The 72,089-nt window shown below is 40.0% G+C and overlaps 1 protein-coding gene across 1 annotated transcript; it reads right to left on the reverse strand.

Moving 5' to 3' along the window:
* Positions 1 to 2,340: 2,340 nt before the first annotated feature.
* Positions 2,341 to 56,103, reverse strand: ZNRF2 (zinc and ring finger 2). Its single transcript, XM_058833295.1, has 5 exons — positions 55,201 to 56,103; positions 24,951 to 25,046; positions 5,373 to 5,478; positions 4,577 to 4,654; positions 2,341 to 3,453 (listed from the first exon to the last, which is right to left on the reverse strand). The coding sequence occupies exons 1-4, from the start codon at positions 55,682 to 55,684 to the stop codon at positions 4,597 to 4,599; spliced, it is 744 nt and encodes a 247-aa protein (XP_058689278.1). The 5' UTR covers positions 55,685 to 56,103; the 3' UTR covers positions 2,341 to 3,453; positions 4,577 to 4,596.
* Between the last annotated feature and the right edge of the window lie 15,986 nt (positions 56,104 to 72,089).

Below are 72,089 nucleotides of genomic sequence, written 5' to 3' on the forward strand. Positions count from 1 at the left end.
TCCAAAAATAAAATACCAATCATTTGTGGTGTGCTTTGTATTTTTGCTTTTACATCCCACTCAACTCACTGCTGAATGTATACATTGAAAGAAAATGAGCTACCTCCTTCCAAAGGGAAGCATTATTATAGATACACTGACTTACAAGAGCCAGGACAAAGGGTGCCCTGTGCTGCCAGCAGTCTTGACTCCCCTGTTATCGTATGGGGTATGGTTATATACAATCCAACTCACAGCCACCTCCACTATGAACTTCAAAACACAAGTTGCTACTGAAGAGACATGGGTATGCTACAAGTTCAGAAAAATCACACATTTCAAGACAGTGTCAAATCTACTCTTCCCCTGCTGGCAAGCAGCATGTTTATGGCAGACCTGAGTATGGGAATTATTTCACACCCTTACACACTTAGGGAAGATATAGGCCAGATGACAGAAAATACTCTGAAACAGCACAGAATTGGCAATCTCAAGATATTTACAGGCAAAGAAGCATATCGCACCGAAACTGAAGTTATTGCTTCTTGTGGACAAGTGTGGTGTTCCTTGTTTGAGACACAGGACTTGTTTGGTGCTTATTTTTCCCTTCTGAAGCACAATGAGTCGACACCCCTGTGAGGACATTTTCAAAATGAAGGTGTTGTCTGTGACTAGAGCTGTGCCTACAGCACAGTTATCACCAGCTGATGGTGACAGAAAGCTTACCTAGGTGAGTTTCCACAGGTGTTTTCAAACCCAAGCATCGCCCTCATGCTTCCAGGGTCATTCCAGGCTTGGTCTATGTTACAGGTTTCAATACAAGAAAACCTCCCATAGTCTTTCAGAGGAGATTTATGGATACCAAGAACATCAAACTAAGGCTGACCTTGTATCAGTTCCTCAAACAATCCAAGGAATTGCTGCTCTACTGTGCTGATGGAAGCAGCGATGAACTCTTGCCTGCAAAAGCATCACCAGTGCAATGGCTAGTGACCTGCTTTTCCAACACTGTTCCTAAACGTGGGACAATAGTCCTAACTGCTGGGTCTTTAAATCTACTCCCATCTGAATACAGAAAATGAAGGTTTTCAAGGAAACAGTAAGTGAACTAGAAGTACAGACTACTAAAACTGAGCTCAAGTTGTAAACAGATTTATGTTTGTTGTATTTACCTACTTAACCCTCAAGCCAAAGACTATCTATGACCTCAGAGCACAGGACATCAAAACACTGACCTACCCCCTTTACATGACTACAGGTGAGTTTTTGTAGGCATGAAGCCAACAGCAAATATTAAATCAATGCAAGTGGAAAAGTTTTACTTTCAGTAGGTATCAGGAGTTTAAAAAATTGGGAAAATGGGCCTGCAGGCAACACCACTATTTGAGTATTACAGGTGCTGTGACTGTGACTGCTGAGAAACAAGACTCAAATAAGTCTCCCCTCCCTCCCTCCCCCAAGATAATACAAGGCAACACAAATATTCTCATTGAAAAAGGACTCTGTACAGGGAATGACTGTACATTTGATGTGACTACAGAATCAAAGGTGTGACAAAATGATTCTGCTCCCACTGAAAAAGAGAACGCAACAGGGCCCCCCATAGCTTACAGGTTCAGCTGAAACCAGTGATACAAGCCCAAAAGTGTAAAAACTGCACTGGCAATTATGACAATTATCTAGTTTGGACTCCTTTAGATTTGCAGCGCAACAAAGGCATTTTACAGAGCAACATTCAGGAGAAAATGTAATCCAGGGAAGAACTGCTCTTCAAGCAAGATGGGAGAGTTTAGGAACATGCACTGCACTTGTTCTCCATATAGCAGCAGTTGCTCCTGTTCTTTGCCCTTTTTGATATAAATAACAGCAGCAACAGAGAGAAGTGTGTAAAAAAAAAAAAAAACCCAAAAAACAAAAAAAAATCAGAATTATTTATGTACAAGAAAAATGACTGAAGTATTGTGCAACTTATTTTAACTACTGAAACCTCACTAAGAATACTGTTGCTAATAAATATTCATAAACTCTTCCCTGTGTTGTGAAATTCAAAACTACAACAATTAATTCTCAATATAAAAAGTATGCTTCTAAACCCTGATATCTGTTCCAGTTTATTGTATTTTTTTAAAAAAAAAATTATTTTAACTGTGATACTTTGTGGGAACTAATACATATCCACAGTTTTACTCGGTGTACCCACCCAGAGACATCCTGTGTTTTGTGGAGCTCTGGTATACCAATATAATACAGTAAAATAACAATAAATTAAACAAATGCAGATGCATTTAAAAAAAAAGTAAAAAAAAGAAAGAGAGAGAAAGAGAAAGAAAGAACCCAAACTAAATGAAAACCTACACTGTCAAATGCTGGTCTTCACATGAAGACACCAAGGGTTTAGATGCAAAGTACTACAGATCCTGCCACCAAAAAAACATTCAAACAAGGAAACATGAACTTGTGCACGTTTGAAAAATAAACACAAATCCCACCTCGCTGGTATCTCACCCATGCCTATAAAAACCTCTCACTGTGCCCACATTTGCAGTTATTCATTTACACCTCAGGAGGCAGCTGGGAGATGAGAGTAGTACAATAAAATAATTACCTGAAACGTTTTTAAAAAAATACCCGTTAAACAAATTACCTTAACTGGCAGCACTTAAAATTGGTAATTCTTTTCTTTTTCCTATTTTAAAAAAAGTTGCATAGCTGTAAGATTTTGCTTTGCTGCATTTCTTTCTGTCATTTTGACTCACAAGCAGTAAAAGAGATGTTTTAGTTACTTAAATAGCAATACAGTGTGCAGATCTCAACAATCTCCATAGCTTGATCAATATAAATTAGTTACCTGTCTTGGTTTTACTCTTTGGACTGCATTGTGACAAAGGTTTAGTTACAAAACTCTGAAATACACTATTCCTATGCAGAGCGGTTTATGCTTTCTGTTCTTGAAAAACGTGAAGAACGTAAAACAGGATGTGAATTCAGTAAATTAAGGTCACACTGTTAGATTTTATTTAGTTTGCCATTTACTGTTCTTCAGCCAAGGAGAAGGTGAAAACGTTCCCACTCAAATCTGGGGCCTTTCCCCTGCAAGGGTCTCAGATAGCATGTATCGAACGTCTCCGCTTCCACTGGAGGCAGTAGGAAACATGTCCAATAACTCGCTTCTTCACAGAACCAGAAGTTAGGCTGAAATGAGGAACTTTGGCCTTCGATAGAAAATAGTGTCAATAATGTCTCTGGGGAGTCGATTGTTACAGGATGTGCAGCATTTTCAAAATCCCTGTGTGTCCTTTGCATGTGTTTGGTATACCGAGCACTACTGGCAAGTAACGGTGTCTGCAATGCTTTCTCTGTGTCACTTGTCTGTCTTTGCCTTTTTCAGCCACAAAGAAATAAGTCTCAAGCCAGGCACGCTGTGTTCAGCGAGGGAACCTCACATCTCCTATGTTTTCTGATCAGTGGAAGCAGCTGTTGGAAAAGCAGAAGACAAAATACCATTATTTCAGTACAGAAACCGCTCAAACAGCACGAGCACAACCACTGAGTTTTCCTTCCCCTTTTTTTCCTAAGTCCCCAGTTATCACCATCCCTGCTGTGGAAAAAGCAATCAGAATTTAACGTGAGGCTGGACAGCCATGAGCATGTACAGAGACAGAGGTGTTCACCAACAGCATGAAGCCTTCTGCCACAACCAGAGAGAGATAAGGGGCAATACAGGAAACATGTTTATTTATTTATTTTGGCTAACATTGCCCTGAGGTTAAAACAATTATCTCCCTAGCAGGACATCTTCCTTGAGGTTTTATTTGCTACCCCTACAACACAGACACATGAAGCAACATGAAACAAATGTGCAAATAAATGCTAGTCATTAATACTTCAGATTTTTTTTTTACATTTCCCTCAGAACAATGAAATCAAACTCTCAGCTACCAGACAGAATTTCAGATATCTGTACTTCTCTAAGAATTATGATTATTATTGGTGTGCTTTGCAATGCTTAGAGGCAATTGTTTAATGTAAGATAAAGTTTCTGAGTTAGTCAACTGACGAATAAAAATATCCTTTAAACTTTTAACACCAATTGCAGATCTGCAATCATTAACACAAAACATAAGCTGGAAAAATGTGAACTTCTGTGAGATGGGATGGAGAGAAACACATCAACATTTCTTTATTTATTTATATGCTTTAAACATTCTGGAATGTAGTAACATTAGAGCAGTTTTGAAAATACCTAGCTTCAACCTTTTCATATGATTCCAAAAGCCTTCTGTCAGAAACATATGCCAGTACTCACGGAACAATCCAAAATTACACAATTGTTTTGTTTTAATTTTGTTCCATTTCTATGGTTAGAAAGTTATTGCTAAAGGTTTCTTGACACTGACTTGCCATTTTCCAGTACTAGAAATGGAAAGACCATGCCATGTAAGGATGTAGAAACCTTTTGCCTATATTGCAATATACATCAATCCTCACTGATTAATATTGTAGTTCTGAGACACAGTTGTAAATTCACAATTAAAAAGAAATAGTAGTTATTTCAGATAATCAAGTTATTTATTGTTGGAATATAAATAAACATTACCTAAAAGTATGAATCTTGTCTTAATCTGATGGATGCTCAGGGCAAGACCTATTTACTTCAAACCATTCATCTATGCAGCTGTTGGATGCAAGACAAAAAATGAGATCAATTGACATGAATACCAGTAACATTTAGCAGTAATATATGAATATAAATTGGTTTCTCAATTTCAATGACTAGTAGAATTTTGTATTATACAAAGAAGTACATGCATATACACACATCACTGGAAAAATTCATAATCCCAAACCACAGTAATATTTGGGTATTAAACACTGTTGAAAACCTGAATTTCTTAAGTGTTAAAATTTTCTAAGGAAGCATTTTTCAAATTTTTACAGATTTTATACACAGGTTAATTCACTACTAGCATTATCATCTTGCTTATATAATTCATTGACATTTTACTTTCTGTGAAGTGTAGACACTTATGAAAAAAAAAAAACAAAAACAAAAGATTCCCCCCGCTCCCTGCCCAACTCTATTTGCATTTGACAAAACCTAAGCCCACATGACCTAAGCTCCTCAGCCATGATACACATTCCCTCCCCATCCAGGTGATTTTTCAAGAATAAGAGGCTTGTAACAGGAAAAATTAACTTCAAATACATTTGGTAGAGATGCAGAAAGATGTCATTTAAAAAACATTTTTAAGGTTGCTACTGCTGTTTATTTGTTGTTTTTAAGTGCAAAAAAGCATCTACATTTATGCACTTCTTTAAGCACCCCTTAAGAAGAATTACCCCCCATAAATGCAACCTTCTGAAATTTTATATCCATCCTAAGGAATACTTGCCCTTTATGGTATATGCAGAGGCAAGGCAGCCGTGCTATAGTATCTCCTTGCTGCAGCTCTTCCAGGCATATTGCACACTCCCCAGCATCTTTGCTCAGCACATCCTCTGAGGAAAAAGCACAAAGTGAAATGGTTAAGAATCAGACTACCACATGCAAAACATTCTTTATTCAGAACATCAAGAACAGCTACTGAAGAACGCATTTTTTGTCCTGCAGAAAGGTAAAGATTGGTGACACACCAACTGACTGAAGATACATGATGAGAACCCATGCTCAGTCTTCAACATGGAGGTTAAGTTCAAGCCTGAATGTAACATTTCTCTGACAAGGCACTGTAGGTTAAGTATCTAGGTAAAGTTCCCATCCACCTTTTTCTCAGTTTAAAGTAAGAAACTGTTAACTGTAGGAATGTGAGATTTCCATGAAGAAAAGATCATTGCTATATGGCTCCAATGAGTCCTGAAGACACTGAATTTTTTGCAGCATTACCAATCCCTGAACAAAGGAGGAAAAAGTAAATTACTAGGAATGCAAAAGAGTTGGCTTTCACTAAGCAGTTTCTGGGAAAACATATTATTTTTAATAAAAACCTTTTCTCTTGGACACTTCTCTTAGCCAGAATGTGGGATACAGAATTCAGTCTTAGCACGAAGCAAAACAGAAGATCACACAAGGCCCCGTTTGCCAGACGCAGATTAGATGTCCCAGTTAGACACAACCTCACACAGTCCACAGGGCACTCCCAACAAGAGACCATGTAGCAACCAAACCAGCAGATCAGAGAGGGGCACGCTTGGCAAAGCAAAGTCCACATGTTCAGGTTTCCATGGTTTCATAGGAAAAGCTTCCTGTTTGCCAAAAGGCACCTCAAGTAACTGCTTATGGAGAGTACCTTTTGCAGCTATGACTGAGAAACCAGCAGCTCTATGCTGTTCTCTCCTGTGGCTCCGTCACCACTGGCAATCCAAACACAGAGAATTTGACATACAATTAGACAGACAACCAGAAAGCTACCGTGGCAGCAAGAACGTAAAAGGAAATTAGTTCTACATTGTTTCTATTAAATGACAGCTAGCTGTCTTGCAGGTGCTTGGGCTTCTACAGCAGTGCTTATTTCGGTCTCCAGTTTATTCACTAATTATGCTAAAAATACTATATAATGCCACCTGTGTAGCACCTTCACGGAGATGTGAAAAATATCTAGCACAAAGTGTACTATTATAAAGAAAAATATTCAAAACAAACACTATACATCCAACCACAACAAAGAAAATTTTAGGATGTATTTTATGTGCAGTAAATTGCAATCAGAGTTTATCAACTCAGCAAACTTCAGTCAGAAGCTGTAAGCTTCTCAGAACATTAGAGATACTAAGGAGACAAGGTAATTTAAAACAATACAAAAGATTTTAGGAACTCTTACCTGTCGACTTGCCCAGAAGAGGGTGCTAAGGATAAACACTTCCTTGAGGTTGGATTTGGGTATTTGGTTCTTCGGGGGGGGGGGTGGGGTTTAATACAAAGGTATTCTAAAATCTGTCATCAGGAGGCAAATACTCTCCAGACATTGTCTGGCTACAGAGATATCAATCTTCTTCTGATGCTGTCAGACTCCATCCTCCTAGACCACCTCTTTGCACAACTTTACATGAACTTCTATGAGCAGTTGTCATCTCACAGTTCAATTGTAGGAAGCAGCACCATTAATGATTCAAGCATGTATCATACATACAGAGAATATATAATAAAAGTAACTTTTTCCACAGAGTCCCTTTATCAGGCCAGCAGCTGCTACCCAAACCAAAACAGGACTAAGATATCTCTAGTGAATTAAATCCCAGTCTCACTCCCTCAGGCGCTCTCAAGAGAGAAGTATTTAGTCAAGCTTTGATAACAGAAATTAAAAAGCTGTCTGATAAAAACACAGTTTATAAAAAAAAGCATTCCTGTGAACAGCTTACCCATCATACTCTGTTGCACATGTCTGGCTTATTCTGCACTCCCCCAGACAGCACAATGCTTGGGTCTGAACTCCCACTGCGCAATTTAACAAGATTCTGCACCTTTTGGCTGACATTAGGGCGTGATGCCAATTTAAACATTTGTATCTCCCACCAGCCGTGGCATAAGTGTCTGACACTCCTTTTATTTTCCCTCCAGTATCCCTGTACTCTCCCTCTTGCCAGTACTGGCCCTACTGCACAAACAGCTTGCCGCCCTCCCTGGCTTCACCCCAGGCTTTCCAAGTGGGATGAGCCACCCGGCGCACACTGGGCTTTGCCCAGTCATGCCAGGGAGCTGCTGTGGATGACAGCTGGCACAGCCTGGACCTCTGGAAACACGGTGCAGTTCTGCCACCCCTGCAGAAGAGGTTATGTTAACAGGTCTCAATGCTCCTTCTCCTCTGGAATAATGAGGAATCGGCATTCCCTACTTGCGTAAACCTCACGAATCCTACCTAAGGCTCTTGTGAATAAATACTGAAGGTATGAGTAAAAAAAAAAAACAGCTGCTGTAAATGCCTGTGTGTAACTTGCACGTTAACATACTCCAAACCCATATAATTAAGCCCATAATGAATTACACACATAGAGTGAGGACAGAAAAAACAATCCTTCATGGACTTACGACACCTTGGATCTGACTACCTTTGACCATTTTAGGTGATTCGGATCATCGATCTCAGACAAAGGAGTGAACAATCCTGTTAGACCTGGATCTGGTCAAAATTTGTTCTGTACTTATTTTATACAGCACTCTCCTACATCAACACTGGCTTCTAGCAGATGGAAGTCAGTTTAAGGGCCATTTAACAATAACTTTTAAACATAGCTGTTATAGAAAAATCTGTATACAATTTTTCAGAGAAACACTGCAGTCTGAAGAGTTTTTTTGTTTTCATCTTTTCCTGCAGCAGAGTGATTCAGCAGATACATTTTATTTTATAATTTTTTCCTTAAAAAAACCAAACAATCAATAAAACACACAAACCAAAAGAAAGAGTAAAGTGGCATAGAACTTCATCAATTTTATGATTAAAACATTTATATCATGGAAGTGGGAAGTGGAAATAAGCCACATTTTTCCATTTCACCCACATTTGGGTACATACACAAATACCACACCCCCACATCCATGTGCACTGTACCTAATAGGAGGTAAACACTCCTCCATCTTCCCAGCTACCTGATCAAGTACTCACTAGCCAAAGACTGGTGTCAAAGATGAAATCTTGCAAAAGAGTATAGCATTTCCCTCCTGAGTCTGCTCGAGTACTTATTCCTCTTCTCCTCTATCCCTGGTTACTATTGTTAAAACTTTGGGTTGTCAGTAATTTTTCCTCCTAAACTTCTGCTTTTATCTTTACTGGAAAATAAATTCTACTCCATTTCTGCATTTATAGCAACATAGGTGGTAGTACACTAAAAACAGGCATTCTGGCAATTTTGCACGTGCTTTACCAATTAAAAACTATTCCTAGAACTTTTGAAAATACATCCAATAATTATGCAAGCTACTAACTCAGCCATGATTAGGATTATAGGCAATACCTGCAATTAAAGTGTCTTTAAACTGGGGACAGCAAAAGCATATGCACTGCATACCTTCTGGATAAGGTAATTAAAATCTGTCAGATGCTTTTAGTCTTTCCTTTCAAAACACAGGCAGATATAGCCCTAGGCTCAAGAAACCTGGAGTTACAAATCATGGAGCTGTCAATATATTTTGGGAACTATCACTTTATAGCTGTGGTATTTTACTTCTCTCTGGGCATTGACTGGAAACAGAACACCAGACTACAAACACCTTGACCCAATTCAGTATGACAACTTTTCAAAATGTCTGTATATTTTCTAAAATTTAAAACCTTAAATGTCCATGGAAGCTGCCATCACAACTAGCTTACTAGTGAAGGACACAACAAAGGTCAACCCTTTTGGGAACACAACTGAAACTTAATTGAAACATACCTTTTGAACAGTACTGGCACTAAAATGGGTAAAACAACAGCCAGTAAAAGAAACAGATGAAACTTGATTAAAGAGTATGTATTACCGTGTATCTGTTACACGTTCATTCAACTTTGAAGCTGATGACTAAAAACTGTCTTAGTAAAGTACTAGAGACTGTCTCTGGTTATTTTTAAATGGAGTATGTAGAGCTCTAGACTTCTAGAAACCAATATATTTGTTCACATGTAGAGCATGAATTCATCCATATTGCAGAATTTATTCTACATTTTTACTGCTACCACCTTTGCTGATACGACAAGGAATCAAGGAGAACCTACACATTTCCACAGGTACCTTACTATTCAGCAGCCAGGAAGCATGTGTGTATGTGATTACACACTCATTAAATGCTACTGACTAGATTTACTAAATCTTTATGGCTTCTGTCACATCTTTTTTTCTCCCTCTCTGCTTCTTTATGGTCGTTTCTTACTATGTTTTCCTCCTCCTCACTCATTTTCTGTAAAATGTGTTCTCCCTAGACTTGTATTTTCTACCATTCCTCCTGCCTTCCATCATCTAATTTTCTGTTGCAAAGCAGGCACTGGAGAAAGGAAGAAGAGAGAAATATTTTTTAACTATCTGATACAAATAACACGGACAGCCTTCTTATATGGGGTTAAAAGGGAGAAGTAGACTAGAATGGAAGGAAAAGGAATGGAAGGAAAACCATTATGCACAAGATGTGCTTCTCTCATGCAGCTCAGTGATTGTCTTTGCAAACTGGTATTGACTGCAGACAAAACCTGTTTTTCCCAGTCCATCCTAAGCACTAGGAGACCCAGCAGTTTCTTTGACATTACAGCCGGTTTTCAGTATTCTGGCTGCCACAAGAGGAACACTCTTGATTCTCTAGGGATCATTCTTGGATGACCAGGTCAGCCATCCACTGCTGCTCAAAAGTTGAGTCAGGAAGACATTCTGAAGGAGAGATAATTCTTAAGTGCTCAGCGCTCCCAACAGAAGGAAGAACATCATTCAGTTGTCACTGCAGAAGCTTATTTTGCCACAGCTTTCACAGCTATAAGGTCAGTCAGCAGACTGAGCAAGGCAGAGCTGAAGCCATTAGCTTAGTTCACCTATGAAGACTGTGCCTTCACAGCCAGAAGTGGAACTTCACTACCCTCAGAATGAAACATGCCTTCTGAGGAAGCAGTGGATTCCTAATTACAAACATTTCATTTTGCTCTAAGATAAACCACCTCCTCTGGATTGGATGTAAAAGGAAAGATATTTAACATCCAATGTTTTAACCTGTACCACAGCTCAGCAGCTTTTAGAATTCACAACACCACAAAGCTGAGCAGATGCGAATTCAGTATCCAGCTCCCCTGAATAACTTAAATCCAAATTTCCTTTTATGCTGCTGAAAAAACTCAAGACACCCTTGTGCTAATCAAACAAGCAACTTTTTGTGCATACAATAACCCCAAACACCACTGCACGACTCATGCGGTAATACCTAGAACTTAAGCAATCTACAAATACCTTCCCAGCCACAATATACAAAAATTAAACCTCTCCAAAGCAAGCTAACAAGCTACAACAAATGTGACACTTCATCAAACATGGACAAAATGCTTGATGAATTGCTGGGTTGGGGGGTGTGGTGATGTTGTTCAGCATCTCACATCATACTGCTCATCGTTGGTCCAGCATAGATAAAATGTACAATATGTACAATATATAATATGTACAAACAGATAGCCATCATGAAAGACTTCCTGCACACACACTGTCTACAGTCTTTGGTGCTCCCTCTTCTTGAAACACCAAAGTAAAGGGGAGGGAGCGCACAAAACAAAGGGAAAGTCACGCAAGAAAAATATTTGCAGAATTAGGCCTAAGTGGCAATACTTGTGTAGCAACTCCAGGCTGAGATGGAAGGAGATGACTGCAGAAGCCTCATTGTTTCTTAGCTAACCCACATTTGAAGAACTGGATTTAAATTTTTGTGGGACATTCTGAGCTTAGTAAATTCTGAGAAATAGCTAGATGCTTCCTGTTCAGACAGATAACAATCAGGTCTCTGGTAGAGAAAAAAACCTTCTGGTAGAGAAAGATAAAAACTGAAATAGTAGTGATAGAAATACATTTTAGGGAGCAGACGTAAAAAAGGCTGTGTTGTGTAGTTGTAGTTTACCAAAATAGAATTGTATCCAGGTAGGTAATTAATGTAGAAGGCAGAAGCATCCACACACTGAGGAAAACTGAGTTCTTTCGTAGAGAGATTTAGCTTCAGCAATTACATGGGAAAACATCATATAGCTGGAGCTATATTATACAGGGTGCCAATACAAGTTATGGCTCTGAAAAAAAATAAAAATTAAACCCAAAGTATAAATAACACAGGTTTGATATAATCGCTCTTGCTCAAAGAAAAAGTCAAGTTTGCACCTCAGGGGTCCCAGTGAAAAGCTAGGCTTTGCAAAAAAGCCCAAGTAGTCAGAGAAATAAAGCTTCTCACTTTGAAGCATCAACATCCACAGCCATTCCTGTGCTGCTGTTATCAGTGTACCAGCTTTCTCAGGCCATATTTACACTTCTGGCAGAAAGTGTTAGGGTGAAATAGTTATTCATACTAGATAAATTTTATTAGCCCAACTGACCATGAAATGTCTTGTACTCCCATCTTGAGATTTATTTGCCAGTGACTATGCCTTTCCACAGTATTTCAAGATTTGCTCTCAATACAATTATCTGATTGACCCTAAAACTTCTGTTTAAGTCTTCCAAACATCTGTTTAATCAGTCTGCTTGCAGTTTAAGATGCCTTTGGACACTAAATAATCTCAAGATAGCTGAATAACTTTCTTCTCTTGCACTGACTTCTAAAGAGAAGTTCCATTCACCACATTTGTAAGTACCCTGTCTTTAAATTGTCAAATTCTAGCCTAGGTATGGGCCAAAGAGCTGCATCTGCTCATAAATGAACCACAGATAAACAGTCTTGTCCTCCAGAACATGATGGAAAAAACTTTTTTCCAGATTTACCCATCTTGTACTAAGTCCCCACTTCAAGTGAACTGACATACACTTCTTTTTCGAATGACCCAAGGGGTACCTTGTTCTTCAAGAGTCTTCCTTGGATGTTGTATTTTGTCACAAGGCTTCCCCCACTCCTGTCAGAAACGTTGCTTCTGGGAGACAATACTTTTAAATGTTGTCTTCTCAGGAGGAGATTGGGTGAAAAAGTCTTGAATGCAGCCATAGCAAACTTGTGTCCCACGTGAAATCCCACCATGAGTGGGGTACCCTAGCATATGTTACCTGAAACAAAGCTGCTCATGGCAGCACATGGAATAAGGAAGCTGCCTTCAGGCCGTTTTCTTGGTTTTTCTTCAGTATTACACGACCTCTCAGGTTATCTCGTATTAATCTTGAATGTCAGGAGTTAAAAGCAGCATGTAAAGGGGCAAACCCACAAGAAACAAAACAGCAGCAAAACAAGATACCTTAGGAAACAGCATAAAGAAAGGATCACTTGGGGAATACATCCTCCTTGGCTCCATCAGGTAAGAACGATTTACATTTCTCAAGGCTGAGTTTACCATCAAAAAGGATCTTACACCACAAGTATGCTACAAAAGGAGGAGTGGTTGATTAAATGGCCAGAGGCAACCAGAATGTATTGCTGACAGTCTGCTGCATCTAGAGAGTATCCTTTCTTACAGGGAGCTGAAGATACAGCCGGGATGAAGGAAACTTACAGAAGCACAAAAGAAAGAACAGAAGTGTGGGATCCACACATGCAGATCTTTTATCATTTTTGTTTGTTCAGCACTAAAACAAAGCAAAATAATTAAGTGCTGTTTATGTGCACCCACTAATCCATACCAGTACTTAAGAAACTGCTACGATAGATGAAGAATCAGCTTAGGTCTATAGAAAACTTGGATTGCAATCCAAAAATCTTGTTCAAAGGCCGGTTAACCATACCGTTTCCACTTCAGCAACAGGCAGGATTACCAAACAGGGTACACTCAAGAAAAATGAGAGCCAAATTCCAGCTTGTCTTGCAAGATAGCAAGATCATTTTTTTACCAAAGATAAAAAACAAAACCAAATATAAGCCCAAACCCACCAAAAAAATAACCACTCAACCAACTAACCAAACCACCAAAAATCCCCAGCCCCACCACAGCCAGCCAGGCATATAGCCCCGAGAATATTTATCTATAAAAGCTTCTTCTGGTAGTAAATCACTTGGGAATCTGAGTTAATGATTTCATGGAGGAAAGCTACCACTGTGGTCAGGAGAAGGGTGAAGAATTCCTTCCAAATACAGTGCAGAGACAGATTGCTTCCCTTAACTTTACAGTCAGAATGAAGACTTTGCTCAAATGCTGTAAGTCTGTTAAAATGAGCAACTTTTCCAAATCAAGACTGGATGCTATCACCAACAATGTTCTTAAAAATTTGGCAGGTAAGGCAGAGCACTGATGTGGCAGAGGAAACAACAGAAGATGACTGTCTGATCAAGCTGAAGGAAAGATCTAAGTTAGATTAAGATCTCACAAGTGCAGGATGTTGATGTGGCTGTTCAAAAAGATCCCCACTGAGTTTAGGAAATCCCTTTTGCTTTGTCAGCGCTTTTAAATAACTATATTTATTTTATCCCCAACACAAAAGAAGACCTAAAGATTGCAGAGAACAGATTTCTCCAAATGGCAAGTCTTCAGCCAGTCACCATCACTGAAACTGCAGCCAGGAGCCAGAGAAATTGCTTTGCAAAGGTTTTCAAATAAGATGTTTCATTCTTCATGCTCTGCAATGAACTGGGAGTGTGATGAGGACACACTGGCCTAATGAAATGTGTGAGCTCTCTCAACTGACAGAAGGCATATGAAAGAAGCACGTTAGAGAACTCCACAGAAGGAAGGGGTAGGGCAGTAAGTGTCCCTGAACAACAGAGGCTGAGAGACAGAATGAAGAGAAGCAGCTCAGATGAAGTTATCTATCCTATTAGTCTGGGCAATATGGGTTACTTTAATGGTGATTTGTTTTGAAGTTGGATGAAGGATTTGATTCCACGTTTTGTTCATTTTGTCCTTTTTCAGGTTCCTATTCCAGGCTTCCTACAGGTGCCCTGAGCACAATGAGTTTTGCCAAGTCTTTTTTTCAGTCTTTTAACATCAGCCAAGTAACTGACTCATTGCAAGAAGAGGAGTTTGGTTTGATCTGATGCAAAATGAGCGCACAGGGAGATGGCATGAAAGATGAAACTATGAGCCTAAGGTAAAACAGGGGGGCTGGGCAGGGGGGGAAGCAGGTGTGTGACTAAGACACTATTCTTAGGGAAGATAGGATGCATTACTAACCAACACACAATGAAAACACTGGTGCCAAAACTAAGTGTGCATAAAGTCTGGCTTATTGACCCCCCTGCCAGGTGCTAGGCCTAGAAGGTACTTTTCCCAGCAGGCTCCAGATCAGCCTTCTCCAGATTAACACAGTGTCTGGTGCTAACGTGCATACATGGGACAAGGCTATAAATCACTGCATAATTTTCACTTGTCTGTCTTTTCTGTTTGTAGCAGACAGACTGCTTTTTACAAGCTATTCCTATTTTAAGTGTAATTATCCTTGTGATAGAGATGGAATGCAAAACATGTCTGAATGCAAAAGGCTCTGATAACATCAGATATTGAGTCAGAGTTTTCAAAGTTATCTCAATTTTTCTACTCTACACTAACCCATTATTCAGTATTATAATTTACTGCAGCAAGCATAGAGATATAGTATTTCTAGTGCTAACAGGTACCTACAGGTTATTACTCTCCCAGTGAGATACTGAGTAGGTAGGTATTGAATTGCAAGAGAATGAAAAAAAAACCCAAACAAAAAAAAAAGAAACCATCAATAAACCTCCCTTTAAATTTTAAAGCAACTAAGTGAAATAAAAAATAAGCACAACAGTACTCAGCAATCATGATCGTTCACAATCAGTAACATAAAAAGGTTGTGTTTAAAAAAACCCAAAGTTCTCAAAGACACTTTCCCAAGTATTTGCTCCAAGTTACGTGCCCATAACCTGGCAGTATATTTCTACACCCATATTAAAGCGGGGTTTTTTTCTCATTTTTTTCAATTTAGATGCTATCAAAACTGTTGAACACCATTTTGACATCATTTCAGCTAATAAAGCCGTAGATTAAAGTAGACTTCCTTGGAACTGGGAGAAAAAAAAAGGTAGTGTTAATCAAACTATTCCTTCCTCCACCTCTTCGTTCCAAACAAATAAACATTACATATGAGCTAAAATTTAAGAGTGAATACTACGTTCTTGCTTCACTACACAGGGGCTATCAAGTACCTAACATTACACATGAGTAGTACCTAATGAAACTTCACACAAGGAAGGAGGGCATGAGGAACATGGTCAAAATAACGAAAATCTGAAACGGCTTCAAATTACAGATAGCTGTTAGTGCAGGGTTAAAATGGAAGTTGAGGTTTTTATGAGGAAATTTTAATTTCAGGAGTGTTAATATAATTTAGCACTAAACACCAACAAAGTTTCTCGTGTTTCAGCTGTGTGTTAGAATTTGGGGTTATTTCTAAAACTGAGCAAATCTGTAGCCACGTGAGACAAAGTTACACAAACGTTGGGGAGCAAGGAGACTCCCCCAGGGACGATAGAATAGGCAAGTCTAGTATTTAGTACCTATGTCAGTAGGTGTTTTACATCCTGTTCTAGAATCACTGGTAGAAACTGGTATCTTTTCCCTGTGTAAGCAGTAGCAATAATCCCCAGTTCAGAAGTGAGAGTACTCTATCACACTAGCAGTGTTCTCACCTGGCTTGTTTCTGAAGAGTTTGGATTGTTTTATCACTGAAATCCCCTACAAAAAGACTTCTTTTGTATATTGAAGGCGCTGACTCTGCAGCTCAGAAGCACAGGACTATTTAAGTGATCAAAGGGTAGCAGGTTTTAAAGCAAGATTTTAATCTGAAGAAAAAAAATAAATTACAAATGACATTTCAGGCAGTACTTTCAAATTGATCTGCCCTTGGGGCAGTTTCTGAGCCAGAAGGAGTGCCTCTTATTCTTTTATACTTCTTTAGAAAAAAAAATAATTAAAAAAAAAAAATGGAAAAAAGGAGAAAGTCCTGATCTGCAAATTATCTGTATTAGTATTAGTTCCTGCAAAACAGTGAGAAATTTAGGGAAGGACATACCATTAAATTCCTACAAAGATCACTCAGTCTCAGTGAGATGTATTCTGGCATTTATTTTTTAAAACCTAATGATTCCAAGTAGTTTTATTTCAAAATCCAGCAAATGAAATCCATTTTCTGTGATTAGAAAAGGGGTATTTTCAAGGTTTTGTCTCCACGGGGCAAGGAAGGGGAAAAAAAAAAAGAGGGGGGGTGTGGGCAGACTGCTGCTAGCAAATGAGTAAAATCTTAAGGCTTTAGTGGTATCAGCTTTAAAGACTGCAGAATTACCATACAAAACCAGCAAAACTAGGAACATTATTTCCCCTGGAGCTAAGTTCCCAGCAGTCACAAGACTGCAGCAGTTGCAGACGAGATTTATGACATCCTCTGAATGACCTCTCCGAGCTCAAGACTGATTAAGAGCAAGGCATGGAAGGTAGCTCCTGTCTGCCCGCATCACATGATGCGGAGTCACAGCACGGCGAGCGGACAGAGCTGTCCCTGGGCTCTCTGCTGCAGGCAGCACTGCACTGCCATTATGTAAGAGAGGCACGATGACACACACACACAGCGCAGGTACCGCGTCCCCTCCTCGCCCCAGCTGCACCCCTCCTCCTGTCACCCGCAGATGCTCCCTGCGGCACTGCCTCGCAGGGCTAGCTGTCGTTCTCTTGGGCAAGAATTGCCATTTGACTTCAGCAGCGGTATCGGAGGTCAGGGAGCAGCATATAAGCGAAAGAAATAACTTGAGCTATTCAGCACATGAATGATTCTATTTTCTCTGTTTCTTTCAGAAACAAGCTGGCTTGTTCTACAGCTGTCAAAAGCTTTACTGTATTTATCCAGTGCTGCATATAAAATATTCCCGTGGCACAGGTATGTATTTAAATAAAGGCAATTCCAGTGTACTGAGAAAAAAAAAATGCTGTCCCGCTCTCAAGAACTGAATTAAGTATGAGGTGACATTGAAGCTATTTTGCCATGGCTTTGTCAAAGGAAGTTCAGTCTAGCAGATTTAGGCCTGGCTGAAGGGAAAGTATGCAGAAAACACTTCTCCCCAAAGATTTGTTATAAGAGTCACATGCACAACAAACCAGAGAAAAGTTTAAGATATTAATAGGAGTGATCTCTGCAGTGTGTCCTTCTCAACAGGATCCAAGCATGTCCACTTTACTTCATTATATCATCCATTGAGCATTTCCAACCTGAACCATGAAAGTGAGCTGTCATAGCTTCTTTGCAAATCTGTATCCCACCTTTCTCTCACATGAAAAGTAAAATAATAAGCAATATTGATACTTCAACCACCACCACCACTGCACTTCCATGAGCATATCTTGCCGAGATAAATGGGGCAGTCTGCAGTTCTGGGAATTGCTGCTCCAGACATTCAAAGTACTTCCCTGTCAGTTACACTGTGTTCCCATTTGATGAGATTTCTTCACAGCCACACCATTACAAACACACAGCTTACTTTTCTGCCTCCATAGCAAAGGGTTGACAGTTTGTGGGTGTGGAGGAAAGATAAGACTGCAGCTTCTAAGAGTGCTGCAACTCCACACTGTAAGAGACTGACCCAGTTCATCCGGTGACTGAGGCTGGAATGGGGTCACTGAAGCAGGTCCTAACTCCTCCCTTTAGGAGGCAGGCACAGGTGGCACAAGTTGAACTAGAGTGTGGTTTTATTTAGTGACATGTATCAGCATTACTCTTCAAGATGAACAACCTCCCTTCCCAACAAATTTGAAATGTAACAGGCTGCTTTGGCAGTGATGCTCTTCTGTGAGTTCTTCTCTGCTGAAGGAGAGATTTGGGAGGGTGGGAAGGAAATACAGCTTTACTGAACAAAAGGAGAAAAAAAAATGAAGTTTGCCACTGCTCCTCTTGGCAGTCTGGTTTGGACAAGTAGCTATCCTTGGCCTAGGCTGGTGAACATCAATAAAAGTCTGCTCTTGATCAAACATTATCAACAATTCTTAAAGGGAGAAAGTACAAACCAGTCAATGTATTTTATTCAAACATTACTTTAAACACAATTTCTCTTCTTGAAATAAAAAATCCCTCCTCAAATTTAACAATGATTTGCAAGACAAGTTATGAAAAGTCTGGGCCAATATTATATTAATTCACAGAAGAATAACTGTGCAAATGTCTGAGGTGAAAATTTCATTTACTATAATAATGTTCTACTGTTACCACATTAAACAAAATCTCAAAGTTCAACAGTTCTTTATATTTTCAAGAGCTACTGAAGAAAACAGTTTCAAAGCATGAGGGAAACTGAATGAACCTCCTACATACTCTGGAGGATGTTCACGAGTACACAAGATCAAAAGAAAGAGTAAATACCACTATTTTAACTGCAAGCAGGGGATAAGTGTCTTTTTACATTTTCTGTTAAACTACCTTTTAAAGTATGCTCTTCTGCCTCCCCAGCATCCCTGAGGACAGAGCACAGAAGCACCAGAGTAAGAAGCTAGAAACTTAGCCAAGAATGTTGTTAAACTTTTAAAATTAAAGAATCAAGAAATTCTATGGAGAATTTTACACCTTGGATAAAGTGGAATGAAATAACTGATCTGCCTTAGCATTATTTTGTACTGCTCTGCTAAAAGTCTAGTCCTATTAAAGGATGAAGACAAGGAGGAAGGCTTAAGCTTTTCCAGGCAGACTGGCAAGATGCCCTTTCGCAAGGTCTTTCAGGGTATGATCTCAGGAACCCTGGCAGAGAAATTAACTTGAAGTTAGTAATTCTTTTCATTCCTGAGGTTTTGAGTGCATCAGTCAAAACAGTTGAGAGCATCAGCCACTGCTGAATAAAATACTCTCCCCCTTGATGCACGGAAGTAGCCAAGCAAATCAAGTCACTGCAGTGGGCGGGACTACCAGAATCATGCATTTTGATGCTTCAAATATTAGGTTAAGGTGTACTGTTTTTCTTTCCTTCTACTGAGCAATATGAACTCAACAAGTTCTGGCCTAAGTATCTTGCCCCAAAGATGCTAAAACAGGCAGCAATCAACAAAGGTTATAACTTGTGTTATTAAAAATTAGGTCAGCCCCATTCACAAAGAATGTTTCCAAAGTATTTTTACTTAGTCCTTTAGGTGACTCATGCTAGTATTTAAGTCTCTGCTCTTAATCAAAATGCATGTTAAGGCCATAATTTCAATGCTGAAAACTCGTCTAGAAGGATTATTGCTTACACAGATTCCAGCTCAAGATTCTGACACTTGCTCACATGCAGGCCTCACAACATGACAGTCCCAGCTAGAAATGCTTTCCACACAAGACAAAACTTGATGCAACACCTGAAGTTGATTTAAATTGGTGTGTTTAAATCATGACAAAACCCTGCTTTGCATTCTTGCTCGTCTGAATCAATTGCACTGTTGTGGGCCAAGTCAATTTGAGATCGGCTCAGCTGGTCAGAGTATGGTGCTAAGAACACTGAGGTTATGGATTCAATCCCCGTGTGGTTCACACACTTAGGAGTTGGACTCAAGATCCCTGTGTGTCCCTGCCAACTCAGAATATCCCCTGATTCTGTGAATTTGGTTACACAGCATGGGAACATTCCACTATTTGTGCCTGGTGATGGACCAAACGTCCCAGAAAACAAAGTACATTGCCAGACGGAAGAGCACACTGAGTTCCACTCCTGTTTTTCCTTCTGGTACACATACCTTAAATTTTAATATTCTGTCTATAACAGTTTTCCAGATAGTAATTCTCCATTTCAAAAAAAATAGATAAACTCCATCTCAATATAAAATCATATCTGTAATCCCTGCTATCTGTGATGTCTGATCTCCTGCTGTTTTTTAATATGATAGATCTAAAAAATTAATTTATTGTAATTTAAGCAGAAAAATTACAAAGTCCTTACTTCAAGTAAGGAAAAAACCTTCAGCAGTTCATGTATTGGATGTCTCAACATTCTTCCTCTCTGAATTACATTAGTGAAAGCTTTTCTCCTTAAAATGAACCTGAGTAAATATGTTGGCCAACAGTCAGACCCACTGCCACGGGTGAATTAAATGCAGAGTGGTCTGAGCGAGAGCAGCACTGATGTCAAAGCAGTACCACCCTTGAGCGAGCGGCTTTGAGGAGATCGGCTTAGAAAGTTTCCAGTAGAACACCATTCCAACAGAAAGTGCTGACTTGATGAAACCCAAAATATTCCACAGGAATGTGCTAATTCAATCAAAACTTTTGAAAGAGGACAGGCCGGCTCACCAAGCCAGCCAACCAGTCTAGTGAGCTGACTCGCTCTCCCCAGCTCTCCAGGGTCACTGGCTTCCCCATCTGGCCAGATGCCAGGCTGCTATCCCTGCCCTCTGAGGGGCCCTCCAATAATAATAAAAATAATGGAGTCTTACAAAGTGTGCCGAGAAACAAACAAAATAATTTAAAATTAAAGCCAGAATTATTTCAGAACCAACTGCAGGGTTTCATCAGAAGGAACTGGGTACATTTGTTGCAAAAAATCTAAAGCCGCAAGTCTCTCCTGTGTGTCCCTCAGTTTTTTATAAAACATCTTTCAGGGGAAAACAAAGCTGTATCAATATTGCAATATCACAAAATAAGCAAGAATTATATTCAAAATCCAAACTTCACCAGGCACCTGTAATCATCAGCAAGGAGTTTATTGTAAGTTGCTTCCGAAGCACTGAGGAAATTCACATAAATGCCCATACCTGACCAAAACATAGGTGCAAGGGGCCTCATTTAACACCCTGGAGAAGCTCAAAGTAATAGAGGTATGGATAGACAATATTTTAGCAGTCTTTTTAAAAAAAACAAAACTGTCAACTAGCAAGTAACCCACTTTCTTCAAAAACTGGCTTTTGGCAACCTGTGATTAACCAGTGTATGGGACCTACTCTGGCTCCTCAGCAACTCAGCAAGTAACAGTATTTGCTAATTGCTAGGAAAGGTTTTTAAAGACAACGTCACCAAACACCACGATGGTTTTTGCACAATACCATTCATTTAACTATCTTTTGTATAAAAATGCCTAGATATTGGTTCATGTGTGATCACCACAAGTAGTTTAAGAAATGCGGAACAAAGTTCCACACAAAAAAAGAAAGAGCTCTTTTTAAATGCCTAATTGAGTCAGCAACGAGATCTCTGTTGCAGGCAAGTCACATGATTTTGAAAGAATAAGGCTAGTAAAATGTACTGATATATTTATATGAAAATCAGCATAACTTCCAGCATAGAACTGAGACAATTTTGTGACCACTCTTTCAGAAAACACATGTAAATCAGACAGCTGCCAGAGTTTGCAGTTCACTGACCCTTTCAACTGCCAAATGCAATGCACAAAGGTAGCTCAGAAAGCAATTAGAGATTGGCTGGGAGGACTCATTAATTTATTTAAACTCCAAATCACAGCTAAGCAGTCTTGTAACACTATTCTGGGGGAGACTGTATGCCTCAGACCCATATTTAAAAAGAAAGGTTTGTCTTCTCAGAATGACAAAATACAGACCATTTGCTCCCTTGGTGTTTCTTAGAAAGAACAGCTAATACATTTACAGTACCATGAGAAAACACATCTAGAACAGAACTAGATATAAGCACAGTTCAATCCAACTGCTCAATCTCTAAATATTTCTGCACCTGCTATGTCTAAGGCTCCCTTCAACTACTTGCAACACAAAACTCAGAGACAAAAGAAGGTGAGGAGAAAAAAAAAAAAGAAGAAAAAAAAAGATATTTTTCCTTCTAGTGATAATAGGACTGGGTAATATCAGCAGCCAACACAAGCAAATTATGCCTGATTGGCTCTATTCTAGTATATATGGCTTGAGGCCAAGAGAACAATGAGGATATAAAGCATAAAGAGATGCCTTCCATTTTGGAAGCAGGTATCAAAAGAAGCATCTTTTCTTCTCCCTAACAAAACTTGAGATGCCCTTGGTCTATGGCAAAAAGGCAGATTCAACACCAATCTCATGATGACAAACAGCAAAACAGACAAGAAAAAAAATGCAAGCATATAGACATTCACATGCAAGTTTGGGCCTGAAATCATGGCAGCATTAAGCTATCAATCTGCTAGTTAATTTTCTTTCATTACTCTCATTAAAGGGACTACAAATATAATACAAAGTAACAACTGAGCACTGAACAACTCAGAAGCCATATCCTCAATTTCTTCATGCTGCAGTAATTTAAATAGTCAGTCATAGGCTATGATTTAAGCTTTAGTCTGTGACTCCAGGAGCTAACCAACAGGAGCCACAAGGATCAGTGCACACTTCTCTGAAGTGTTTATGAAAATGAGACCATACTTCTAAATATCTCTCTCAAACCAGCCTACCTAACTTGATAGTTTCCTTATTTCACACTTACATAACCATTTCCTAGAACCAGTTTCTGAGGCTCACTCCACAGCAAAAACATTCCTGAACCGAGAGACAACATGCCACGGTTAACTCATACTGCATTGCCCACAACCGCTTTTGTCATGCTGCAGGTTATCCTGAGTGGCTTCAGCTGCCACTCACAGGTTTTACTTCTGTTCATTTGTTGACTTAAAAACCTGCAAAGGTAACAAGACGGCCCAAAGGAGCTCCAACCACCAGTGTGTAAGCTGAAATAATGAAAGAAGGAAAAAGGAGTCTGAATATGGCACCACTGTGATTCAAACAATCAATCATAAATTATACTGAGAGGTTACATTATCTAATCGCCATATCTTCCAACAAAAGTTAGTCAGCTGAGTGCACTCATATGTACATGCAGGAAGCAGCAGGGGAAAAGGATTTCACTCAGTCAAATTTGTGCACACCCCATCAGATGAATTAGTGCCAGAGCTTGTTCTTTGCCAGTCTGCCTCGTCCTGCTCCACCCTAACTGATCCCAAGTGCATTTTCCTGCCCTGGCTGGGGCAACTAGCATGCTTCCCTCCAATGTCCAACATCTCTCAGTACACAACTTATCTTGGAAAATACTCAGACCTGAATTTAAAAAGGAAAAGTAGAGAAAAAAAGCCCCCTCTGTTAGATGAAGTCAACCTTCTCAAATATTTGTGGTAACACCAGGGGAAAAAAAGAAATATTTACTTTTCCTAAGTACTGTGCTTTCAAATGGATTTCACAACTCTAAGCATATGATTTCAAATTATTTTTGCAATTAAGGGCCAGTAGTATTGGATAGCATTATGCTATCCAAAGAATAAGTATGGCCCAACCATTCCTCAAGACTTGTTTCAATACAATGGTCCAGTGTAGAATACCCTAACAGAAAGGTGCCTGGAGGGTCAAAGAGCCCATGATACTGCAAGTTATTTATGTGGGAAATAACTTATCTTGGAAGGGACCTCTGGTGGTCTTCTGGTTCAGCCCCTCACTCAAAGCATGACCAAGTTAGACTAAATTGCTCAAGGATGGAGGTTGCACAACCTCTTCAAGTGCCTTGACCCTCCTCATTATGTGACATTTCTACTTAACACTGAATCAAGATTTTTTCCTGATATAACTTATGAGCACCAACTTTCAGCTTCTTGCTGTTCATCTCCAAAAAAAGTCCAGCTCCCTCTCCTCTCTACAATTTCTAACTGCATTCTGTTCTGACATCTGATGACTGGTGGGCAATAACCTCATTGAAGATGTACTGTAAGATTTTCTGCCAAAGCAGGCACTGAAATTTCAATAAGATTTTCTAATTCCTGGTTTCCTCAAGTCTTTTTGTGTGCTCACCTTAGAACCAAGTGTCAGCCTAAGCCACGGTGATAAAAAGGTTTGATGTCAGTGGCAAAAGTCCTGTTTGCCTTGCATTAAAGCTTGCCTAGAAGAGAGCTTAGTAGGAAGGGAAAAAACAGTGCAACTACAGATGATTCACTTGCTATTGACCAGTTTGATTAAAATAACATATAACCAGTCTTTATGAAGTATCACATATGGAATCAACTGAAGAGGAAGTTTTTTGGTTCCTTCCAGAAAGTATAACTTTCTTGAATAATGTGCAAATGCACAGCATGTCAAGTAACAGTCCTTAATAAAGTCGCCAGGAGACTCGATCGATCCACCTCACTACTTCATGTCATTAGATGAAAGGATGTGTAAGCTACACATATCTCAAGTGGACAACAAACACACACTGACCAGTGGTCGAAAAATGGAATAAACACATTCAAAAATAAGAATAATTTTATATTTGCAAGACACAGCACAAATTATATTGGCATGCAGTATATATGCATATAAAGACCAAGTTCTTGGACATTAATTTGAAAAAAAATAAACTATAAGCAAAAAACCCCAAAACTGTAATTTCTGAGGCCACCAAACTAGCTACCAGAATTACTATTAGAATTACTAAAGGATTACTATCACACCAATGCTTAAAATGAATAAATAATTACCAGCTTACTTCTTTCTTACCATTGTAGGTTATCCTTGGTTTTGTCAAACACATCACAAGATGTAAATCCATTTCGTCAGAAGATACAAATTTTGAACATACAGGGCACTTGAATCCTATGGAAAATAAAAATATGTAAGTGTGACCATACTCAACCATGTAGTAAACATATATAGTCATATATATAAGCCATCATATAAGCCAAAAAGCTATTCTGTACACATAAAAAGAAGGAAAAAAGAAATCCTGGAGGTTTTCAATTTTTGACCTGACATTTCTTACATAAATACGATCCCCTTGATTTCAAAAGATCTCAAAATGGAACCATTGTTTTTTGAAATCATCCTGTTGACAGCTGCAAACATTGTCAGCACCTTTGGGACACAAACTTTCTCAACAACTTAAGAACAGTTTAGGGCAGGGACAAGAGGATCATATGACTCTACTAAAACAGAAATTACACATGTATAGAGGACATAGCCCTTAATATTTGAACTTGGGCAAGAATCCTGAATTAATGTGTTCATTTTTACTGGGAATTGCACTGAAACTTTAACCAAGGATCTTGGTTTTACATCTTGTCATACAAGCTGTAGCATCTTTTACCAGTCTGGGACACTGAGAAAATATTAACTCAGGAGTGTTGCCTCACCTACTGAATCACTAATACTTCCTGTAGCACTGAATTTGTTTGACTGCTCTCATCCTAGCCAAGCATGACCTTGTTTAGCTTTTGAGGTCATTGCCTCAGGCAACATGGGGTAAAGAATAATTAAAACAGTCTGGATTGTGATGCAACCACATAACAGTCTATAGCAAAAGTGCCTTAATACCTTAATTTATGTCTGCCAAAGACAGCAGTCTTCCAGTTAAAGGACAAGATCAGCTGGACAATTTTTACAGTCCACAGAACAGCCTGATTGATTTTGATCTGCTGAATAATGAACACACAAGTGAGAGACAAAAAAACCACCAACAGGGATCTTGATGCATAATTGTTGATAAGGAGTACACCTACAGGCAGATTGTCCAACAGGACAACATCCCGCAAAGATATCTGATCTACGTCCACTCTCAGCACAAAGACACTTTTTCTCTGATGGTGTGAAGAGTAATGATGCAGGCCTGTATAAAAGATCACTGCACCTTCCACCAGCATGCCCATCTGAGCCTGTTCCCACATGTTTTAGTTTGATGCCTCATGCTTTTGTTCTTCTAACCTTGGGAGTCCACAAGAAATGGAGTCAGCCAAGGATGACAAGCAACTCGATGCTCTACTTTCAAATAACTGATGCCTGTGAATTTTCATCTTTACTGTTAATTATTATCCAGATGTAGATCAAGCAACTAACCTGAAACATTAGCACTTGATACAAGTACTGCACTTCCCTTATCAAGAAAATGATTCATTTCTTACAGGCAGCTCATAGGAAGCAAGCCAAAGAGGACAGCCAGTAACAACCATAAGGAACTTGGGGCAGCAGCTGAACATGTGCTAGAAACCACTTCCTGAGATAAAGCACAGTTCTACTTCTTCCAGTTTTTTAGTCATATCTATTCCTTCTTTGTGTCAATCTTACTCTTCAGTTTAAATATTGCTCTTCTCTCCTTAATATTATTCCTCCTCCCCCAAACCGCATTTTTACAAACAGATCAATAAGCATAGCACAACCAAACACGTATTTTGCAACAAACTAGTTGAAAGCATTCATTTACTTGTTGAAAGCTTTATCAGTGACCTTTCAGCCACTGTGTAGCCTCCTTCATGCAGGCTACACCTCAGCATGACTAAAATCGAAAGGAGTATCTCAGTCCTCCAAACACCCAAACCCACCCATTACTGTTCTGAGTTTCTTCAAAAATTGACCCAGGGTAAATTTTCTCTCAATCTTTAACACCCTACTGCTGCTGATTATTAGGATTTGACTAAACTTAAGACCCATGCATTATTATCATTTACATGCTTCTATAAGGCATAATTGACAACAAAGTTTGATGTGAAAAAGCCTCTAACTTCCTCGTATGCTTCAGACTGAGTCCTGCTGTGATAGAAGGGGGTGTTTACATTACAGCAAGTTAACTTTTATGTTCATGGCTGGTTGAGCACTGAGACAGTCATTAACAAGTTCCCTCTGCTTTCTGGACAGAACTCTTCCAGCTTATTCCCTAGAGTCATGAGCACATGTAATTGGGAATGACAGGGGGCAGGGACAACCACCACCAGGTCCTTAGAACCACTGTTAAAGTTAACAGTTTTAAGAAGGTACATGTCCCAGGAATTCTTGGAGGAAATATTTTAATCCAAATAAAATATTGGTGAAAGCTTGAATTAATAATAATGATAATTTAATAATAATACTGTTTTTACTTAAAACCATGCTTGAAGATAGCTGTGAAAAATCTTTTGGGTTATCCACCTAGAGTATTCAGATGAATATGCTTTTACTGCAATGAACCTGCCCTTAAACCTAGTAAATAATCTGTGTTCCAACACTATAGTAAGTACTTTAACAACACATTTTTCTGTGGCTTGTCTTGTGTTGGGGGGATGTGAAGGTAATGGTTAAACAACTACAAACATCCTCCTGACACAGCAAGTCTGGGATACCTGACTACTGTAGCTCTACTCAGTGTGCAGAACGAAAGAATCCAAAGAACAGAGAGAGGACAACACACTTAACTAAGTTTTAAGGAACAACTTAGCTGACAGAAGTAAAAGGTGTATTTGTGGAAAATCTGTTTTTCCAGTGACAACAATCAGCTGTGATTGTTGATTGTTTCTGCTGATAATAGCAGAAAAAGAGCCTTGCTGAAACATTCTTTAAACACAAGTGAAATCCATTTCTCATTCCTTCACAATGTGCTGCTGCAATCTAGCTCCTGGATTTAGCCATCCTCCCCAAGAGATGCATAGTGTGAATTTTCTGTGAAGGAAATTACCATTTCCAACTCCTTTTAGTAACCCCAAAAAACAATTATTTTGACTATAGACAAAATATTTACTTTATTCTAACTGTATTTGAAAAATATAAATAAGCAAAGAATCTACACTGTCCACAAGCCAGTTGAATGTCCTTTAAAAAAGCTCATATTTTCCTACCTGTCCTCAAATCAGACAGCAATAGTTTCATGACCCAGTTTACAATTAAGTACTGGGTAAGAACAAAGACTCTATTGTACCCCTGCCCAGCAGACTAACAACATTTATAGCCTATGTTTGTTTTTACCATCTTCTCAAGGAACAATTTCAATAACTTAAAGAAAGTTTCACATGGCTTTAACAATCAGCAACAGGTCAGAAATAACTTGCTCTATGTGATTTGTTTTACTGAGTTCTGTAGATAATTCACAGACATTTGGACAAAAAAGTAGAAGCAGTTATCAGATGAGGTAGCATCCCATCTTCCAAAAACCTATGAAACTCAATCAACTACTTTCTCACTCTCTTTACAAGGAGAGCACAACAGACAATATACAGTTCCAGGTAAAAATCCAGCTTTTAGGAAGGTGTTGATTTCACAGCATCCCTTATTTTTGTCCCAGATGACAACTATCACCTTTGTATTAGCCTTGTCACTGTCTGCACATCACTGTAAAGTTGTCCCTCCTTCTCCCATAGCAGAGAACTCAGCCTTGTGACACACCCTAAATCAGCTGAAGGACCACCTCACCCCACTCCCTACATACAGAAGTACAGCACTAGAGCTGAGCACCAAAATTGAGCAAACACACACCTCTAGCTGACTTTTACAACTGCATCCTTAGGAGGGCAGGAAGCCAAATTCATACAAGCTCCCACCATCTAGTTTCACAACCCTGACTACAATACTGAAAGTAACACATTACTTAAAACCAAAATCCTGGGAAAAAAAATTACAATTACAAGAAATGGAGACAGAACAGAAAGTTGCAGTACAACTACTAGAAAATCCCAAGGTGACACAGAAAATCTAAAATAACTGAACCTGCTTAAGTGTCAGGACTTATATCAGAGGAGAATTCTGTCTCTCTCTCGAAGAGAGTTTCACTTTCTTTAAGTTCTGTCATCTTTTGCAAATGAACCTCCAGTTAGCCGAGAAATCCCATCTTCTCTCACATCCATCTACCAGACTCACAGTTTTCATCTCTGGCAGACTTGGGAACTACCCACAGGAACAGGTTGATGGGTGGCCACTCATTCCATCAGCAGCATTTTCAACCTCTTAGTGATACCTTACTGTGTTTGCCTTGCTTTGCAAACATCAGACTGCTTAACTTGCACTTCAGTGCACAGCAAACATAAAACATCCAATGAGAAACAAACTCCTGGACTGCTAAGATTTTTACAAAATCATGCTAGCACTTATTCTGGAGTATCTACTTTGTGGTGTAAAAACAAGAACTGCTAAGAACTTCCAGACACAGCAGTGCAGAGTGTCACATAAAGAAACATGTTAGACTTGCATAGAAGAGTGGATGATCCTTTCAGTCAATATTAAACAGTTGTAGCAATAAGTAAGCACAAATAAAACCTGCACCAACACAGAAGACTGAATCAGCCTGATCAGAGTAACTTTTCAGCAGAAAACATCAACTGGAATACTGCCAAAGCTAAACTAAAAGTAGAATGGGAGCAGCTGCTCTTTTAAAGTATGCAGCAAATTACTATTTTAAGTCTTTGTATCCTTGTGTTTTCAAACAAGATAGATAAATCCACCTTGTTTTGCATTTAAAGAAGTCATAAGAGCAATCCTTGCATCACACACTTTTTCTGTGTGATAAGGTGTATTTGAGAATAAGAAGCCTGACAAATGTTACTTACATATTCACACATGTTCTGTGGTACTTAGAAAAAGAAGCACAGAGAACCTGGAAACACACCATCCAGTAAATCTGATGGTATGAGGGTGGTATGCAAAATGATTATCACACTATCGCCTGCATAATGATGCTAAAAAGGAAACAATACAAGACAAAAAAAGAGTTGGTTACTTCTTATGTGTCCAGTAGACATGGAAAACAGTCAGTAACTCTGCTCAGTATAAAACACACCTAGACACTGGGAAGTGCATCCCTTATCTTTTTCCCCAGTCTGAAAAAAAAACAGGTTACTCTAATCTTTCCTCACATGCCCTGATGCCTAAACCTTCCCTTGCTCTTGTTGTCCTCTGGCATCTCTCCAGTCTTAACCAGGGTGCATTGCCAAGAACTGGGCAGAGCTTTCAGGCTAAGCCTTCACAAGTCCTAAACAGAAATTAATACTTACCTATTACATTGTTCCACTACACTTGGTGTTAGTGTATATATAGATCTATCTATACACAGTGATATCTCTTTTATAGGTGCATATATAGGCAGGTACTTTTTAAACAAACCAACAGGTGATTGGCTCATTCCTCCCACATCTCACAACAACCCCTAAATCTTCAGAAGAACTGTTGCCAGCCAAGTCCATTTTTAGTGTTATATTTCTGCTCACATTTATTAACTCTTATCTGTCTTTTTTAAATCCATTACTAGCACTCTTTTAACTTGTTAAAAAAACTATGAATGCAAATTTTGCCCTCCATACAAGTTTTGCCCTCCATGCTTATAAGTTCAGCATTTTATTTAGTTTTTTTTCAAGTGTCCAGCCTCCCAAAAAGAAGTCAACTGAAAACAGACCTAAAGCAGACTTCTGTGATATTTGAATTGAAATGTTTTCCTAAAGCAGCTGTAGGATTTTTTTTCCCCAACTACTTCAGCATCCACCTACTTTTTTACCTAGACCAAATTCTCTAAGTTGGCTCATAAGAATATACATCAAAATAGCATAAATATTTTAAATACAAAGCATAACGCCTCTGTTTCTTCTACTTCTTCCTTTTCTGTTCAACTGTGTGGAAGACTATGAAGTGAAACTTTATGAACTGCACAAAAATAAATGGAAATAATTCAGCTTCTAGGTGAAGTAACAGTCCTGGTCAAGATAAAATTCAATTACTCCCTTCCTCTGTAAACTAACTGGTAAAATTGAAGTGATTTTTTTTTAAAAAAAAAGAAAGAAGAAACTGTCCAGTAAAGACCACATAGTCCATCAGAGTTATATGGTCACAGAAGTCTCTCTTCTCCTCAAACAGCTGAAATGGAAAAATAGAACGAGTAATTCTGTAAGCTCAAAACCACAAAGCTTTGTACATGAAAGCATATTGCTTTAACACAGCTAACATCTTGCCTGGCAAGTTTACCCTAACCATCAAAGAGAATACGAAAATTATTTCACGCTAAATTCAAGAACAAAGAACTAACATTTTAAAAAGTCTTTAAGTTAGAAAGCAAAAGAAAAAAGAGCATTACCAATTCCCAGGGAACCTCTGACAGGATAAATTCTAGGTGCTGTAGCGGGCAATACAAATGGCTACTCAGAGAAAGTCTGCCATTATGGACGTAAGTTTTCTGTTAAGGAAATAAATGTCTCAGTGAAAAATCACATCTAGTTTTCTACCTTTCATCCTTCCTTCTGCTCACAATTGTCTAAGCCAGGTGAACATAGCACCACCTGGAAAGACTTCTGGAGATGAAAAAAAATAAAGACTCCCCTTGCTTTGGGAAAGAATATGAAATCAAACAGAAATAAGTAACACAATACAAACATTCTAAGCTCTGTCTTTTCTAGGGAACTGATCCAGAGTAAGAACAAATAAGCACTTACTGATTTCAGGTTCATAATCTAGTGGGGTTTTCTTCCCCACTTCTGTGCCTTAACACTGAAGTACACAGACCTGTGAATTTCTTGAGGGAAACAAGGAATTTTCTCTTGTATTTCTTGATTTAAATGTCCCACAGAACTCAGTGGGAAAGGGGGATATATAAAGTGGGGGATAAAAACAAGCCTGAACTATTTTAGTAAGGAGTCTAACAAACAATTAGAAAAGAGATGTTTGGATAATACGTCATCTCTTAAGCAAACAGTTACGAAAGACAGAATCTTAATACATAACTTCTTCGGCTCCTTTCATCTTGGTAAGTGGGAAAGTTAGCTCTTCAGTAGCAATCACTGAAAAATAATGCAGTACAGACAAGAAGAGATATTGAACAAAACATTTTCTGACTCATAAACAAAGCTTTTATCAACTACAAAACTTCAGGTATCTAATATCAATGTAAAAGTATCATACAATGAGGACTATAATGGACAGCTGCACAGTTTTAGAAACTGAATGAACACAACCATTAAGAGAGAGGAAAAAAGCCCAATTTTAATGTATCTTGCAAACTAGAAGATGAAAATACAGGCAGGAAAGACCTGTGGAAAGATTTATATTAACTATAAACAGAAAAGTAAGAACAGCTGTTATTAGAGGAACAGCCTTTTAAGAGTGACATTTCAGATCGATGCAATCTGAAGGGAGAAGGAAAGACCTTTTTAGCTCCACCTGTTTTGCCGGTCAGTGTTACCCCCCCTAATCCCATCATCCATAGGGGTCTGTAGTCAAGATAAAAGAGAGATTGCTCAAGTCTCTGTCATCCAAAGTCCTAGAGTACATGCACTTTCAAACTGACAAGCACATAAACAAGAAAAGTTTTTTCAAGTGACTTGTTAGCCATTAATTCACTCTTTAACTTATTACTTCATTACCTGCATTTCAGACACGTCATACCCTTCCCATCACAGATCCATACCACGAGTTTCTCAATGGATCTGAAGCAACTGAAGACTGACAAGTGTGAATATAAACTTTGGTTGGGAGCAAGCCTTGGTTTTCATATAAAAAAGGCCCCACCCACACCCTAAACCCAGAAGATTTTAGCTTTTGGCTTACGATGCTTGAGAAGCACATTTTCAACTAGCAACCAAAATCTCCACTTAACAATGAGACTTTGCCCAGAAGAATATTTTTCACTTCCATTGTATTTTCCCAAGAGAGGGAACAGTAGAGAACCCATGAAAACACACTTCTCTTTTTCGTGTAGGTGTGATGACTTCCTTTCAAAATCTGACTCAATGACAAGAAAGGAAAGACACTTCTCTCTCATGTCTCTCCCTCATCAGATATTTGGCAAGCAGAGATAAAAGCAAAGTTCCCCTCCATCCTCACCAGCAGGGTAACATAAGGAATATGACAAGAAACTAACCCTATCACCATTTCAGAGACTTCTGTACACAAGTGGGGCCACTTGCCGATCGGGTGAAACCTGGAGCTGAGCTGTTGTCTGAATATGAAGTTCAGCCAGGGTGGACACATTTTTGAGCTCAATTGACTACCTGCTTCAGAAAGCAAGTAGCCAGAAAGCACAGTCAATAGTTCAGGGCACAAACATATTTTATTTACACTCGGCAGGCAAGATCAACCTGTCTGACTAGCTCAGTTATGATGACAAATAACTCACTGCAGGCCAGCTTGGAACTCTGAAAACTTTTAAGCAAATGAAACGCCTGAAAACTCTTCCTTCAGCGATACCACATTTTTCCATTGCTTTTTTCTTCTTAACTCACCTACCACATTACAAAGAGGAAGAATTCTCTCTCATTCCCAGTCTCTCCTCAACCTATACATTTGGTTTTTTCTTTCTTCCTGAATTTTGCTATTCCCTCAATTTTCTCTTAGTGCCTGGAGCAACATTTTTCTCAAGCACTTGAAAATGGTCTTTCCACTCATAATTTCACAATACAAGTGGAGGAAGACAGACAGTACAACTGTATTCTGTTGTCAGAAGAAGGCAGTTCTTGAGCAATTGACTAATTTGGCAAGACAACTACAAATTTTTAAGTGCAGGGAACCAGTTTGTCTACACGCCCCTGCCCTATTTCACACTGTCAATAAAGTCACTACTTTCAAAAACATGCCAGGGTTAGAGAAAATATTCCATTAGAAATCACATCATTGAAAAGAGAGTGTAGGAAGAGATGCTCCAAGATCAGAAGAACCAAGTCCTACTTTTTCAAAATGCACAGGCTTAAGTATCTTGAAAATTTGTACTGTACAGCACAACAAATCTGATCAAAATTACAGGAAGCACGATAACAAGAGAGGAGAGGGTGGCTACACCATGCTGAGAATATATTTAATGACAGCTAAAAGGGAAGAGGTATGATGTGAAAATGGCTGAATAATGGTTGACAAAGACGGATAAACGGAACATTTGAAACAGAGCATCTTGTTGGATGAAGAGAAATCTTCTGAGCAAACTGGCCAAAATGCATACAAGGTCTTACGGAAAAAAAGAAATGGGAGAGACAAAGTAAACACTGCACTTGAAACGCAGCAGACAGGAACAAAGGAGCAAGCCCCAGGAGAAGGCAGCATCTTAGAAGACAGCACAGATAATGATGCTGCTTGAAAGCATGCAGAAGACAAAGTCTCTTGGAGAATCTGAGAACTATTACTCTACTACACAAACAAGGCGGTAATGGAGACCTCAGAAAGCACGGCATTTACAGACAATTAGTCTGTTGTCTACAAAGTTTTTACCAAAGTAAGTGAGGATAAAAAAAAAAAAAAAGAGGTCCTCACTAAGGTAAAACTTTGTAAAGTCTGATTTAGTTGAAATACTTACCAATAACCTACTTGTTCCTGCAGAAATAGAGGTAGCAGTGACAAAAAAAAAAAGGGGAAAACCAATCAATGACAAAAAAGTCAGAGTACAAAATAAAAAGATTACATCTGGGAAGAATATATGTAAGTAAAATGTTAAATTATTATGTGGGATGTTCCCAGGAGTTTACATATTCATTCTAAACAGAATAATGACTCATTTTTTGACAGCAACATTAAATTACATACCAAAAGTACTTATTATTACACTTATTACTCAGTATAACAGGAAAATTTTACCTATTACAGTTTCAAGAAAGAACAAAAGTTTCAAAGCATACTTGTTTGCTTGTGCTTTTCATCTCTTTTTTCATCACACATAAAATAATTCTTATTACTTAAGCACAACAGCAGATTTTCCTGTATTATTATAGTCAGTATTTTCCCCCTTTATCCCTCCAAAATAGCAGTCCTCCATAGATGACATAATTTATCAATTCATCAGGGAAATATCTAACCAATACACTCATTTACTTTCATTCACTTGAAACTGGCGAGAGTTGAGTAAGTAAGGCTGGTTGGTTGGTTATTTGAATTTTCTGGGGGGAGGCTGTTCGGGGGTTTTGGGATGGCTTTTTGTGGGTTTTGTTTGTTTGGCTTGATTTTTTTTCCAGAATAGGATGAGTATGGGTTATGAATAAGAAGAGAACTTATTAGAAAAGTCTGGATTAAAAATATCACTCATTGTCAGAACAAAGGAATTTTTTTTAAGGATTAATTCTTTATTTTAAAGTATGGACATTCTCCATGTGCTTATCACAAAGCAGCCTTTTGTTTTTAAATGGAAAATTCAGCTAAGAGAATGGCTATTCTATTCTTCCAACTTGGAGAATATTTACCTTAATGCATGGACTATTGGCCAAACTAGGGTGCTGGATCATAAGAAGCCAGACATCTAAGATAATTAAAGAGAACATTACAAAATACAGGGACATCCAATGGCTGGTTTCAAGACGTGTTCATTTCAAAAGTGTACACTGGATCGAGACCATTAAATTCCTCAGTATTAACATAATTTAAGTGTTTAACATGAGTAACATACAATTTTTGGGAAAATGTGTTGCTGAAGTTTCAATAACACATCTGTGTAATGCAAACACTAGCTTTGCAAAAGTTCCTATGTCTAAGACAGAGCCTTTTAAGAGCATTTGGGAATGTACCATTTTGAAAAAAAAGCATCAAAAATGTCTAATAAGAGGAACAGTAAAGAAGACGCTTAATTAGTTCAGAAAAAGACAGAACGAAGGCAAAAAAGATATAACCCCCCAAATATTTATTGGCAGTAAAAAGTGAAGAAAAGCTATTGAGTTACATGCTTTAAACATATCAATGAGAGACCTGTCTATATTCAATCTTTCACCTCTATTACGAGAGTACACAGCACACATAACATATTCTGCAAAAATCTTTAAGAGCATCCATAAATCCCAAACCAACCAAACTTTCAAATGTTATGTTACACTACTGCTACCACAGCAACTAAGGCAGAAATACAATTCTTGCTTTTCACAGCTAAGACATCACCATTTTAATGAACTGTTCTTATTTTCTGTATCACTCATATTTTAAATATCCCTTGCAAGGAATGCTACTGAGTATTTCCTAATTTCTATGCTGCTTACAACTGCTGCATTGGTCTATCAGTCAAACTGTTGAGAAATGTGATTAGTTAGCCATTTTAAACATCTGTGTGTAGAAGAGAAATATCTTGTTTACATTAACAGATCATGCTAATAAGATGCACATATGCATGCATACACACAGAGAGCATAGACTCTAAAATAAATTTTAACAGGGATCTGAAACTGGAAAAAAATAGACTGAATGATAGTTTGACTTTTCAGCATTTTGAAAAAATGACAGGGTAACTAAAATGGTTTTACTTATCTAACTACACCTTTCACATAGGCAGTTATATGCTTTCACAGCTTTATTCATCCATAAGGCTACTGAAGGTAAGAGAACCTACACCTACTTAAGAGGTATGGTTTTTTTCTTTACTGTTCGAAGAAAATCATGACCTGTCCTTCGATATATATATAACCAATACTCATCAAAAAAAGGAGTCTGGAGTTTTCAAACTGTCTTAGTTTGAAAACTGAGATAGTGTGAAACTGTAACATGCTAATGAATTACACTTTAATAAGAAAGGTTGCTGTGGTTTGTGGGTTTTTTGTTGTATTTTTTACAAGCAACTAAAGAGCAATCATAGTTAGTATTCCTGTTTCAGGAGTGCCCTTATTAGATCAAAATCACAGCATGCCAAGTGGTAAAAATATGTTTGTTCACATCTATGTATTAGTCCCTCCTCCAAAGAGCTTACACTCCAAAATAGGCAAGAACAAGCATGGTTACAATGGGAGCAACGTCTCCATTATATACTTGAGAAAGGCAGTTAGAAACTAGGCCTACCTTACATAGAAAGTCAAGCAAGTCTCCTAAGTCTCTGGCTGTACCTCATATAAAAATGTCTATTTGCCCACAATGACACCGAGACAAGGGTCACAGAAAAAGCAAATCAGTGACACAAATTTGCTCTGCCTTTCTGTGTAGCACTGCCTTCTTAACCAGCACTTCACCTAATGAGTTAGCAAAGCTCTACCACAGGTCCCTAAATCCAGTGACTGTGTAGTTTAAACATAAATAATAAAATGCTCATTGAAAAAAATTCATGTTTTAAAATAATTAAAAGGCTCTTTAGAACAGCTCTTGATGGCAGCATAAAAAATGCCAGAGTTTGAGCCTGCACTCCTCCCAACTTATTTACATGTTCATCTCTTCAACTTCCATCTCTGCTGTATTAGGTCAATTTGGAGACTGACAATATCAAAACAGCAGCTAGAGGGCAAAGACCAATAAGGTGCTGTTGCAGTTTGTTTATTTAATTTTGTTAAGAATTTGTTAAAACTTGTTAGTACGTTCTTGTTTCCCCCGGTTGATTGTATTGGTTTAGCCCCAGTTGTCTGTTATGTAAACCCCTCCCAGTTTTCCTGAATGTTCCCCGTCAATCACCTTTACCCTGCCCCATCTCCCCATCCATCATCATAAACCCCACCCCTCCTTCCAGCTCCTTCCATGTACATCATCCCTTCCTTGACATGTTATTGGTTGTTTTGCTATGTTCCCGCCTTCTTTGTATCCCCATTGGTCCCTGACATTGTAACCTCCTCCCCTTACCCCTCTCTCCGTGAGCTCCAATTGGACCCTGGACTGTGCCCGCTCCTGAGATAAAACCCAGTGCACAGAGGTGCTCTGGGCTCTCTTCGGTCCTGATTTCTCCCAGCCCAGAGCCTTGTGCTCATCCCCTCCCCCGAATAAACCTGTTCCTGGGAAGTACAGCCGAGTGAGTCTCCTCCTTCCTTTTGCCACCACCCACGACGCCTGATTTGACAGAGCCAGGCAGGATTCGGTGCTCTGACGGTGCTGCAGTGGGATCGCCTTTCCCCTGCAGTTCCCCACTCCTGGCGACTGCCCGTGCCGGAGTGGCACCATAGAGCTCGTCTGGAGCTCTGGTGTGGCCAAGAGAAGCATCAAGGTGCATCCAAATAAATGACATGACATAAAAAAATCCAAACAAACAGTTAAAAAAAACCCATGCTAAAAGACTGTGGACTTGCAGAACAAGAAACAAGCTAATGAAAGATGTGTCCTAAATGTGTACTATATACATACTTCACCAGCAAACAACTTACTTATAGAAGAAAGCTTCCATGGCACGCATTAAATAACCCAACACCTGGGACTGCATTCTCTTCAGAGAGGCACTCATAAATTACTTTTTAATGCCCCTCACACTTCTAAAGCCCTGAGGTAGACAGACTACTTTGGACAGCTACTACTATTACCCCAATGTCAAAATACTTAGAGCCACAGATTTGTATGTTTTCCCATAGCAGCCTTTCATTCTAGGTTGAAATTTGTAACTTTCTGAAATAGTCTGTGAAGGAAACAATAGTTCTCAGAAGGCACTTTTACTTAAGCTAACCATCACCCAAGCAGGAAGGATTTCACACTGCTAAGTGTTCAGGTACTGAATTGTCACATTGTTAATTCTAACACTTAACATAATTTATAGGCATTTTTCTTTTTCAAATTAAATCTTCTCCTTTATCTAAGAGGAACATTAGTACCTCAAAAATACTTCTGTTTCAGTTGACAGGAGATGTACTTTCAATGTCTTATGAAATAAAAATCCCCATGATAGTCTTGAAGTATAAATCTCTCACACTTAAACTTTTACAGGTTTTCTAAAAGGCTTTCTTATTCTGGATTTTAGGAGAGGTCAAAGGAGCTGTTTCCCACATGGACACAAGTTTAAATCCACTCTTTTCATTGTGGAAGAAGCCATCAGAAGGCAAGTAAGTCCACTGCACACACGTGAGCGTAAGAGCAACCGTGATAAATTTCACAGTATAGTCACACACAGAATAGTGAGATTAAGCCAGGTGTTAAGTCATGTGCTCTGGGGAAAAGACAGACTCGTTCCAATTCTTTCACAGCAAATTCTATCTGTATTTAAGACTTCTGAGAAGTAAGTCATAGGCATGTACAGGATAGCCTCTGCCTCCTGGCTTTGTGCATTTATCACGTAACTTTTTTAAAAACTTGCCTTTAAGTACCATTTTTGGGAACACTTAATGAAAGCTCCTAAGGGAAGCCTGGCATTCCTGCCAGTCACCACAAAAGTATACTCTTCTCTCTAGAGGTCTTTCCATACCTGTCCTTTAGAGCAGTTGTGTCAAATCAGAGATCAGTAAACCAAGAGATGTGCCACTACAAGAGATCTATTTTTATTGGGTTTTTCCCTTGAAATAAAGCAATACTCAATACAATTCCTGGCTTTGAACAGTACAAATGCTATTTAAACCACTAAATTTATGTTTCTTCTTTCCAGAACTGTGCAGACTTTTTACCATTTATTCTATTAATCCTGTAACCTACAACAGCAGTTTCCATCTGGAAGATACCTCTGCAGGGCATTGGGCACACCACAGAAAATCTCTCTAATCCTTCAGGGAGTTCCTCCAGCTCCAGGTTGCAAAATGAGTGAATGCTGAACTTATTCTGTGAACAGAAGACTTCAGCCTGGTACACTCTGTCAAGTACTTTGCCCAGAACATGGTAGGACAGACTGAAATTCTGCTCCTGGTTTAAAACTGCTGCTTAGCTAAAACTGCATCAGAACTGTCCAGAAGCTGGCCTAAGAGGAAAAAATAGATGCAGTTGGAAGGGTTATGTCATATATATATGGGAATAGAATTCTTTGATACATGCGAATATATTTTTGGGTAGAAGTCAAAACCAAGAAAATTGTCCTTCTTCACTACTGTCTAAATAGGACATTTTTTATTGAGATCAGAGTTATTCAAAACAACATTACAAATTAAACTCTTAATTAAGGAAGGACGTTCACAGTGCTTAACATCTATATAGTAACTTACAGAAGAAAAATAAAAACTCATTTACTGGGTGTCTACCTAATAAAATTCATATGGGCTGCACTAAATCTTGAGACGGACTGATCCTGTTACACTGTCCAGTCACTCTACAGCCATACAGTGACAGCTTCAAGGGGAAACAGGTGATCTAGGCTCAGAAAAACAAATCAAATGTGTGTCAATTCACTGTATTACCTACAACACAGGAGGGATTATAACTCCTGCAGTACCTTACTGTTGTTCTTGGCCTGGCCTGGTTTGTCACAAAGTTGAGGGCAGTGCTGACCACAAAATAAAACAGCAAGCCTTCTGGAATCAATTCCAAATATTAAAAGAATAACACAGTACTCTAATCTATTAGTATTCTGGCAAGAACACACACAAATCAGAGTCTTTAAACTTGATTTAGACAAAAATTCTGATCTCAAATGCATCAATATGGACAGCTACAAAGCTGCCTTATTTTTCATAGACAAATGGCTCATACACAAGCAATTTACAAAAGATACAGGAACATCTTCTAAAGTGCCAGTTATGACAACTTGTATTATCAATTCCTATTCCCTTAGGGACAGTTTTACAGAAAAGAAACTGAAAATTAAGCAAGGGGAAAAAAACCCTTATAAAACAACTAGCTTAAAGTAGGTTTTATATTTATTTAATGTAAATGTACATGGTGGGTTCCACCCCCAACCAGCAAATACAAATCGCATTTCATTTACTGTCCAATCTCTGTATATTTCTGTAACTATTCAGGGAGAAAAACTGTTCTTATATCAAACCTAAGAAATCAGAATACCTAGAATGTCACTTCAATAAAACCCCTTGACTTATAAATAAAATCATGTTATATGTCATCTCCCAAATGAAGAAGGATTAAGGGGAGGAAAATAAATAATACTGAAAGGTAGAATGCAGCCCTGGAAATCACCCAACAGCTTGCCACAGTTCCCAGATATATGGCAGAGGTCCAACCTAAACAAAGCAAACTTACCCATAACTTAGGGACAAGTGATTTGCAAACACATCTTTTCCAGTAGGAACAGTATGAAAACTCTTATATTAATTTTGTTTAATGATGGATTTCCATTTTTCACTTAGAAAATACAATCCAGCAATTGAAATAGCAAGACCAGTTTATTTTCTTTTCTTCCTGAAATTCACCTTATTTCTTCCAGTAGGGAGGGAGTGCACAAAATGCACATGGGTTCCTTTTTTATTTGTTTAGTAGCAAACTGAATAAAGCTACCAATGTCCTTACAGAACCTGATATAATGATATAGTAGTATGCCCAAAAGGTCTTCAGCATAAAAAGGAATTCATATCTCCTTAGGATTCCCACCCTTAAGACAGTCCTGCAAGACATTGCTAAAATGATGACAGTAAGTAGGGAAAAAAGGCACATACTGTCTTGAATAAACTGCACTTAACAACATTAAAAAATATATTCAAACCACATACCTCTCTGCAGCAGGGTTGTAAAAATAAAGGAAAAGGTCACTTAAGTATTTACAAAACTTGTTTTCACACAGGAATTGAAGTATTACTGTTTTCCATCTTGGCTTTGAAAGCCATTAAGTGAAATTAATTATTCACATTTTGTTCTTTTTCCTCCAAACACAAGATACATCTTGTCTCATTACCTCAGCATTACTGGATGCAAAGCTATCCCTTTTCAAAAGTAAATATTTCAGAATACCACCTTGTAGATGTTATCCTCTTGTCAAGAAAAACTAGTATTATTTCTAAAGGTTATTATTTCAGTGAGCCACCTACTGCTCAAGGCATCTTTCTAATACTAACTCAAAACATATCAGAGGTTTCTCCAGTTTTTTAAATATTTATGGTCAAATACTTTAATCCTCTCCTTTTCAAAACAGTGGTGTCACAGAGCATAAAACAGACAGTGAGAACAGCAAGGATCTGCATAATCTGCTTTTTCTTTTCTACTTCCACTTACTGTAAGCAGGGAAGTCCAGCTGAAACCACAAGCCTATCAAAACTTTCAGCAGAAAATGAGAACTAGCTCCAGAAAGTCCTTAAACCACGTGAAAAACAAACAACAGAGATGAAACTAAGAAGGAGGAAGCTGGTGGTTTAGCAATGTTTTGGAAATCTGTGACAAGAAAACCTATTTTATAAGATGAAAGTGAACAAGTAGATAAACTTATGATTAAAAAAAAAAATTAAAAAAAGGAAAATAACTGCAGGCCTGCGAATCAAACCTGGAAAGAATGACAAAGAGCCTTCCAGTGAAGTGTACCTGGCTCCATGCTCAAGGCTGTCAAAGCCACTTTCTGTACCACAGGGCACTGGGGCAAATGAGAGTCAATCCCCAACCCTTGTTCTTTTACAGAGGAATAAGCAGCCCAGCCAGAAGGCTTTGGGCCCGAGCGGCAGGTACAGCTCCAGTTCTGCGTTTCACTTCACCCGCGGGTGACGGCAGCCCCATGTCCCGGGCGGCCCGAGCACCTGGCCGGGAGCGGCCGCCGGGACGCGGCTCCGCCTGAGCTGTCCAGGCCGCGGGTGCTGAACAGGCCTGGGGCGCTGGCTTCTGCTCGCCTTGGCTTCCACAGAGCGGGTATTAACCCCAAACAATCTATCCTTGATTACCAGTCTTTTGTTAATCCTGTTAGTAAGTGCAGTTAGCCGAATACCACAAGAATGACACAAACATATTAATACGTGAGGTCTTGTCTTCTGCAGCCAGGCCGGGATCAATCCCTTTAGGTTCCTGCTCTCAGCCTTGGGCCAAGATTCATGGCTTAAAGGCACAAAGATAAAAATTTCAGTCTGTGTAGCAGGATGATGAGATATATCTCCAAGTAAGGATGCAACTTATATGTGAGTGTAAGAAAATCCCTGAAATTCTCCTCTGTTTATACAGCATGAGTGCCAGTTTGTATAAACAGTCACAGTGGTACTTTTGTCTCTGTTATGGAAATGGGTTTTTTACAGCCCAAACAGCTGCTTTTAGTTTTAAAGAATAATTGCTGCTGGCTTTCTTGTTTATACAAGAAGCAGCAGCTTCAAGTTTACTAGCTAACACAAACAGTAACACTAGAGAACTCGATACACAAACCTGTTTCAATGAATTCTCTTATCAATCTATCCTCCCAAACATCTCACTAGGCAGGCAGCCACTGACAGAACAACCAGCCTACATTTTTAAAGACAGTTACTTTATTGCTAAATGTTGTTTTCATGGTTACCACGCTGGTCCTTTTTTGTCAGACACATCTAGCAAATTAGAGCTTTCTACAAGCCTGATTCAAAGTAAGAGGCTATAAAAATTGAGAGATATTAAGTGCAATAAATGTCCTTCCAGTTACATTTCAAGGCTATATGCATCATTGAAATTGTAGCTAATAGCTAGCAAGAGTCAAGTACAATTAGAAAGGAAAAAAAGAGCCCTTCATGATTGTAATGAGAAATGAACTATCTGTTAAAAAAAATGCATCAACTGCAAATTTCTGCATTCAAAATTGGAAATCAGTTGCAAAACAGTAAGAGTAATTTGCTTATTAGGAATTTTTCCAATGGTAAAATTAGTAGTCAAAATAAAATATCAGTGAAATTAGATGGTTTTCCACTAAGAATTAAGAAAGAATAAACATCATCTGCTTGGAATGGGCTAAAACCAGCTGATCCTATATTCCAGTGCCAGTAGGAACCCCAAGGTCTCTTCACGTGCTATGAATGTCAGAGAGACTTTTGACCACACATCGCTCATTAGAATTAAATCTGTCCTCACAAGCCCTTTTGCATAAAGTTTTTGGAGAAAAGTCATTGGATGCACAATAACCTAAATATGATAATGACTTTTTTTTTTTTTGTTTAAATGATGAATTATTTTCCAAAACACCCTGTGAGAAAGGAAAAAGCAATGTTTAAGTATTGCTTACAACAACAACTGACTGAAATAGCTGGCAAAGTATCTTTCCTCTATACTTACCTCTCTGTGTAAAAGTACTTGTAGTGATACTTGTAAACCTCAATTAGAGGGTTCAATTGCCATAGTATTCACTGACTTCCAAAGTTAAGAAAGCACCATTAAAATTTGCTTACAATTTATGAGTTTCTGCAGAGGGTTACAAATCTAACAATTTAAGACCACGAATACTGAGACTGCAGGAAGAACTCCTTCCCCTTCAGCAGAGGGAGAAATCCCTGTCAGTTATAGGTGACAATTCCTGACAAATGGGATTATGCCCTTCAAGGTAGATTTGTGAGCAAACAAAAAGTTCTGCATGAGCAAGACTCAGTGACTGGGGTAAAGCTGTCCTCATAGTGTTTTAGCTGTACCAATAGCTCAAAAACATTGTACCTTGTGCATTTATCATCACTGCCTGAAGGAACATGAGGCTTAGCATGTCAGAGAGAAACTACAGGAGGGAAAATAAAAATAAGGTCCTATCTTGAGGCTTTTCTTCCTTTCCTATTTCTAGCTGAAATTTCACATGTCTGAAATCAAATTACAAGTGTGTAATTTTGTAAATTTACAAATCCTTAAGGCATAAACAGAAAACCAATAGGATTAGAATTTAATATGTTGACATTTAAATCCCAGGCTATAGTGCCTTGTGCTAGATGTAGAGCCTATTTACATGGTTAGCTCTTTGAGGGAGCAAGTTTAATCAGTTTTAACCCATATGTGCTTCAAAACACTGCTAACAAAAAGCAAATCTTACATCACAATTTTCAAGTTTGGGAAAATGAAAGTTAGAAAAATTGGAATTCAGGAAAATACCTATGAATAGATATAATAAAATAAATAACTTAATCAAAATGGCCTCATCTTTGATACAGAACTAATTAGCTATTTCAGTAGCTTTCTCTTCAGTGTTATTCCTCCATTAATGATATACAATTTCTATAAAAAACTAGGATATTAAAGTCAAAATCCAAATTTATAATCCATATTATTATTAATCACCTAAATTATGTCTTTTAAGAAAAAACAAAGAAACAAACCCTCAATTCTACCACTGATCTTTTAAAATGTATTTTTAAGATCCAGCTAAGTCAGTATTTCTGAATATTTATTTTTGTTTTCAATAGCACTACAGTTACTAATAAAGGTGTTGCATGCAAGATGACTCAACCACACAGAAAACAGCAAAAGGGCAGGGAAAAGGAATTTAAAAAAGAGAGGCTCTCACTAAGTTACACAGAGCTTTAGTGTCACAGGACCATAGTTTAACAGCTTAGAAAACAACTGTATCTGTACTCATATCCCTAAATCCCAATTCCCTCTAAGTAAGAATGCAACAAATACCACCATTCCATACAGACCTTTCCTTTTCTCTTGCTTACAAATTTGGCATCCTTGCCAAATGATTTCTTTTGAGGTTAACATTTCCTGGGGTGCTTACATTTTTCACTCATTTTACTTCTGCATCTTTATGAATAATGCTGGGCCAGCAACACGTTGAATACAAACATTTGTTTTTAAACATATTTCAAAGAATGCTTGCACACTACAGCTAGTAAAGTTTTAGGCTGCCAAGGGACACAGGTATTTAACGGCCCAGAGATAGTGCAAATCCATGATAGAACAATGATGAAAATCAGGAGTCCCTAGAGGTGCATCTTATAACCAGTATTTTGCAACACTGGAAAATACAGGGATATTGGCACGCTGTAGTTTTGATCACTAGCTAAATAATCTAAAAAACTTGTCAAATATTTGCTCTTTTAATTTGTTTGTTTAAGCATCAGAGCAAAAGATTTCAAGGACTTTTGTTGTGGTCCTTGCTTTTAGAATAATAAAAACTAATTTCTGCTATTTCTTTCAACTTCCGGCAAAAATTATACTCTGAATAGTTTTATCAATGCTAAGTATGCTTTGCCTTATATTTGCTGTAGCATGGCAGACTTTCTCTGCAACTTGCTTATTGGCTAGCCAATCCCTAAGAGAATCAACAATGGCCAGAATTTAAAATTAGGATGCTTTTGACAACCACTCCATGACTTCAGATTCCGTAACAACATAAATCTATGTGGATAGGAACAATCTCAACACTGCTGTCAGTCTAAGCTCTCTTCAGAGGTTAATTCCAGCTCACTTTTCACAAATTAATAGATTTCCTTAACATATTAAATGATGTAATGCCAATAATTTATATCAGCCAAGCTTACAATGCCTTAAAACATTTCTTCTAAACAAAGCTTTAAAGCAAAATGTAAAAATCATCATTGTATCATTAAATACACGAAAAAGTTTGGTTGCCTGCACACTTCTAGAGAAGTCACATATTCCAGCCCAGCCCACTAGGAGCACTTTTGCCATCCAGCTCCAAATGTGTTCATCATTTCCTCTGACTTCATCAGCTGCACACAACTGTGTACTTTACAACTGGAGAGGCCAAGTGGAGACACAAAGAGAACAACCTGGGCTGAACACGTCATCCATTCCCCCCCTTGCACAATGTAAAACACATTATTTGCATTAGCTTTCTTATCCCTTTGTTTGCAGCAAAACTAGACCCACATTTCCAAGGAACATTTCCTCCACTCCCTAGTTCTATGCTGTCACTGGATCTTGATCTTATCAAGCCCATGAAAACCAGTTTATTTCGGTACACAGTTTATTATTCTAGCAATGGCATCTGTATTTCCTCCAAACCAGAAGCTATTTCAGTAGTCTATTTTATTTCAATAGTATTTTCAACTCTTCATTTTTTCAGCCATGGTTATGAAGACGCTCAGTATCATGTGTCTTTGAAAATGTTATCACTTACAAAACACACAAATTCACAGATATGGCATACTGAGATATAAACTAATCCAACAGCAGAGCTATAGCAAACATGCATTATCCTTCAATTAATTTTAATTGTATTTCAGTCCTTAAAAAGTGAGGAAATGCCTCTACACTTGTCATCTGGTGTCTCAGTATTAGATATCTAGTATGGAAATGTTAGGACAGCTGAAGTAGATATTCAAAGGGTGTTTCTTTGATAGTATGCAGCTCTTTTCCATATGTGAATTTCATGCTGTTTTCATTCATGTGCTGTTTTAGTAGATCATTTCTCTTCAGCCAGCAACAGCATTATGGCACTACTGCATGGATGGACCAGGTATTTTATTTCTTTACACAGCACTTTAAAAACACAGAAATAGTTTTACAATTATGTTTTATTATTTTGGAACTGTAATTTATTAATAGATTGCTAGAGATTTAACAAAAAATCATGTCTGCTTTGTACTCAGGCAATCAATCTACTTGTCTTTCATTGAGTAATACTCCCAATATAAAAATAAAACAAGTATCCATCCAAACTGATCTGACTGCCTCTAAAAACTATACCCACATGGCTAAGAGAGTGAAAAAACTCTAAAACTTGAACACTCAAACAAGCTCTAATTTGCAAATGAGTTTGAAAAAAAATCACAGCATCAAAAAATCAGAAGTTGCATAGCTAACCCTGTATTTGGACACTTCACACCTGAACTCAGCTATACCACCTTTTCCAAAACTTCATCACAATCAGCTCTGAAGATGAATCATGATTATCCAATATATCATAAGAGCCCTGAGTCACTCATACATGTGCAAACTATGCCTTCCAATATTCCGAACACAGGTGTGTGATTTTAAACTCATTCTTCCCAAAGGACAATGACACACACAAGAAAATGGACAGCAAATTCTCGAGTCTGACATCTTAGGTCCAGTCCTCTTTGCTGATGCAGCAAATACAGTAAGAAAGAGAACTGCCTCATAGCAAAAGCAAAGCAGTTAAATGACCACAGAGAACTACATTTTACTATTGTCACTGTTCTTTATGTTCTGGGGATTGTCCACCATTATCTCTCTGACATTTGCTTAATTGACGATGCTTTGATCTGTTTGGTAGGGACACAGCATTTTCTTAGGAGAAGATTCTTTTTCCCCAAACTGGAACTTTTATCCATATTCACACTGAAGAATAAAGGAAGAGTGATGTTCTTCATCCTACAATAAGTAAAACTTCTGACAGCTGCAGGAAATCAGGATTCAAAGTAACGTGATTTTCAGAGAACTATCTAAGATTCTTGACAGGATGACAATCTAGTTTGTGAGTTTTCTGAAAGACTACCACCAGATTGGTCCAGATTTCATCACAAAAAAATTAAGATACTCAAAATACTGCTTATGTGTTCAGGCAATTTGCAGAAAGCACCTCTGAGCAGTCTTTTCTTTTGCTGTACATGGAAAACTTCACATCTGCTAGTATATGCTATGACAGTTTTAATTTTAGCAGTACAGAACAACTCCATCTAGGTTACACTCAGTACAATTCAGCAAGACCCCATCCTTCAATTTTCTGTCAAATTCAACACTGAAAGATAAATGCATCTGTATTTTAATAAGACATGGGATCCTCCCCTTTCTGCATTGAGTCCTCTAAGTACCTTAACTATATTTCAACTCAATAAATTGCATATACACCTACATTTCAGGAAAAAAAAAATCCAGGAAAATCATAACTAAGCTTCATTTTTTATCAGAGAATAACCTTTATGGAATATGCTAGCATTGGCATAAAAAATACTGTAATTTACTGGTATTGACAGTATTCCAGATGCTCAAGTAGCCTCCCATATCTAAAAAATCCACGTTCAACTTTTAAAACCATAATGAAAATGCAGTATAAATCAATCTGACATAAGGACTAATTATGGGAGCCCAACTAGGAAGTGTTTTGGAATACCACTAGTTTTAAAAGCCATTTACAGTTAAAATGTTACTAAATAATTGCTTTCTATAAATGACACTTTGTATGGAAAGCCAAACAAATCGTAACAGCTTGCTTCGCCTTGCCATTATTCTTAGGTGTATTTATTATAAGTTACTAGAAGACACGCAAAGTGCATGCCAGATGAGAACTCTGTATTTATAGCACACTAAGTCAGTCAGCAAACACAATCTACTAAAAATATCCCCGATGGTATGCAGCACACCCACCCTTCGGGGACTGTGCACAGGCTGTGGTGGTCTGATTCTGAGACAGAGCAGACTAGCAAGAAAATACCCAGCTAGGTCAGTTCCTGAGGAAGACAACTGAGAGTGATAGAGTCAAATCCCACACAACACTTGGTATTCTGCTTGGCAGGCAGTCAGACACCTCGAGCCCTGCAAGATTTTCCTGCGTGCTGCCTGATCTCTCCAGGTCAATACTATTCCATTTCCATGCAGAAAATAGAAGCATGTCCTGAGTGAAAGGGAGAACCAGCCTCATTTGTTCTATGGCTTACCCTCCCATTTTTGTAAGCATCAGGAATTTGAAGCCTACCAAACAAGAGGTCAAAGACCTCTGGATGCACACTAAGACGTACTCATGAAAGTCATGATGATCATTTACAAAGGAAAGGTGGTCTTGGGAGCACAAGCACTTGTTTATACGGAATATCCATCCAGATAGTAAACAACAAAAACCACTCTCCTAGATGCTTAAGATATGTGGTTCTGGTTTTACTCAGGTAGTTGTGGTTTTATACAAATTGTTTTCTTTTGATTGGAAAGATGCACATCTTTAAAGATGATCCAAAATAGAAACTCCCAGGACTCAAGGATTTCTCACTTTCTTTTCACACATTAAACATCTGCAAGAACAACATGCTCCATTACCACAGTAAATGAACTCAATCTGTCCAAATGACCATACACCTCTCCTGAAACTAATTAATGGGTATTAATTAACTAAGGCATTAATGGGCACTGCATAAAAATCCTGAAAATAATATAAAATTGGTTGCATGCAAATAGCAAAAACCTACCCAAAATTTTTCACAACGTCATTCAAAACTTTAAAGTTTCCTGCACGGCTAAGAGAGCAATTCAAGAACATTTGCATGATGAAGTTTTCCATAAGCAGCTGGCAAGAACAGGGGAGGAGAACTTACCCAAACAAATGCATAGGCAACATGTTTTAAAAATAGTTTTGAATTTCTACCAGTGACAAAAGGCTTTCTTTATGAGACAAAAAAATTACTTGGGAGATTGTTGGAGACTAGTCTGCAATTATATGACAGAACATGAGGAGAGACACTTTATCAGAATATCAGGGTTGCACAGGTATTCAGAAGACATTAAATACGAGGAAGGCCTTTGTTTGAACTGGCACAGCAAAGGTTCAGTCAGGTATTATCACTACCTTGATAGCCAAAAGAAATATTTATATATGCCATTACAATTAGGCTGTTTCCTTTTCCTCAGACGGTTAACTATTTACATTTCTCCTGCAAATGCAGTGCTGCCATTTCTTATTATTTGGCTTCTCCTAAACCTTTTTGTTCACCAAGCAGGAAGAGGGGGAAAAAAAAAAGAAAAGAAAAAGAAGCCTTTCAAAGATCCCCTGTCACCTCAGTCTTTATTTAATTGCCCCAAGCTACTCATCATCACAGAGACTGGTCTCCAACTGAAGGAAATGAAAGATGACTCCCAGGGACTTCATGAGTGCCACCACAAGACTCAAAGAGTCCTTCTTTTAGCTTGATTTGTCCAAACACTTAACGTATGAGACTAAAAGCACTCTCTTGACTGAGTTGGAGGAGGTGGCTGGTGGTGTTGGATTTTTTGCTGCTTTTTCTTGTCCCTGACTCAGGAGGGCTTACACCTTTGCTGCCAAACCACAAACTGTATATTGCCCACTTAATGTACACAGGCAAAGAGAAGCCAAACTAAACACTGGAACAGTGAGACTCTGCAAAGGGACTAGATTCCTCAAATGCATCAGTCAGAACAGACCTTCTGAAGCTCATTATCAATAGACTTATCCTTGGACTGCTCTCCTAGAACAATGGATTTTTCAATCTGTGTTTTGGTGAAGGGGATCATAATGTATTTACAAAATCCTCCATATCTTCAGAGAGTGCAAAAGTGACTGGAGTCAAATCATTGATATAACTGAACATATCTATTCCCCTGCTCCCACCATCCCAACAGTCCTGCTGCAAGGCACACTTCCCAACCTTTCTCCCAATTCAGGGGACAAAGACCTCAGAGTGTCCCTTTGGCTGGCAAAAGGGGGGCAGCATTAATTCTGAAGTGTTTCAGAGTTTTGCAATTTCTCAAAGCAATAGTACTTGTGTCATACTGGAAGAGAAGGGCAATGAAGTGACCAAAAGACAGTTGAACTTCAAAAATATATCCAAAATGTATCATATAACTAAACAGTTCTGATGGGAAACAAAACAAGATGTGGCCTTCTAGGCATTGTGAAATACATCTAAAAAACTCCTCTTAGAATTCACATCATTCTTATATTTTTATCTGCTTCCCACAATCCAACTAGGAATTCAGATTCCTGAATTCAGGAATCTGAGGCATTCATAAACTTTCTTTTATAGAATGAAGAATTCATTCATTACTTCTACTAATTATTATTACAAACACATGCTACTATAATATACCTACAAGGTTCTACTCATACTCTGTTATGTACATTCCATAGCTGGTGATAAATCCTGCACTGTAAAGTACTTCATAAAAAAAGTCTGATCATTATTTGGCTTACAAAGAACATAACAAACTTCCTTCTCCTAATAAAGGTGAACAGATGCAACTTAATCTCCAAATCATTACTCCCAATCTTGACATGAAGGCTGCTAACAGCAGTATCTGACAACACTATATATTTAAAAATCCATCTATAAAAACATCATATAAAATTGTATATGGCCACATACAACACAAACTGAGATTTTGTGTAATACCTGTACATTCTCTGCTCAATCATCTTGAAAGAAGAACTGATGTGAAAATTTAAAAAAACTCAATATATTTGAGTTTCAGCTATCTTCAGCTGAATTTTAATATATTATTCCCTAAGAGACTCTTAATGGCAAAACAAAACAAAAAAGAGTTTAAAGGCATTACTGTCTTACAACAACATTCCCAAATTTGAACACCAGAAGGATACTTATTATACTAGGTGTTTTTGCCAATAATTCTCCCAGTTATGACCACCCAGAAACAGGAACATAAACACGAAGAAGGTTCTGAGGAGCTGTCAACACTATAAGTGGTGGAAGTAACACATCACCAGCTCCTCAAAGCAAAGATCATCCCAAAAGTCCATTTTTAGCTGAACCAATTGCATCACTGACACCGACAGGCTATATTGTAAATACAGTGGTAGCTTTGCTGCAGTGCTGATGGGTATGTAATCTCTAAAAACACAGTGGAAAAACTAATGTGAATCTGGCCCCATGATCCTCAGGGCCAACTCTTCTACACATAACAGAAGGTAAGAATATTTACTTTGGGGCTGGAGGAGAGGGGAAGTCCCATTCACTGAGGAACTGAGCAGGGAAACTACTGGTCAAAATTCCCGATAAGTGTTATCACCTGAAAGGAAGCTGGAACTTGGCACTGTGTTGCAATAAAGCTCTTGAATGTCACGCACAGGTTTGGCCTCTCTGGGAGTGCCGTAAGATCTTACAGAATTTGGGTCTCACTCTACTTAATGCCCTAAGCCTACTTCAGGCATGCTCTCAGCACAAAGTTAAACACACACACACATAAACATATTTTTTGTGAGACCAAGGCCCTGATTATTGAGTGAACTGAACTCTCCCTGAGATGAGACAAAGCTACACAGCACTATCTACTCCACTGTATCATGTTCATAAAAGTGCCTTAGCCTGAGGTCAGGTGGGAACACGAGACCTTCACTGCCAGGAAAGGCTGTTAGTACAACAGTTCCTCCTAAAGGAACATAGGCAATAACTGAACATACTTCCCAATACTTTAACATAATTTTTATATTCTCATTCAAATGGTGTACTAACAAGCTTAGTATGGATTTAAGCATGTTACATCAGAGGGTTAATATTTATACACTACTTCAGCATGCAAAACAGCTCAGTAAAAGTGACAATAGAGTGTAATTCACTAATGGCAAATTAATTACAGTAATTTAACAAATGCAACACCCACGTGTCACTGACGAAGCCAAGCAGTATGCCTAAAAACATAAATAGCTGGAGATCTGGTTCAACTTACAGAAGGTATTCCTGTTCTTCTGTTTTATTTTAATTTTCACAGAATTGCTATGCTAATCCTCACAATTAATTTTGGCAGCTTTCAGGGTAAAAATAAATAATTCAGCTAATTTGCAAGTTACAAAACAAGGGAGGGGACTTCAAGCATGCTCAAGATACACAAGATAAATGCCAGATACCACACCTAGACAAGCTTGAGCTAGTTACCATCAGGACAAAAACAATCCTTCAAATTATTTTTCAGAATGCTGATGCTATTAATGGATGTTCTCCAGTTGGACTACTTTTTCCAAGCATGTAGTTATTACAAGGAATCAAGAAAATACAAAGTATGCAACTAGAAAAGGATGGCAACACTGAGTGTGATGTGGAATAATGTATCATCAACATCACAAAATATTTAATTGTAAGAATGATGATTCAAGTGAGGCCTTCTTCACAGGTGTTGCTGTATTATGATTAAGCAGTTATTCATCCCACTAAGATACACTGCCTTTATTTGGTCACAAGATAGTCATGGATCTATTTGCTTCTTCACTAAAAATCTTACTTTAAACTTGCCAGTTATACTCCTAACGTATGGCAGCCCTTATTTAATAGTGAGCAGATGAAGACAGTGTACCCCTCCTGGCACTTCTCCTGCACCGGTAAAAGCAACAAGCTTTGCATCACTCCAAGGACAAAATACAGTGTGGTACTGCAATTTAAAAATGATTACATGCCATGGAAAAGCAAGATCAAATTCAGAGGTATTCTGAAGAGAATGTCCTGCATCTGAATACAGCTGCCTAGGTTATTAATCCTCATCACTTCATTTACATTTAATCCACTCCCTCCTGACACCAAGGCAAGTTGCAATACAGCGTTTAAGCAAGGAGGGGGTGGGGAAAAAGTTTCACCTTTGAGCAACCATTGGATACACATTCTAATGATTCCCTTGTGCTTAGCACAAGCTGTACAACACTTCGTGATAGTGCATCCTTTCACCACTAGACGAAACATGTGCACCTTCCTCCCTCTCAAGGTACTTCCATGGTGTAATGAGTATCCTTGCAACAAAGCCTGTCGAGCAGTTTGGTACCATGAGAATAGTTATGTTTTCTATCTTAGAGAAAAATATTATTTTATTACAATAGGGTTTGACAGCTTTTTCTGTTAATGTTCAACCGCTGGGACGAGGCAGTTTGAGATATAGGAAGCAACAGCTATGATGTCTTAAGGTCGCCAGAGGCGGCAGGCCATGTGACAGAAACCTCGTGTACCCTGCGAGGGTCAGGCTGCAGACAAAGCTTTGGGGTATTACGTTTATATAGGGATATATATTTATAGCTATATATTTATGTATGTATTAAAAATATCAGTTGAAGGCTACATCCATTACAAAATAAAACTTGCATATTGTTTGACCTATATGAACAGCCTTTAGAATGAGCAGTACTTAAAGGAGGCAGCAACTTTGAACGCAGCTGACAGCTAACAAGTTGACTTTCAGCTTCAAGGTAAAAAATACAGGCAGTAAAATGCTCGTCCTTTACAGCCCAATTAATCTCGGTAGCGCAAGTCAGACAAAAAAAACCTACAACGTGCTCCACGTTTAATGTGCTTCTCAAAGGGCCTCAGCTCCCAGACTATTTTAGTTTAGCCGAGAGTTCCTCCTGCCTCAAGAGCACACGTGCCCATCCTCAAGGCTACCGGTGCTGCAAGCCTGTACTCCAGCGGCAGGGACAGCTATCCGGCTCTGCCAGCCTCTTAGAGGGTGCATTAACAAAGAAACTTACTTTAACTTCTGTTTTTCTGTACGACTTTCTGAACAGAAAACCCGAGAACTCAGAAAGAGGAACAAGCATCAGCCACACATTAATCAGTGCCTAAAGAGGGGTTTGGTCCGATTTTAGAATAAACGGCGGAGACACATGATCCAATTAAATTCTAATTATGTAAGTAGTAGGCAAGAGTATTTACACAGGCACTGATTACAGCTATTAGAGTCTAAAGTCGCCGGCCGGAGAGGCTCCGCTTCCTCCCCGCCGCCGGGCTCGTTTCATTTTTTAACCTCCCTTTTCACAGCTCTCCTTACAGACAATAGGAGACGCCGGCCCGAGAGCCCGGTCTCCAAACCCGGACGCCAGCCTGGAGGAGCCGCAGCTCTCCCCGGAGTGATGATTCATTACCCGTCCCAGCTCGGAGCCGGGGAAAGACCCCCCCCTCCCACACCCCATCCCACCGCCCGCAACCCCGGCCCCGCAGTGCCGCAGAAACCCTCCCGCCCCGCCGGTGCCCCTTACCTCCGAACAGGTGCGGCGAGAGGTGCGCGGGCAGCGAGCCGATCACTAGCCGGGGCCCGCCGGAGGAGCCGCTGCCGCCGCCGCCCCCCGCGGGCCGCTCCCGGCCGCCTTCCTCCGGGGTGCTGCTGACCGAGTCCTGCGAGCCGTAGGGGCCGCTGCTGTGGGGGATGTTGAAGGCGGACTGCGCCGCCCGGGCCCCGGAGGCCGTGCCCCCGCCCAGGGACCTGCTCCGGGGTGCCGACCCCGCGGCACTCGCCGCCGCCGCCGCCGCTCCTCCGGCCGCCGCGGCCGCCGCGCCGCCGGGAGCAGCGTGAGGCGCCGCCGCCAGGTGCGCGTAGCGCCCGCCGCCGCCTGCCGAGCGCCCGCCGGTCCCGTTAGCGCCGCCGCCGCCGCTGCTGCTGCTGCTCGAGGAAGGCAAATCCCCGCCCGAGTACGCCCGGGTGCGGCCATTGGCGGCGGTGGGGCTGCTCTGCTTCGCGCCCATGGTCCCGCCGCCGCCTGGCGCTGCCCGGTGCCCTTCGCCGCCGCCTTCCCCGCGGCGCCCAGGGGTGGTGGTGGCAGTCCGGCCCCGGCGGGGGCGATCCGAGGAGCGGGTCGCGCCGGGGAGGGGGGAGAGGGAGCGCCGGGGGAGGGGGACGGGTCGCTCGGTGGGTCGGTGTGGAGAGGGGAGAGCCGCCCGCCGGGATCCGGCTCAGCTGGCGGCCCCGGCGCGGCCGCTGCTGGCGGGTCTGGGGCGCCACCATGAGCTGCTTGGGACGGTGCTGGCTCCCGCCGCGCTGCCGCTCGGCCCCGCCGCCGCCGTTGCTGCTGCTCCTGTGCCCGCCGCCGCCGCGACCGCCACCGCCATCCTCCTCCTCGTTCGCCGCCGCTGAGCCCTGTGCGGGGCACCGGCGGCAGCAGCGCCGCCGAGGCCGCTCGCTCGCCCGCGGCGCGCCGTGCCTGTGCCGAGGAGGCGGGAGGGGGCGGTCACCCCGGCGCAGCCGCTCCTCTACCGTGTCGCCATGCTGGGGGCGGCACCAGCGGGCGGGATGGGGAGCGGTTACGGCGGGCGGGGGCCGCCGCCTCGCCTCCCCCCCCGCGCCCAGCGGGAGACCAGCCCCCGGCGGCGGCGGCGGCGCAACGGGCCGGGCCCGCCGGCTCGCCCCGCCTCCCGCGCCGCTCCTCCCGCAAGGTGCGGGACAGCGCCAGGTGAGGCCCGCGTGGGCTCCGGCCGCGCTCGCCTCGGCAGGAGGGAGAAATCCCGCGACCGGGCCGCCGCCGGGACGCGCGCACGCACTCGCACACGAGGGCAGCTCGCTGTCCCCCGCCCGCAGGCGCGTCCCGCGGGGCAGCAGCGGAGCGGCAGACGGCCGCTGGTGGAAGGCGAGCGGTCCCTGTGTCTGCGTTCCGCTAGAACCCCGGCAGGTGAAGGAGAGGAGCGGCTGCAGCGGGGCAGGGCCGCGGTGGCGGAGCCCTCCTCTGCCCTCCTGCCGCGCCGCCGCTCGGTTCTCCGGCACTGCGGCCCCAGCAGACGCCCGGATGGCCGGGCTCGGCGCCTGGGGCGGCTCCCGGCTGCCCGCCTGGGCCGCGGCTCGGCGGGGCAGAGCGGGTAAGGGCCGCTTGCCCCCTTTGGGAGCTCTCCCGGGTCGGCGACTCCCAGCCTTGACGGTTTGCTGCGAGCCTCTGAGCTCCGAGAACCTGGACGTAGCAGGAGACATATGGACATATCGGGAAGCGTGACAAGCAGGACGAAAATCTCTGACATCTTTGGTTCACAGGTGGTACAGGAAAATCCTGTATACCTCAGTCTCTCACTCAGATTCACATTTTTCTACACGAGGATTAACTAAGCCGAAAATTTTCTCCTAGTGAATAATACCCATGTGGATAGCAGGCTCAGTTTGCTCACGACAAAACATTCAGAGACGTAAAACTGTTTTGTGCCTTGTTTGATACTGAGTGTCACATACATTGAATTAATATAAACGTGATTCCTACAGTCGGTCATCTGAGGAAAACTGCTTGTTTTTATGGATTATTGTCTGCTCTAAATTAGACTATGTCACCATGAAGCAGTGCTTCAGGACTTTCTATCATACTGTCTCAGTAGGGATTCCAGCTACATTCCTGCCTGTGTCACAATGGCCCAGTATGTTATAATTAATACCTTAAAACTGATCCAAACCATAATTAAAATACAAAGTATTATGAAGCATTACATTTACACTTGTGGCATCTTTGATGCTCCTTCTCAGATGTGAAAGGCCTCCTGTTCCCCCTCCTTTTGCCATGTCTCTTACAACTGCACGTGGCATCACATTCTGGCATCGCTGGAGCTCACAGCTGGGTCTGCAAGAAGAGGTTCCATCCTTGGGGGTGGCACGGAAGGTTACTAGCCCTAGCTCTTCATTCCAACACCCCTTTTCTGGATAGCTGAGGAACTCTGTGAATACTCTGAACCCCATTTAGAGAATGCTGGTGTAAACTGTTTGCCTGTTTCAGCAAGAGGCAGTGATTCCACAGCTGTCTCATGAAGAGTCTTTTGTGTGCTGGGTGTTGGGCAGACAGCTGGGGTCGATAATCTGCCGTCCCAAGCTATGTCATCCCCACTTGTGAATTATAAGCTTCAGTCTCTGCTAGCTGTGGTAGATACTCCAGAGTAGATCAATCATGAGCACTTTCTAGTTCAATTCCTTGCAGAAGGAAAATCGGTGTGGATATGCTGTCTGCTCTGCCACTAGTTACTTTTAAAATCCTTGTCCAGCTTCAGCCAAATCTCTCAGAGACATTAACAGTATAGAAAATAAGTTGTTATGTAGAAGATGGAGACTCTAATGTTCCCACAGAAAGGAAAGCTACCGTAGGAATTCCTATCCTGCTAGATTCCAGGAATCTGCTTGGGCAAAGGATGTTGCAAACATGACTCATAATTTCTGCTGCTCACAGAATGCCTGTGGCATGTTGAGCCCTTTTGGAGCAGGGTTAGAGGGAGCATGCTCAGAGTTTTATGGAGTTTTTAAAATTTCCACTACTGAGTGTTAGTAGAGCTGTTCAGCTGCTAGAATAAACAGCATTTTGAAAATAGTACATTGCTACACAGTATCACAGCACTTTCTGTATTTTTTTTACAGTGGATTTAAGAGTTGAGCAGGTATTAAATACAGATCATATTTGACTGTGAAAAATATTTTATTCAGTTTAGGATTTAATTATGAAGCCTATGGTGGAAAAAAAGCCCTACAAAAAAGGCATCCGGTTACTCAGTCTTACAGACAGAAAGTAACATTTAACAGCAAAGGATATTTCACAGAAAAGAAATCACAACAACAGGACAGCCTGTGTTCCCTTCTCAGAGAGCATGACTGCTCCCAGTGCAATGTGATTTTTTTTTTTTTTTTTTTTTTTTTTTTTTGGTAAGCTTCAGTTTTTGTTTTGCATCTAGGACATATTTGCAGCTCTCTCACTATCAAGTGTGAGTCTAAACAAGACACATCTCTCAAATAACACCTACATCTTCAGAAAAAAAACCAAAAATGTGCCATTCCTCTGAGCCAGCTTTCTCCCCTCAATTCTTCTTGATCTCTCTGAAAAAATGAATAGAATTTTTTCTCTGTATGAAAATTTGCTTTATATAAGCAACAATACAGTTAGGATTTCAAGCTAACATTTCTTCTAACAAATGTCTATTAGCTGCCTAGTCTTGTAGAGGCAAGTACCTGGTGCTGTAACCTGCACCCATTTGTTCATTACTACACTCCAGGAGTAGCTTGCATAAAAACTTTGTAAGTTACAAAAGAAAGTCAGTAGTGATGAGAGGAAGCATTGCAGAGAGAAAGCAGAATATCTTGCTGCTGACCATACTTTTACAGATTTCAATAACTTAGTGAAAAAGCAGATAGTTATATAAAAATTGACTTCTATGAGTCTATATGGGTGAATGCTGCTATTATTCTTGTAGAAACATATCTAGGGAATCATCATACTTAAATAAGCACTACTTGTTCCTTGTCCAGGATAGTGGGAAAAAAACTGGTTTAGACAGGCAAATATACTCAATGTTCTTTGTTATAAGCTGCATACCTTCAGTTCTGGTTACACCACTTTGTCTATCAGCAAGGGAAAGTAATGAACTTGATTCTTGACCAGTTTACTTGAGCATACTGGATGACAGGTGTGCCCTGAGCATGCAAAATTAGGTGTAAATTCATAATATTGCACATTTTGGAAAATGTGTGCTGATAAATGGAACAGGGGCCTGCATTTTGCTTGACAGTGAGCTATGCAGAGGGATAATTTCCCCTCTCCCTTCCTGCCCCCTCCTTTTATGGCTTTTAAAGGGATACTGAAACAAGGATTTAAGCAAGGTTTCATTATTGACAGAAGCTTCTGACCCTGAACTAATTAAGACAGAATTTCATTCTGTTCAGAACCAATCAGACGGTTTCTCTAAATGAGAAAGATTTTAAAAGTAATGGCATACCCTCGTAATGACCAGTGTGGGCTTCTAAAACCTTCTAGAAAGGTTTAGCCAACTAGATTTTCTGAGCAGGTATCAGGCTAGAAGTGCACACTGTGACTGGAAGAGGTCAGTGCAGTTTTTACATTACTGTGTATTTCATCTGTTTGAAAGAAATAGCTCTGCACACCACTTCTGCAGAGATAACTGAAAATAGAGACTTCTGATGTGTTCAGCTGCTCATAGGGAAAGCAAAACAGAACTGTTTTATCCCCCTGAAATAAGATGTGTAAAGTGCACATGCCTTACATCTGTAGCTAGAGTAAGCCATCCAGCAGACGAGGCTGTTTTATGATCACATCTGTACTCTGAGGGAAATAGGTCCCATATAATCCCTCTCAGTGTGACTACAAACAATACATAAACCTATTGTAGGAATCCTTTTAGATAGATATTGGTGTCAGTGATGCTCCAGCTGGTGTCTGGTGTTTTTATAGATGCAGAAGACCCCATTATCCAGATTTAGATTTTTATTTACACTGAATAACTCTTTACACAGTTTGATGTTAATCATATGAAGATTTAGGCACTGACATATGAAAAACAATTCTGCAACATGTTGAGATCAGTCTTCATGGAATAGAAAACCAAGCTGCTTGTCAAACTCAAGGTTTGGTTTCTAAAATTGTTTTGGAAATGTGTGATGATGCTCACAAGGGTGAGGAAGTTCACCCTTGCTTTATAAAAATTCTGTTTAAAGCCTTCTATCATTTGTTTTAAGTTTATGCTTTTCTGAGGTTTCTATCACACTGCAAACAATATACTGTATTTTGTACTCTAGAGTTGCCCATAAAGAAAACTGACATTCACAAAGAAGATAACTTAATCTTGAAAATAAACTGGCATTTTGACTGGATTTATTGATTGACCACTTTGTACAGGAAGAAATACTTGGAAATAACGTACTTGATGAAATGGCAATTCGTGCTGTGCACTTCATTACCACATGCTATAGAGTACTAACACTTCAGTCCAAGATTTCTCATAGGAAAGAGATATTGTTACGTATTCACCCTAACAATTTCTATGCTGTCCTACTCACAGTTGTATTATCATAGCCACTGACTACTTAGGTAGGTAACCAGAGCCAATACCAAATGCTATTCATATGAATTTGCTTTTTTGGTACATGATCAGGCCAGCACTGTTACTGGTTCTCCCATAAACTGTATTAATTTTGTTGGCGGGGCTTTTTTTTTGTTATCAGCTTTGCATTAATCACCTTTCTGTAGTTTCCTGATCTTTCTCGCAACCCTCATTTTTATTACTTGCTTAAGAAACAAGAGAAGACAAATTGCTGCTCGGGCTATGCCCATTTCTACATTGGAGGCATCTGCACCATTCCATTAATGAAGTGACATCAATGCATGTTATCTGGGCAAGGCACAATACACACATCTGTGGGTATGCCAGCCTGGGGCACACAGGCTGACATATAAAGGTGCCATCCAGCTCATTTTTCTGTTTCTGTGACTTCCAAGACGGGGTGAAGGACAAACTAGCAGATGAGAAGCATGTTTACTCTCTCTTGTTTTCAGATCTCATGTGCCAGTACCCAGCAATGCCAGCTGAGTGTGGATTTGGAAGCTGGGGGAGGGTGATTGATCACCTTAAACTCCCTTCACTTGGGCAGGGGGAAATAATGTTAGTCTTTCGAGGTATATCCCTGAATTACACTAATTTGTTTTTCAATGCAGGGTGGGACCACAAACCCCTTCTGAACCTAAAGAGACAGCTGGCTTAACAGAGAGGTTTATCTAGAGCAGTTCATGATAATAATAAGGCAGACACTTCAAGTCATGACAACAGTGAAAATTGCACAGGTAAATCAGTCTTCAGAAGCTGATTGCAGGCAAAGCTCTTTTACAGGATACATCTTTCATTATTGATACTAATTCTTTGAATGCCAGACATCTATAGAAAGAGGTAAGTAAATGGAAAACAGTATTACAGAAAAATAACAGTGAAAAATGTAGGAATGGGAGCAGGTGGTAGAGCCATGTGACATTAGATTTGCAAAGCACAATCTGTATTCTCTCAGGTTCTCTATTATCTACCAAACATTAACTTAACTTCTCAGAGCCCAGAAGAAAAAATGACTTTGTTCTTATTTTTGTCCGATATTTCCTAATATTTTATATGAATTATTAATTAATATTCTACAACCCCCTTCTTGCAGTCTGCTCCTGATGAGCCTAATAATGAGAAACAAAAACACATAGGAATGTTAAGCACAGCTGCTTGGGCAGTCACATGTGTCACAGTGACTTTGTGCAGCAGGAGTCAAAAGGACAGTAACAATCATAAAGTATAATAAAAGCAGGGCATACTAATATATGTATCAGGATAATACTTTATTGGCTAATGCATAGTGGAGAATACAAAGGCATGTAAATGGATTTTTCTGAAGGCCTAGATCACAGATACAATGGTACCGAGTTGGGAGGATGTCAGAGAGCTCCGTGCTCTGCCAGAAACGTTTTCTGCCTCGGCTTCTGTGCATCACGCCTGGTGTAAACCAAGCATGAGGGTGGTGTAAAAGGCTCCATCTGTCGTGTTGGCTCAGATCCACTCGACAGAAGCCAAAACCCATGAACGTAAGAGATGAGAAATCAGAATTGTGAACCCACTTCCTCCTCTCTTTGCTTTGCCTTTCCCCAGTTTGTACTTCTGCAGGAGCAAGAGGAGCTGTGTCTTGTTCTAGATTGCTGCTTGCAAAATGAGGGGAGTTGGGGTTCATCCACTTTTCTCAGCCTTCCCATAACAACATAGGGAATGAGGGACTTAAAGAAACAAAATGTTTTCCGAATAAGTAATTTCTTCACTTCAGAAAGCCAACATACACTTCCTGGTTGGTTGCTCTGCCCCAAACTGGTTTCACTTCAATATTCAGAAAATGCCAGGCAAATGCTAAATCAAGTGCAAGTTAGAACAGTCCTTGTGTAGCAAGGTGTAGCAAAACACTTCAAGATGATGCAGTATCTTTCTAGGCAGTAGGAGTGCTAAGACTCAGTCTTGTCAGTAGGTTCTTGTTGAGATGAGTACTCTTAGTTGCAGGATTAACCATCCCCATGGACCCCCTGCACAATGCTTTCTTAGCAGGGTCACAAATTATCAAGATCATTGAGAACCATTTCTTTTTCTTTATTATTTTCTATACAAAGCTTTTCCTCTGAACTCATGGTAACTCCTCTTTAACTCAGTCATTATATGATCACAATTTAGATAGGATCCTTTTACAGCCATATTAGTCCCAATCAAGGACAGGAAGCATTTCTACGCTTTCCACGTGGAGTTTAAACAGCAAAAAAAGGACCTGTTTTGTAGAAAGCATTTCATGAGGCTTCGATTCATTCTGAGTAGCAATTCTTCCTCTGTTAAAGAAAATTTACAGAGCAATCTGGTATTCCAAGTCCACACTGACATCTAGTGCTGAAAAAATTGCACTAGCCAGTGAGGAAACAAAGAAGGAAGAAGGTGCTGGATTAGGAATGAAAAATCTAAAAATACAGCTAAGCATCCCTCCTGCTTTATTAAAATGCCTGGTGGTTTGTGGGTCTGTCCTGTGGGCAGGAGGTGCTTTGTCTCCGTTAATTTGGGTGCTGAGGGAGCATCCCTTGGAGAAATGCATGGAATGCTGTGTCTGACAGACAACATAACAAGCCCTGCCTGCTCCTGAAAACTGCTCTTGAGGTCATGAGCAATTTTGAGTTGTCACTTACTTTAAGTTTGTTTTGTAGCCACTGCTACTGTAGGACTTGGTCCAGATCAGCATAATTAATAGAGAACTGCTGCCAATGGCCCAGTAATCTTGATGTTATAAACAAAGACTTCACAAGATTGAAATGTTCTCACCTTCCAATCTGAGAACAGAATTTCCTGGTACTTTGAAAAGATTCCCTCTCTAAGCTGTTTCTAGGGAAAAGGGGCTTTTTTTTTCCCCTGGTGGCTTTTAGTTCTTGATGTTCTCTTACCTCCCATTTCAATACAAAACATTCTCATAATTTCTACTCACACACAAAAATTTGCACTTTACAATATTTGACTGTGCCTTTAAGGGCAGGCAAAGATTGTGAAACAAAATATTTGTGATTTTTTTTATTGTAATTTCTACCTTCCATGGGGAAGTAAAAAGTAATAATAATATACAGAATAATGAATGTTTTTCAATGTCTTAGCTGCCAACACAGTTCCTTCCCTGTCACCAGGGAAATGGTGAGATTAAAACCATGTGCTCTGTGTGCCTCAGAAGTGAAATATGCATGTCGGTGTTGTATAAATCATCAAAGGAGATGAGCAAAAGGACAAATCCAAAGCCACCAAGATCAATGGACTTTTTTCTCCCCATTAAATCCCATGAGCTTTGGATCAGGTCCTGGCGGGTGTCAGAGCTCTGCCAACCCCTCTGAGAAACTGTAGTCCAAATGCTGGTGTGCTGTTTGGCAAGCCACAGCTGTGAGGTTGGCAGATGTATCCTCCATGGAGAGAATCCTGGTGTTGATGAGCAGGATTTCACAGTGGGACCCAGCACAGGGGAGTTCTTGTTTCTCTGCATGGAGGCAAAGAAGGGCCTACCCTACCAGTGGTTGCTGAGGGCATCCTCTTCCTTCAGACACACACTGAGGCACACCAGCAAGCTGCATCTCCTGGTACTGCCTGGGGAGCAGCTCCTTCCTCCTCCTCCTCCTCCTCCTCCTCCTCCTCCTCCTCCTCCTCCTTCTCCTCCTCCTTCTCCTTCACAGCACAGCAAGCAGCAGCTTCCAGGATTTAGCCCTTACTGACTTGTGAGTGTTGAAAGCCTCATAAGAAAATGTGGCTTTTGTCCTGTACATAGGGCCCTTCTTCCCTTTATAATCAAAATCAGCCCAGGTGCTCAGACATAATTTCTTTTGTCAGTTTTTGCAATTTTTTTTTTTTTTTCTGGGAAATAATGATACAGAAGTAAGCATGTTGCCACATCTAGGTTGCATTTCTTTGCCCTTGTATCTTGTAATCAACAACAGTATGCAGATTTTAGAAATGTTTTCAGACTTTTTTGTCTGGGTTGGACAGATTGGGATGTGCACAGAGGATTGGCAGACCCAATTAGACAATAAATAGCGTAAGTAGCTGTCAAAAAATAAGGCTAAAGCAGGAGAAAGCATGTGGCATCTCTCACTATATAAGCTAGAATGATTGGCATATTCAGTCAGAAACAGTCGTTTTCTGATTTAATGGGGGCTTAAGACAAATTGTCTTGCAGCTGAGACCATTCAAATCAATCATTAAAATGTCAGGTTAGAGTGTGATGTCAGTTAAAATTCCATTAATATCAGTAGAATTTGCACTGCATTTACCCATCCAAATTTATAGGGTGCAAAAATTGACCCACAATTATTATTAGGAGCAAAAGCATGCAAAACTGTATTACATGTCTAGAATTTTCTTGAAATAAAAAGTAATAGAATAGAAAAGCCAAGAATGTATAGACTAGAGTAAAAAAGAAAAAGAAGAAAAAAAACAGGAACATGTAAAGGAAAAGGAGAGGAAGGGGACAATGAAGGAAGAAGGAAAAGGAAGGAGGGAGGAAAGAAAAAGGGAAAGAGAATGAAAGATTGAAAGAAATTCCAGGAAAAGAATGCAGCAAATTTCCCTGAGGAAATTCAAAAACATGGGAAAAAATTCCAAATGTATATTTTTAATATTGAATTAAATCACTTCAATATTACTGTCATCATATCATGTTCATATTCATCCTTTCCCTTTCTGCTCCTGAGAAAACCCAAAGGAAACCCATGAAATCTGGTGGCAGTGATTTATTCAAGAAGGTGCCACTATCATTTCAAAGGTTACCAGGTTGCAGAGCGCATTTGGTGCAGTGATTGAGCATCCACTACAAACACAGTCAGCTGACATTAGTTCCTAAGCCTTTAGGAACATTCAGAGTGTGTGGAAATCAATGTTTTTTCAGTGTGGTACTAGGCAATAACAGATACATTCCCATCTAAGAGCACTGGCTTGCTTTGTGCAGAGCACGATCTGTTTGAGTTTAAAATATTTGGGGGGAGGCAGAGAGTTATGTTGACCAGTAATAATTTAGTATTTGGTGCTTAACATTAAATCCCCCACTTGATTCTTTGCCTTCTGTTTAGGAGTGGGGTTGAGTGAAGGGAACACTCCTGTTCATACAACAGTGTGAGCTGGGGCTACCCCCGCAACCCAGGTCAGAGAGCTTCCATGGGGCCTCCCAGTGACTCAGGACTTTGACAAATCCCTCATCTGGGGCAAAAGAATAACTTTTGTAAAGTAGTAGATTTGGTTTTACAAACAGTAGCTGCCCAGAAGACAGGAATGACAGAGTTTTGGCAGTGTGCAGACCCATGCAGCAGTGGATCAAGCTGGGGTGGCTGACACAAGTACCAACCTTGCCTCAGCATGCTGCCCTTATCTTAGAGGCTGGCATCCTTGCCTGGAGCTGACAGAAGGATACAGACAGCTTGACGTGTTAAAGTAAAGCAAAAAACATGTCAGTCAGGAGCAGTGGCAGTTCAGGAGCAGCTGTGTTACCCATCAACACCCTCCCCTGCGAGGCTGGGAGAAGGGGTGGGACAGCCCTGCTTTAATCCATTGCCACATCCAAGTTAATATCCTGATACTTCAGAATTCGCCTATGAACAGCTTCTAATTCAAGCTGGCTGTCCTCAGCAACAAAGAAAAATGTAAATGCACAATGACAGTTATGCAGTGTGGTGTGTTAGACAGTGACAACAGAGGAAAACGCTTTAGAAAATTCACAAATACATAGTAAAACCCCTAGAAATGGGGAAGCTGATGAGCTTTTTTTTTTTTTAGCTCCTTCATTACATTTGGAGTAAATCTCCTTGCCTTTATCTGAAAATGGTTCTTTCCAGAATCCTTTCAGACTTCAGACTTCATTTAAAATCCTATTTGATGATCTGATCGTTTGCTCTGTCTGACAGTATTATAGTGCAGGTTTCAACAGCTATAACCCACCTGAACTGATGTGCCTCCACTAGCAGTGTTCAAACCAGGGCTTCTGTTCAGGTCCCTATTTGCAGTGGAGGCTGAAGGAGAAATGTTAATGCAATTCCATTATTATGAAGGGCATTTTGCAAAGGGAAGAGAGAAAGTCAAACTGAATAAGGATGCTGAAAATTATTAAAAATATGTTGTTAAATCAAAAATTATTTACATGAAGGATATCTTCCCAGTGGAAGGAAACTAGAAAGACAGTATATTTTCCCAGAAGAAAAGGGACAAAAAGAAAGGGGGTACAATGCTTGAAAAGCAGCAGCATATGTCAGAAGAAAACTTGTCCTTGTTTTTCAGCTATCTGGCTTAATTATTTGGGCAACTTATAATTCAGTCTAGTCTCTAGCTGATTCTGTTCCTCCCTTTCTGCTCTCTGCCTCTTTATCATTTTGTCAGCATAAAGCACATTACAAATTGCAAGAAGCTCAAACAGTAAGTAAAAGCATGTTAATAAGCACAGAAGGTCAATGCATTTTGTACTATACCCCTGTGATAAGAAGAACTTTGGAAACACAGAACTTTTAGGGACCTCATGGTATCCAAGTTATGCAAATGCCAGTGACAAAAGACCATGTCACTAATGATGAGTAACTAATGCTCACCTGCTAAGCAGAGCCATGAAGCACAGAACATGCAATACATATTTCTGCAAAAATACCTTGTAAGTTCATATACAGCAGGATATCTCTGAAAAAGTGAGTCAGAGAAATACATTGTTATGTAGAGATTGTAGCAGCCTGAGAAGACACTTTTGAATTCACCTGGCGATTTATAGATATGACCTGTACTAGAGGAAAATAGATAAATATTTTTCTGATCAGCAGCTGATATAAATCAAATGTATTTGCCGTCAATGCTGTATATTTGACCACAAAATCCCAGAAATCAGCTGGTACAGAACCTACTGGGTTTTGCTAATGTTACTGTACAGTACATACCAGGGCTTTCTCATGTAAGAAATTAATTCTTATTAAAAAGTCATGCAAGCATCAAAACAGAAGAGACAAGAATTATCTGGGAGTTCAGAGGCAAATGGGGTGGGGAGGTCCTATAGAACAGCCCCTTAATAAACAGTAGGTAAAAGCTCATGAGAAATCAGGAGGATGCCATGTGGAAAGAGCTTTGGCTATTGCCTGAATAGTCTTCCACCCCATTTTAGGGAGGTAGGGTGAAACATTGTCAAGGTTGATCTGTCTAACAGACAGGCAATAAAGAATTTGGTCTGTCTCTTTATTAGTTTGCTAACTGAGCTGACTGCCAATTCAGACCACTGGTGAAAGTTTAATTATCATCCCTGTTGTTTTCATTATAAGCTGCTGTTCCTTGGTGGTTTATCACTTCAGTTTTTAAGGCCTTTCTGTGTGTAGTTTGGCCACAGAGGTAGCAGAGCTAGATTGATTTAGAAACAGATTTAACCAGACTGGTGCTGAAATTGTGCTTAAACTAGCTTGACATACTTCTTCGCCTCTTTCTGTAACTCACATGCTAAAAAACCTGCCCTTATATTTACCAGAATTAAATATAACTGGAATTACATCAATAGTCTTTGCAGAAAAATCTCACTAAGACACCTCTTTGAGAGGCGTATGATTCATCTGGAATCTCTTAATGAGACTACAGCCTGGCTTATGTCCAAGGTGCAGGTCAATTGATCAACATTTGTAAGAAATCCTGAATTATAGTCCAAATTTTGTTTTTCACGGAGCTCAGAAGATCTTTTCCCTATCTTCCTCTTCCAGATCACGGATATGTCAGTCTCGCAGTTCTACTGGTTAATAAAGATCTGAAAGCATAGCTGTTACTGAGAGGCTTACATGTGTTTCACATACCAGCATATATGCCTGAAAAGTGAGAACCTGAAAGGACATAAAGCAGATTTCTGTAGACAGTATTGCCTTATGCTGGTTTTCAGAGAAACATGGTGGATTTTAAGGGTTTTTTTTCCCCTCCATAAATCAAAGAGGTGTAGAAAGGGTAATTCTTTCCTCTTCTTCTCCACAGCAGACTGTGCTTTTGAAGGCCTTCCAGAGTACTTGCTAAATAATAGTTTTATTTATTTATTTATGTATTTTAAAGGTTTAAATAATAATAAACACTAAAAAAGTGTTTATTGCCTACCTGTTCAGGTCTTTAGAGGGCAATAATATATCATTTTGGGAGGTGTAATTATATGGTTACAAATCCAGCGTGTTGTGTGGCTGGATTGGTGTAGGTAGACATTATAAAATGCTTCCAGAAAATGTTTTGATAGTGGCAAGAAAAGAGATGGAATTGATGAACCAGGTTTTCCCAGGCCAGATTGTTCAGCTCTAGTCCCTCAGAATCTGTCTCCACTCTAGGTCTAATTCAAGTGAGCAGCAGACCCAGCCAGAGCCATCACCCATCTCCATCCTAGTCCACCTTCCTGTGGGAGAGGAGGGCAGGAAAACAGAGGTGGAGGAACTGCACAAGCACTTTGGTTATCATTTGTGTTTGGTGTCAGAGCTGCTGTGGGTATATCCCACAGTTCTCAGCCATACACTACCCCAAGCTGTCCTGTCATTTATTTCCAATGAATCTCAGGCCATAACTGGAAAACCCTCATTTTAAATGGTTTTCTTGCAAAATGGCGCTCCCCATGTTGCCACTGTGACTGTTGACAGCAGAGGGATTTATTTATAACCCAGCCTAGTGAAGTGCAGAGGAAACATTTGGATGAGATGGTCTGTATTTGTTGTCACATTTGGGCATAGCATCCAGCTAGGGATCCTCAGGGATCAGAGAAACACAGTATATGCTCAGCTGGAAGGCACCCACAAGGATCATCAAGACCAACTCCTATCCCCACACAGAACACCTTAACAATCCCACCATGTACCTCAGAGCGTTGTCCAAACACTCCTTGATCTCTGGCAGGCTTGGGGACATGACCATGGCCCTGGGGAGTCCGTTTGGTGTCCAAGCACCCTCTGGAGTGGTTGGGCCCTCAGTAGTGACAAGATGTCCACAGAGAGACTGACACCACTGTTCCTGGCAATTCTAACTTATCAACATCTGGCTGTGATGGTCCTTTAGCTGTATGCGGGGTTTGAACCCAAAGGCATGTGTGGCTCTTCCCACTCTGATCTGTTTTCTGCAAAACTGTAAGGGCAGTTGGAGGATCACAGCCTTTGCCTCAGTATCTTCTTCCTCCTGAAAGCCCCTGTCCAGAAATGCTGGATTTAAACAGCCCAGGTGAGGAGCTCCCCAGTTTCTGGACTATGGACAGCTCTTTACTTAACCCCATTTGTGGCCTGACCTCTCTTTGCTGTCATATCTGCTTTCATTTTCATTTCCTCCTGAACATGACCCTGATATTTACAATTTCAGAAGTATAACTTCAGGAAATTTAGAGATCAGCAGTCTTGATGGAGAAGTGTGTAACTTCAGCAGAGAGGGAACATATCCCAAACAGCCTGAGGAAATCTCTTTCTTCCTTACAATTCCTTGTCTTGCAGGTGTGACATCCCATCTCATGTTCATCCAGGAGCATGTTCTCACCAATCAATCCTTTTTTTCTATATGTTGTTACTATTCACATATCAATAAAGCTACTGAATTAATATATTCAGAAAAAATGGACTTTTCACAGTGTTTCTTATATACTATTTTCACTAAGCACAAGGTCAGATTATATTTCACCAAAAGCACTTTAAAACCACGTTTAGTTTTCAGTTTTTGAAACCACGAGTTACCCAGCATTTTCTCTCCTACCAAAGCAAATTTTGATAATTGAGAGTCTTCTTGCTTGACACAAACCTCCAAGCACCATTTATGTTGGATGACCGGCCTTTGAGCCACACATACACAGATGTCTCATCTTTCAACATTTAGCCTGAACCAGGGCAACAGGCAAATGGGGGATCATCTCCTCTCCTCATCAGTCTTCTTGTCAGGCTTGCTGCCCTGCGGATAGGTTACCACCCAGATACGTCCACCATGCCCCAAGCAGTGCCCCAATCTCAAGAGACATCTATGAACCATTCTCAGAGCCAAAATGAATCCATTTTATTGTATATGGATATGCGTTATCCAGCCTACCCAGGGTGAATTTTAACTGGTGCATAAGCGCTGTGTAATCGTTGTTTTGTGTGCTATTTCAGCATGTTTTATAAAGATACCGCCCTCTGCATAGCTGGGGTGTTCCTCCATTTGTATGGTAATGAATTGGTATGAAGGGGGCCTTTTCTGCTCTGCTCCTTGCCCGGCCCTGGTCCCTCTGATAGCAACAGCAGAGTCTCTAATGAAGGTAGGGGAGATGAGGACAAAGAGCCCCGCCATACCTATTCAGGGAGAAATCTGCATCTGAAAGTGCCTGCTGGAAATGGGCACCATGCCAAACAGCAGGGAGAAGGGGGACGCTCTGGAATATAAAGGAGGGCATACTATTATCTTTCTCTGTCTTTAAGTCACTTGCTATTCGTTATTAAAAAAAAAAAAAAAAAAAGGAAACAAACAAAGGGAACCGTTTGATTTAGCAGCTGTGCGTTTTATATCCATATCCCAGCAAATACAACACCTCCTCTCCCACCAACCTGCCTGCTGCTACTCTTCTATTACTGCAAGCATTCTCCTCTTCCAGGTCTCCACAACCATTCTCCTGTCCCATATCTCTGTAAGAGTCTCTACCAACAGCTGATGAATGTGTTGGGTTTGCAGTTGCCTCAGGATGCAGCAGTCCTGGCTTTGCCTTCTGTGAGCACATGGGTAACTTAAGCACTCATTTTCAGGGATCACTTTCTTCTGGGGAGTGTAGGTTATGCAGTTAAGCACAGCTCAGGTCACAGCAACCACCATTGCTCAGCAGCCTTTGCTATTCCAGTTGAATGGGTTTTATTTTGCAGTTCTGCCTCTACCCATAGTAGTTCTGCACCTACCCTGCTTCTCTCTCGTGGGGAAGGTACCACGGTCTTTCCCACTATAGTCCCTCAGCATGCCCTGCTGCCTCCAAGAAACAAAAGCTTCCTCCAAGAGACCATGGCAGCTTTCAGGTCCTGATGTTTAATGGCATCCCCTGCTGAATACAGGTCAAAACACGCAGCTCACATCAGAAGAGGAAGCAGGAAGAAGATCAGCAGCAGTAGCAGCAGGTTCATCTACACTTACATTCACGGGGACAAACTGCAGCAGGAGCCTGGATGACAGGTAGGAATGGCATACCCAGCCAGCATCAGTGGATAGCATAATGCTGGAACAAAAGCTTGTGGTTTCCCTCCCCCTACACCCCACTTGGTAGCTAGGCTGGTTAATAGGCAACAGCCCTCCCTCTGGGGGAAAAAAAAATAAAATTAAAGGATTATATGTAGGCCTAGAGTGAAAGAGTTGAACTGGGAAAGACCATCTT

This window comes from Poecile atricapillus, chromosome 2 (genome assembly GCF_030490865.1).
Source record: "Poecile atricapillus isolate bPoeAtr1 chromosome 2, bPoeAtr1.hap1, whole genome shotgun sequence".
Lineage (NCBI taxonomy): Eukaryota > Metazoa > Chordata > Aves > Passeriformes > Paridae > Poecile > Poecile atricapillus.

Excerpts from the sequence above, each read along its gene's own strand:
- ZNRF2 (XM_058833295.1), bottom strand. The coding sequence starts at position 55,684 with ATGGGCGCGAAGCAGAGCAGCCCCACCGCCGCCAATGGCCGCACCCGG. Across the intron at positions 5,479-24,950 it reads ACCAAGGATAACCTACAATG|AGGATGTGCTGAGCAAAGAT; the intron begins GTAAGAAAGAAG and ends CTTTTTCCTCAG. Across the intron at positions 4,655-5,372 it reads CTCTGCATATACCATAAAGG|CTGCATAGATGAATGGTTTG; the intron begins GCAAGTATTCCT and ends TGCATCCAACAG.